The sequence below is a fragment of the Harmonia axyridis genome, chromosome 1 (genome assembly GCF_914767665.1).
Source record: "Harmonia axyridis chromosome 1, icHarAxyr1.1, whole genome shotgun sequence".
Taxonomy (NCBI): Eukaryota; Metazoa; Arthropoda; class Insecta; order Coleoptera; family Coccinellidae; genus Harmonia; species Harmonia axyridis.
Window position 1 is genome coordinate 86,095,458 of NC_059501.1, and position 72,089 is coordinate 86,167,546.

The 72,089-nt window shown below is 35.5% G+C and overlaps 5 protein-coding genes and 2 long non-coding RNA genes across 10 annotated transcripts; 5 read left to right on the top strand and 2 right to left on the bottom strand.

Annotated features, from left to right (window-relative positions):
* Window positions 1-234: 234 nt before the first annotated feature.
* On the top strand, window positions 235-9,871 carry LOC123674245 (zinc finger protein Pegasus-like). Its single transcript, XM_045609185.1, has 3 exons — window positions 235-529; window positions 3,012-3,348; window positions 9,785-9,871. Exons 1-3 carry the CDS (start codon window positions 264-266, stop codon window positions 9,869-9,871), a joined length of 690 nt encoding a protein of 229 aa, XP_045465141.1. The 5' UTR covers window positions 235-263.
* Window positions 9,872-18,074: 8,203 nt separating this feature from the next.
* Window positions 18,075-21,593, top strand: LOC123683047. Of its 3 annotated transcripts, none has more exons than XR_006747936.1 (3): window positions 18,075-18,332; window positions 20,277-21,027; window positions 21,472-21,593. It is a non-coding gene; the product is annotated as an uncharacterized LOC123683047 (long non-coding RNA). The 3 variants fall into 3 exon arrangements; XR_006747934.1 differs by having other exon boundaries at window positions 18,100-18,332; window positions 20,773-21,027; XR_006747935.1 differs by having other exon boundaries at window positions 18,100-18,332; window positions 20,781-21,027.
* Window positions 21,594-25,576: 3,983 nt separating this feature from the next.
* On the top strand, window positions 25,577-30,031 carry LOC123683042. 2 transcript variants are annotated; one of them, XR_006747932.1, is made up of 3 exons: window positions 25,577-25,746; window positions 29,211-29,465; window positions 29,910-30,031. It is a non-coding gene; the product is annotated as an uncharacterized LOC123683042 (long non-coding RNA). The 2 variants fall into 2 exon arrangements; XR_006747933.1 differs by having other exon boundaries at window positions 29,219-29,465.
* Window positions 30,032-34,518: 4,487 nt separating this feature from the next.
* LOC123671105 (ras-related protein Rab-2) lies at window positions 34,519-37,442 on the bottom strand. The gene is made up of 4 exons (XM_045604788.1): window positions 37,281-37,442; window positions 36,603-36,918; window positions 36,368-36,548; window positions 34,519-35,066 (listed from the first exon to the last, which is right to left on the bottom strand). The coding sequence occupies exons 1-4, from the start codon at window positions 37,324-37,326 to the stop codon at window positions 34,968-34,970; spliced, it is 642 nt and encodes a 213-aa protein (XP_045460744.1). The 5' UTR covers window positions 37,327-37,442; the 3' UTR covers window positions 34,519-34,967.
* A 297-nt stretch (window positions 37,443-37,739) lies between these two features.
* On the top strand, window positions 37,740-54,927 carry LOC123674254 (bromodomain-containing protein 8-like). Its single transcript, XM_045609213.1, has 9 exons — window positions 37,740-37,998; window positions 38,065-38,234; window positions 40,542-40,691; window positions 41,035-41,308; window positions 44,048-44,221; window positions 44,293-44,419; window positions 46,420-46,450; window positions 51,795-52,204; window positions 52,388-54,927. Exons 1-9 carry the CDS (start codon window positions 37,837-37,839, stop codon window positions 54,730-54,732), a joined length of 3,843 nt encoding a protein of 1,280 aa, XP_045465169.1. The 5' UTR covers window positions 37,740-37,836; the 3' UTR covers window positions 54,733-54,927.
* LOC123671104 lies at window positions 47,677-51,169 on the bottom strand. The gene is made up of 3 exons (XM_045604787.1): window positions 50,536-51,169; window positions 49,446-50,480; window positions 47,677-48,156 (listed from the first exon to the last, which is right to left on the bottom strand). Exons 1-3 carry the CDS (start codon window positions 51,029-51,031, stop codon window positions 47,963-47,965), a joined length of 1,725 nt encoding a protein of 574 aa, XP_045460743.1. The 5' UTR covers window positions 51,032-51,169; the 3' UTR covers window positions 47,677-47,962.
* A 3,506-nt stretch (window positions 54,928-58,433) lies between the features above and the next one.
* On the top strand, window positions 58,434-61,048 carry LOC123671106 (ejaculatory bulb-specific protein 3-like). The gene is made up of 2 exons (XM_045604789.1): window positions 58,434-58,665; window positions 60,738-61,048. The coding sequence occupies exons 1-2, from the start codon at window positions 58,476-58,478 to the stop codon at window positions 60,935-60,937; spliced, it is 390 nt and encodes a 129-aa protein (XP_045460745.1). The 5' UTR covers window positions 58,434-58,475; the 3' UTR covers window positions 60,938-61,048.
* Window positions 61,049-72,089: the final 11,041 nt, after the last annotated feature.

Below are 72,089 nucleotides of genomic sequence, written 5' to 3' on the forward strand. Positions count from 1 at the left end.
TGAAGATTTCATATGGCTCGACCTAGACCTAGACGCCAATAAATTTAGCTTGTAGTACTACGACAAAATATAACTATTATACATTCTATGGTTGAGATCACAAAATATTAGTAAAAGTGCTAACCACAGAACACTAACATTCATGAGCTCTACTTATCTATGGTGCTAACCAAAGAGTATTCACCACTGTCATAGACCTTATATCATTATATTAGGTCTATGACCACAGTAAAGACCTAGTATGATGTTACATAATATGCGGCATGCGAGAATTTCTCTCTAAGGGTCTGTCCATTAGATATAAGGTTTATGATACTCACACAGTGCACAGTAGAGATAATACAAAACAAACATTTCCTGATTTGTACTTGTACATATTTATTTTCACAATTAAAATTTACGAAGTGTTGAAGTCAGAAATGGAAACATACTCAAAAATGTTCCTAGATGAAAGTAATCATCACAGAGTAAAGATGGAAATGGGAGAAGATGATGAAAGCTATGAAAAAGGAAATTCATTTGACTTGGGGTAAGCATTCATTATTTTTCTTGATACTCTAGGCCAAATTTTAACTTTTTTCACTTACACATTTTTCATTATGAAAAAAATAATTCTAGAAAGGACATGGCTTATTGCCTCTTCAGTTGAGCAGATGTGTTTTTGCGATTTTGAAAGTTCTAATTATTTCTACACTAAACTGTTTTGGTATTTGTTCTGTTTGTAGTTTTCATTCTGTAATTTTCTCTTGTAACTTTTTTAGCCTGAGGAGGAGTACATAGTAAGCTCGAAACTGTAGCAATATAGATCTTCAAAAAAGAGTCTTGTTTACCTTTAATTCGATTATTTCACATATCATGTTTACAAGGCAACTCCCTATTAGTCTTAATCTCTTGATTTTAATGAAAAAAGTCAGTATATGTTGACTATCTCTGTTGTGTTGAATCTTCTTCTTCTTTTGGTGCCTATCCATTCCGGATGTTGGCTAACATGATGACGACACGGACCTTATCAATTGCTGCCCGAAATAGCCCTGTGGTTGTTGAGTTGAACCAAACTCTCAAATTCTTCAACCACGATATTCTTCGTCTTCCAATGCTTCTTTTTCTCTGAATTTTTCCTTGTAGTATCAGTTGTAGAAGTCGATACCTCTCCGGATTTCTCATAACGTGACCCACAAGATCTCCTTCTCCTTGTTTAATCTGCGGAGAACTTCTGTATTCGTGATGTGGTCAACCCATGAGATCTTCAGAATACGACAGTACAACCACATCTCAAACACCTCTAATTTCTTGCAGTACTTCTGTTAATGTCCATGCTTCGACACCATACAAAAGCACCGGAAGGCATAGCACCTCAGTAGTCTTATTTTGGTCTTCATAGCTAAAGTACTCGTAAAAAGCTTTTTCATTTTGAGGAAGGCACTTCGGGCTTTCTCGATTCTACATTTCACCTCAATGGAGTGATCCCAATCTTCATTAACGTTCGTTCCTAAGTAAGTAAAGCTGGTGACTCTTTGTACAAACATGTTGTGGATCTTCAATTGAGCGGTTAGTTCTTTATTTTCTGAAATGATCATGAATTCGTCTTTTTCATGTTTAGATGTAGTCCATATTTTTCACTCACATTTACTATCCTATCCATCAACCTCTGCAATCCATGTATATCATTCGCCATAATAACGGTGTCGTCTGCATATCTACTGTTGTTAATAATTTCTCCATTCAGAACAATGCCATCTCCACTCTCCTCAAGGGCTTCCTTAAATATGTATTCCGAATAAATATTGAATAACAGTGGGGATAACACGCATCCCTGTCGAACTCCTCTCCTTATCGAAACTTCATCAGACTCCTCATTTTCCACTCTAACAGATGAAGTTTGCCTCCAGTAGAGATTGGCAATGATTCTCAAATCCTGTCCTTCCAACCCGGCCGATTCCAGAACTTTCATCATTTCATTGTGCTGCACTTGATCGAACGCCTTCAGATAATCAACGAAGCAGGCATAAACATCGTGGTTAACGTCTCTGGCACGTTGAATTAAAACCTGTATACTGAACAGTGCCTCTCGAGTGCCCAAGGCATTTCGAAAGCCGAACTGAGTTTGTCCTATTTGATCTTCACAAGTTTTATATATTCTTCTGTGGATGATTTTCAGGAAGAGTTTGAGAGCATGACTAACAAGACTGATGGTGCGGAATTCTTCACAACTTTTGGCGTTTGACTTCTTTGGAATGGTCACGAAAGTGACTTTCAGCCATGCATCTGGTATTACTCCAGAGGAATAAATCTCATTCAAAACATCGGTGAGCCATTCCACATCCTCTTCTTCCTCAATAAGTTTTAAGAAGTCCCCTCTGATGTTTTTGGGACCTGGAGCTTTCCTATTTTTCAGGTTCTTTATGGTTCGTCTAACTTCATCCACTGTTATCGGAAGGAAATTCCCCATAGTTTAAGTGGGTGGGTTGATTGATCGACTTGGGTCACTGAAAGGTCCTGTTATGTATTCTTGCCAAACCTTTATTTTTCCTGAACGATCCAATATGATGTTACCATTTTTATCCTGTATTTTTCCGCTAGTATTCGCTGGTATCATTCCTGTCATATCTCTTATCCTTTTGTGCATATTGAAAGAGTCGTATTTTGTGTTGAATAATATAAAATATTCAGTTACAATTTAATGATAATTTTCTCTATTTTGAAATTGTGAAGATTTGATCCTTAAGATTTCAATAATTTCTATGAAATAAAATCTTATTGATTATTGTATTATGTGATATTGAAATTTCTCTTTCAAATTCTCTAATTAGGAAAATTAATGTAATCAAGCAACAATACTTTTTACAAAAATGTCACACTTTGTGAAATATTCCTTTGAAATATCTTTTTGAAAATTTTATTTTGTAGAAGAACACTTTTGAATGAACATTTTCAGTGTTTGTTGAAATTGTTTTCACTTCAAACCTCTTATAATTGAAAATCAAAATGTTACAATTATTTTTTGGTTCTAGATTTCAGTACACGACTGATGGGGGGCATATTGATGAAAAGACTGAAATCATGGATATTGCTCATCATTACACTGATGAGAATGGAATAAGATCGTCTATTAAATATGAAATAGGCGAGTTTGCTTTAAACCAGAAAAACAATCTCGAAGGGCATATAGATGCTGTCCATTTGAATGAAAGAGAACATAAATGTCACTTATGTGATTTTGCAGCCAACCATAAAGTTCAACTCAAAATTCATATTGATTCTATCCATTTGAATAAAAAAGAACATAAATGTCACTTATGTGATTATGCAGCCAACCTGAAAGCTACCCTCAAAGAGCATTTGGATTCTGTCCATTTGAATAAAAGAGAACATAAATGTCACTTATGTGATTATGCAGCCAACCTGAAAGTTCAACTCAAAAAGCATTTGGATTCTGTCCATTTGAATGAAAAAGAACATAAATGTCACTTATGTGATTATGCAGCCAACCAGAAAACTAACCTTAAAAAGCATTTGGATTCTGTCCATTTGAATAAAAAAGAACATAAATGTCACTTATGTGAGTTTGCAGCCAATCAGAAAGTTGACCTCAAAATTCATATGGATTCTGTCCATTTGAATAAAAGAGAACATAAATGTCACTTATGTGATTATGCAGCCAACAAGAAAACTAACCTCAAAAAGCATTTGGATTCTGTCCATTTGAATAAAAAAGAACATAAATGTCACTTATGTGAGTTTGCAGCCAATCGGAAAGTTGACCTTAAAATTCATATTGATTCTATCCATTTGAATAAAAGAGAACATAAATGTCACTTATGTGATTATGCAGCCAACCTGAAAGTTCAACTCAAAAAGCATTTGGATTCTGTCCATTTGAATAAAAAAGAACATAAATGTCACTTATGTGATTATGCAGCCAACCAGAAAACTAACCTCATAAAGCATTTGGATTCTGTCCATTTGAATAAAAAAGAACATAAATGTCACTTATGTGAGTTTGCAGCCAATCAGAAAGTTGACCTCAAAATTCATATTGATTCTATCCATTTGAATAAAAAAGAACATAAATGTCACTTATGTGATTATGCAGCCAACCAGAAAGTTCACCTTAAAATTCATATTGATTCTATCCATTTGAATAAAAGAGAACATAAATGTCACTTATGTGATTATGCAGCCAACCTGAAAGTTCAACTCAAAAAGCATTTGGATTCTGTCCATTTGAATAAAAAACAACATAAATGTCACTTATGTGATTATGCAGCCAACCAGAAAACTAACCTCAAAAAGCATTTGGAGTCTGTCCATTTGAATAAAAAAGAACATAAATGTCACTTATGTGAGTTTGCAGCCAATCAGAAAGTTGACCTCAAAATTCATATTGATTCTATCCATTTGAATAAAAAAGAACATAAATGTCACTTATGTGATTATGCAGCCAACCAGAAAACTAACCTCAAAAAGCATTTGGATTCTGTCCATTTGAATAAAAAAGAACATAAATGTCACTTATGTGAGTTTGCAGCCAATCAGAAAGTTGACCTCAAAATTCATATTGATTCTATCCATTTGAATAAAAAAGAACATAAATGTCACCTATGTGATTATGCAGCCAACCGGAAAGTTCACCTTAAAATTCATATTGATTCTATCCATTTGAATAAAAGAGAACATAAATGTCACTTATGTGAGTATGCTGCAAGCAAGAAACAAATCCTTCAAAATCATATAGATGCTGTCCATTTGAATAAAAGAGAACATAAATGTCACTTATGTGATTATGCAGCCAACCAGAAAGTTCACCTTAAAATTCATATGGATTCTGTTCATTTAAATAAAAAGAACATAAATGTCACTTATGTGATTATGCATCCAACTGGAAAGTTGACCTCAAAAAGCATATAGATTCTGTTCATTTGAACAAAAAAGAACATGAATGTCACTTATGAATGAAAAATCTCAGAGTAAAGAAAACATAGGGGTGGCCTCAAACATAAATAGCGTTATATTGTAATCAATTGTAACAGTATTATGATAAAGTGAGGTAGGAAAACAACAAACCTGCAAAATTGACAACTAGAGGTGCAGTTAACATTCCAGTGCCGTGGTTAATTGTTCCTTAGTAAGGATTAATATTAAAAAAATCGATATTTGACTTGAATACAGGATATAAGTGAATTATTATATTTCAAAATGAAAACTATCAACAGAGCGAAGACCAGAGCCGAAACGTCTATAACAAAGAGGATATTGTGAACCACTGAAATGAAGACCCTGGAAACAATAACAGGATACAAACTGGCAGACAGAATAGTAAAGGTCACCAGGGACTACAAACCCCTCAGAAGAAGATCCATCTGACGACCACCAAAGCAATGGTGAGATAGCTGGCAATCCACGTCACACAAAACATAGTCCAGAGAAAACAGGAGATACACCCTTCTCAAGGAGAAGATGAAATTGAAAACTTGCTAGTTTTATAATCTTTTTGAGAAATATTTTTCATTTTAAGAGTTATTTTAGTAGGTTTCTTATGAAAACAATATACAGAAAATGAACTCTCGTATAATACAATGTTTTGTTTTAATTAGTAATAAATAAATCTGGCATTGCATACCCTCACCTTATTTCATACGTAGTTCCAATTTAATGAAGAATTTTCCAAAATGAATATTAACCCACGTTAAGATTCTTTCTAACCCAACCCAAATTTGAGATATTTTGAATTTCCTGAAAATAAAGGGGCTTAAATGGTTTTAAAAATTTTTCTCAGTAAAATCGATGCCTAATTTGGAGTTCACGACCGCGAAACCCTTAAAAAAACATAAAAATATGTTCAAATTCTATCGGTCGATTTTTTCGGCTATTTTTTGCCTAAAACAGTTTTGGTTTCGGATGGGCTTGAGAATTTGATATTATGAAGAATTTTTTATGCTCAATCCCTAATTGCAATCAGTTCCTCACTAGATGACCCCAAAACTGAGATATTTCGAATTTTTTGAGACAAATTATGGTTCAAATCTTTTTCTTGTCGGATAAGCTTCATAATTTGATATCTTGAAGAATTTTCGATGCTGAATACTAATCTGCTATCAGTTTCTTCCTAACACACCCCAAAATTGAGATATTCCACTGTTGATTCACAAAATGAAAGCGGCTAGCGGAATGGCTTTAAGATGGAAATTATCGTTTTGTCTATTAATATCAAATAGCTTAGTGGTGTCGATTGAGTGATGCTACATGATGATCACGAGTTCACATCCTAGCGCGCTTTTTTCCTTTTACTGTCTTATTTTGCTATTATTAACAAAATATTGTCATTCGTATAAATACCAAAAATGGTTGTTTGGACAATCAAAAATAAATAAATTTTTTGTACTAGTGAAAGAAATAAATATTTCAAAATAAGTCGCTCATTTTCCACTTAAGGAATAAAGGTGATATGAGCCTTGTTGTTGAGAATGTTATTACGAATCGAAATACATGAAAAAATATAGGGTGTTCCATTAAAAAAAATATCATTTTATGAAATATTTTGACAACGCGACTGTCAATTTTTTTTTTGTTTTCGGCATCGAGAAGGCCACTAAAAATGCTACTAGTTTGCCCATTTAACCGACATCGTAGCATCAATAATAACGGAGTTAGCAATGGTGCCGACTTAATTTGAAACACCCTGTAATCGGTTGAATATTCATAGGTACTAAAGAACCTGCTTAGCTAAAATAATTAAGTGACTTCAGCAGTTTTAGGTCTGCACAGCAATGTTTTTCAGTAGATAATAATAATAATGACCTTTATTCATGGTAAAAAGAAAATATCATTACAGTTATAAAAACATATTGTTCACAAAGGCCTTTTTTATATTAGAATATTAATTGAATGCATTTCAGGAGTAAATCACATAATTTGTGGATTAAATAACAACAATAACTGCCTTCATTGAACTGGCAATTGGTCATAAGCTTGACTCTCTTCAGTCTATAGGTGAATTATTTACATAGATGACACTTATGGAAATCAATTTTTGGTAATATTATTATTATTTTTAGAATGCGGATGAATAGCTTAAAGCCAAATTATCTGCCGATTTTAATTTAAGTTTTTTCCCAAGAAATAGCATATTCCGAGTGTCGCCAGTTCTGTATTAGGCCTTGATTATATTTTATGAGTAATTCGAGGGATTTTTGGGTCGTAGATGCTGAATTAGACTTTGATTCTCAGCAGTAAGCGTTTCTAAATATTTAAAACACAATTTGTCTGCGAAATTGGAAATATCTCACTACTGTGTTAAAAAAAAGCTGATTACAAATTAGTATTCAGCATGGAAAATTCTTAAAGACATCAATTTTTGAAGACGATCGGTGTGTTGGAAGAATCTGATCGTAGGTTAATATTCATCTTCGAAAATTCTTAATGACATCAAAACTTGAAGATGATCTGAGGCAATTTTTTTTTTTGCAAAGCACAAGACATTCTTGTTTGAGTTCTCTCAGGAAAATACTGACCGCAGACTGGTATTTAGCATGGAGAATGCACTATGATGTAGCGCATCCACCAGAATTTATATATTGATTTCTATAGTGACTTGATAATAATAATAAGCCTTTATTTCCAACAGGTAATGGTTCCCAATAAAAGCAAATCAATAATAATATATCAAGAAAAAAAATAGAAGAAAAAATAGAGCTATGAACTTCAAAACAATTTCCAGAGTGTTTTCTTGTACACTTTATTGGTAAAAATTTTTACCGCAAGTCTCTACGATGAGTTGATCCTGAGATATAACCGCTTACCTCGCTTATTTGCCAACCCTGTACATGTGTATTTAATCTCATATTGCTTTCAGGGGCTTATGCATTCTATTGAGATTAAATATGTTGTGATGTTCATTCGTTATTACGTGCATTAACATTTCCATCTCAACTCTTCAAGAGTGCAATCCTAAAAATATTCGATTTTATTGCAATAAACTATTAGAATTATATGTCTTGTAATTTTTTTCCTGCACCAGAAAAAGTCTGTTCAGGACAAGAATTCCAATATTTAATTATATTTTCGAATATTGCGCCTTCGCATTTGATCTTCTAGATTCAAAATCCTGTAACTCACAATGTATTGCAGGAACCTATACGCAAATCATTTCGTTAAATAATATGCAAGATGGCAGCACTAGAAAAATCATATTGCAAATATTGTTAAATATAATATTGGGCTTATATATTCGTTGTAAATCAGAAAAAGCCAGTCGAATGTTTTCTTTAACATGAGCGTGTGAAAAATATCAATTTTTTTAGTTTTTTTTAATAATTTAAGGTTCTATGAACTAGCGAATTTTTTTCGGATTTTTTTTCAGATGTCGCGGATTTTTTGACATAGAATTTTTTTCAGTGGAGTCGCATTGGCAACACTGACTTTTAGTCTTCAATTTTATCTGCCTATATATTTCAAAAAGAGCGCTTTTTCAATGTCATCGAATTTGAAGATTTCATATGGCTCGACCTAGACCTAGACGCCAATAAATTTAGCTTGTAGTACTACGACAAAATATAACTATTATACATTCTATGGTTGAGATCACAAAATATTAGTAAAAGTGCTAACCACAGAACACTAACATTCATGAGCTCTACTTATCTATGGTGCTAACCAAAGAGTGTTCACCACTGTCATAGACCTTATATCATATCATTATATTAGGTCTATGACCACAGTAAAGACCTAGTATGATGTTATGTGTTTATGCGGCATGCGAGAATTTCTCTCTAAGGGTCTGTCCATTAGATATAAGGTTTATGATACTCACACAGTGCACAGTAGAGATAATACAAAACAAACATTTCCTGATTTGTACTTGTACATATTTATTTTCACAATTAAAATTTACGAAGTGTTGAAGTCAGAAATGGAAACATACTCAAAAATGTTCCTAGATGAAAGTAATCATCACAGAGTAAAGATGGAAATGGGAGAAGATGATGAAAGCTATGAAAAAGGAAATTCATTTGACTTGGGGTAAGCATTCATTATTTTTCTTGATACTCTAGGCCAAATTTTAACTTTTTTCACTTACACTTTTTTCATTATGAAAAAAATAATTCTAGAAAGGACATGGCTTATTGCCTCTTCAGTTGAGCAGATGTGTTTTTGCGATTTTGAAAGTTCTAATTATTTCTACACTAAACTGTTTTGGTATTTGTTCTGTTTGTAGTTTTCATTCTGTAATTTTCTCTTGTAACTTTTTTAGCCTGAGGAGGAGTACATAGTAAGCTCGAAACTGTAGCAATATAGATCTTCAAAAAAGAGTCTTGTTTACCTTTAATTCGATTATTTCACATATCATGTTTACAAGGCAACTCCCTATTAGTCTTAATCTCTTGATTTTAATGAAAAAGTCAGTATATGTTGACTATCTCTGTTGTGTTGAATCTTCTTCTTCTTTTGGTGCCTATCCATTCCGTATGTTGGCTAACATGATGACGACAGGGACCTTATCAATTGCTGCCCGAAATAGCCCTGTGGTTGTTGGGTTGAACCAAACTCTCAAATTCTTCAACCACGATATTCTTCGTCGTCCAATGCTTCTCTTTCCCTGAATTTTTCCTTGTAGTATCAGTTGTAGAAGTGGATACCTCTCCGGATTTCTCATAACGTGACCCACAAGATCTCCTTCTCCTTGTTTAATCTGCGGAGAACTTCTGTATTCGTGATGTGGTCAACCCATGAGATCTTCAGAATACGACAGTACAACCACATCTCAAACACCTCTAATTTCTTGCAGGACGTTCTGTTAATGTCCGTGCTTCGACACCATATAAAAGCACCGGAAGGATATAGCACCTCAGTAGTCTTATTTTGGTCTTCATAGCTAAGGTACTCGTAAAAAGCTTTTTCATTTTGAGGAAGGCACTTCGGGCTTTCTCGATTTACATTTCACCTCAATGGAGTGATCCCAATCTTCATTAACGTTCGTTCCTAAGTAAGTAAAGCTGGTGACTCTTTGTACAAACATGTTGTGGATCTTCAATTGAGCGGTTAGTTCTTTATTCTTTGAAATGATCATGAATTCGTCTTTTTCACGTTTAGATGTAGTCCATATTTTTCACTCACATTTACTATCCTATCCATCAACCTCTGCAATCCATGTATATCATTCGCCATAATAACGTTGTCGTCTGCATATCTAATGTTGTTAATAATTTCTCCATTCACAACAATGCCATCTCCACTCTCCTCAAGGGCTTCCTTAAATATGTATTCCGAATAAATATTGAATAGCAGTGGGGATAACACGCATCCCTGTCGAACTCCTCTCCTTATCGAAACTTCATCAGACTCCTCATTTTCCACTCTAACAGATGAAGTTTGCCTCCAGTAGAGATTGGCAATGATTCTCAAATCCTGTCCTTCCAACCCGGCCGATTCCAGAACTTTCATCATTTTATTGTGCTGCACTTGATCGAACGCCTTCAGATAATCAACGAAGCAGGCATAAACATCGTGGTTAACGTCTCTGGCACGTTGAATTAAAACCTGTATACTGAACAGTGCCTCTCGAGTGCCCAAGGCATTTCGAAAGCCGAACTGAGTTTGTCCTATTTGATCTTCACAAGTTTTATATATTCTTCTGTGGATGATTTTCAGGAAGAGTTTGAGAGCATGACTAACAAGACTGATGGTGCGGAATTCTTCACAACTTTTGGCGTTTGACTTCTTTGGAATAGTCACGAAAGTGGCTTTCAGCCATGCATCTGGTATTACTCCAGAGGAATAAATCTCATTCAAAACATCGGTGAGCCATTTCACATCCTCTTCTTCCTCAATAAGTTTTAAGAAGTCCCCTCTGATGTTTTTGGGACCTGGAGCTTTCCTATTTTTCAGGTTCTTTATGGTTCGTCTAACTTCATCCACTGTTATCGGAAGGAAATTCCCCATAGTGTAAGTGGGTGGGTTGATTGATCGACTTGGGTCACTGAAAGGTCCTGTTATGTATTCTTGCCAAACCTTTATTTTTCCTGAACGATCCAGTATGATGTTACCATTTTTATCCTGTATTTTTCCGCTAGTATTCGCTGTCATCATTCCTGTCATATCTCTTATCCTTTTGTGCATATTGAAAGAGTCGTATTTTGTGTTGAATAATATGAAATATTCAGTTACAATTTAATGATAATTTTCTCTATTTTGAAATTGTGAAGATTTGATCCTTAAGATTTCAATAATTTCTATGAAATAAAATCTTATTGATGATTGTATTATGTGATATTGAAATTTCTCTTTCAAATTCTCTAACTAGGAAAATTAATGCGAGCCATTTCACAATACTTTTCACAAAAATGTCACACTTTGTGAAATGAACATTATCAGTGTTTGTTGAAATTGTTTTCACTTCAAACCTCTTATAATTGAAAATCAAAATATTACAATTATTTTTTGGTTCTAGATTTCAGTACACAACTGATGGGGGGCATATTGATGAAAAGACTGAAATCATGGATATTGTTCAGCATTACACTGATGAGAATGGAATAAGATCGTCTATTAAATATGAAATAGGCGAGTTTGCTTTAAACCAGAAAAACAATCTCGAAGGGCATATAGATGCTGTCCATTTGAATGAAAGAGAACATAAATGTCACTTATGTGATTTTGCAGCCAACCATAAAGTTCAACTCAAAATTCATATCGATTCTGTCCATTTGAATGAAAAAGAACATAAATGTCACTTATGTGATTATGCATCCAACCGGAAAGTTGACCTCAAACTTCATATTGATTCTGTCCATTTGAATAAAAGAGAACATAAATGTCACTTATGTGATTATGCAGCCAACCTGAAAGTTCATCTCAAAAAGCATTTGGATTCTGTCCATTTGAATAAAAAAGAACATAAATGTCACTTATGTGATTATGCAGCCAACCAGAAAACTAACCTTAAAAAGCATTTGGATTCTGTCCATCTGAATAAAAAAGAACATAAATGTCACTTATGTGAGTTTGCAGCCAATCAGAAAGTTGACCTCAAAATTCATATGGATTCTGTCCATTTGAATAAAAGAGAACATAAATGTCACTTATGTGATTATGCAGCCAACCAGAAAACTAACCTCAAAAAGCATTTGGATTCTGTCCATTTGAATAAAAAAGAACATAAATGTCACTTATGTGAGTTTGCAGCCAATCAGAAAGTTGACCTCAAAATTCATATTGATTCTGTCCATTTGAATAAAAAAGAACATAAATGTCACTTATGTGAGTATGCAACCACTCAGAAAATAAAACTCAAGAGGCATATAGATTCTATCCATTTGAATAAAAAAGAACATAAATGTCACTTATGTGATTATGCAGCCAACCAGAAAGTTCACATCAAAATTCATATTGATTCTATCCATTTGAATAAAAGAGAACATAAATGTCACTTATGTGATTATGCAGCCAACCTGAAAGTTCAACTCAAAAAGCATTTGGATTCTGTCCATTTGAATAAAAAACAACATAAATGTCACTTATGTGATTATGCAGCCAATCAGAAAGTTGACCTCAAAATTCATTTGGATTCTGTCCATTTGAATAAAAAAGAACATAAATGTCACTTATGTGAGTATGCAACCACTCAGAAAATAAAACTCAAGAGGCATATAGATTCTATCCATTTGAATAAAAAAGAACATAAATGTCACTTATGTGATTATGCAGCCAACCAGAAAGTTCACCTTAAAATTCATATTGATTCTATCCATTTGAATAAAAGAGAACATAAATGTCACTTATGTGATTATGCAGCCAACCTGAAAGTTGAACTCAAAAAGCATTTGGATTCTGTTCATTTGAATAAAAGAGAACATAAATGTCACTTATGTGATTATGCAGCCAATCAGAAAAGTAACCTCAGAAGGCATATAGATTCTGTCCATTTGAACATAAAATAATTACCTGTGTGATTATGTAGCCAACCGGAAAGTTTTCCTCAAAATTAATATGGATTTGTCCATTTGAATAGAAAAAAATATAAATGTTACTTATGTGATTATGCAGCCAACCAGAAAGTTCAACTCAAAAAGCATTTGGATTCTGTTCATTTGAATAAAAAAGAACATAAATGTCACTTATGTGATTATGCAGCCAATCAGAAAAATAACCTCAAAAAGCATATAGATTCTGTCTATTTGAACATAAAAAAATTACCTGTGTGATTATGCAATCATCCGGAAAGTTATCCTCAAAATTAATATGGATTCTGTCCATTTGAATAAAAGAGAACATAAATGTCACTTATGTGATTATGCAGCCAACCAGAAAACTAACCTCAAAAAGCATTTGGATTCTGTCCATTTGAATAAAAAAGAACATAAATGTCACTTATGTGAGTTTGCAGCCAATCAGAAAGTTGACCTCAAAATTCATATTGATTCTGTCCATTTGAATAAAAGAGAACATAAATGTCACTTATGTGATTATGCAGCCAACCAGAAAACTAACCTCAAAAAGCATTTGGATTCTGTCCATTTGAATAAAAAAGAACATAAATGTCACTTATGTGAGTTTGCAGCCAATCAGAAAGTTGACCTCAAAATTCATATTGATTCTGTCCATTTGAATAAAAAAGAACATAAATGTCACTTATGTGAGTATGCAACCACTCAGAAAATAAAACTCAAGAGGCATATAGATTCTATCCATTTGAATAAAAAAGAACATAAATGTCACTTATGTGATTATGCAGCCAACCAGAAAGTTCACCTTAAAATTCATATTGATTCTATCCATTTGAATAAAAGAGAACATAAATGTCACTTATGTGATTATGCAGCCAACCTGAAAGTTGAACTCAAAAAGCATTTGGATTCTGTCCATTTGAATAAAAAAGAACATAAATGTCACTTATGTGAGTTTGCAACCACTCGGAAAATAAAACTCAGGGGGCATATAGATTCTGTTCATTTGAATACAAGAGAACATAAATGTCACTTATGTGATTATGCAGCCAACCTGAAAGTTCAACTCAAAAAGCATTTGGATTCTGTCCATTTGAATAAAAAAGAACATAAATGTCACTTATGTGATTATGCAGCCAACCAGAAAACTAACCTTAAAAAGCATTTGGATTCTGTCCATTTGAATAAAAAAGAACATAAATGTCACTTATGTGAGTTTGCAGCCAATCAGAAGATTGACCTCAATATTCATATTGATTCTATACATTTGAATAAAAAAGAACATAAATGTCACTTATGTGATTATGCAGCCAACCAGAAAGTTCACCTTAAAATTCATATTGATTCTATCCATTTGAATAAAAGAGAACATAAATGTCACTTATGTGATTATGCAGCCAACCTGAAAGTTCAACTCAAAAAGCATTTGGATTCTGTCCATTTGAATAAAAAACAACATAAATGTCACTTATGTGATTATGCAGCCAACCGCAAAGATTGCCTCAAAAAGCATTTGGATTCTATCCATTTGAATGAAAAAGAACATAAATGTCACTTATGTGATTATGCAGCCAACCGGAAAGATTGCCTCAAAGAGCATTTGGATTCTGTCCATTTCAATAAAAAAGAACATAAATGTCACTTATGTGAGTTTGCAGCCAATCAGAAAGTTGACCTCAAAATTCATATGGATTCTGTTCATTTGAATAAAAGAGAACATAAATGTCACTTATGTGATTATGCAGCCAACCAGAAAGTTCACCTTAAAATTCATATTGATTCTATCCATTTGAATAAAAGAGAACATAAATGTCACTTATGTGATTATGCAGCCAACCTGAAAGTTCAACTCAAAAAGCATTTGGATTCTGTCCATTTGAATAAAAAACAACATAAATGTCACTTATGTGATTATGCAGCCAACCGCAAAGATTGCCTCAAAAAGCATTTGGATTCTATCCATTTGAATGAAAAAGAACATAAATGTCACTTATGTGATTATGCAGCCAACCGGAAAGATTGCCTCAAAGAGCATTTGGATTCTGTCCATTTCAATAAAAAAGAACATAAATGTCACTTATGTGAGTTTGCAGCCAATCAGAAAGTTGACCTCAAAATTCATATGGATTCTGTTCATTTGAATAAAAGAGAACATAAATGTCACTTATGTGATTATGCAGCCAACCAGAAAGTTCACCTTAAAATTCATATTGATTCTTTCCATTTGAATAAAAGAGAACATAAATGTCACTTATGTGATTATGCAGCCAACCTGAAAGTTCAACTCCAAAAGCATTTGGATTCTGTCCATTTGAATAAAAAACAACATAAATGTCACTTATGTGATTATGCAGCCAACCGGAAAGATTGCCTCAAAAAGCATTTGGATTCTATCCATTTGAATGAAAAGGAACATAAATGTCACTTATGTGATTATGCAGCCAATCAGAAAAATAACCTCAAAAAGCATATAGATTCTGTCCATTTGAACATAAAATAATTAACTGTGTGATTATGCAGCCATCCGGAAAGTTATCCTCAAAATTAATATGGATTCTGTCCATTTGAATAAAAAAAAAAATATAAATGTTTTTTATGTGATGATGCAGCCAACCAGGAAGTTCACCTCAAAAAGCATTTGGATTCTGTCCATTTGAATAAAAAACTACATAAATGTCACTTATGTGATTATGCAGTCAACCTGGAAGCTAATTTCAAAAAGCATTTGGATTCTGTCCATTTGAATAAAAAACAACATAAAAGTCACTTATGTGATTATGCAGCCAATCAGAAAAATAACCTCAAAAAGCATATAGATTCTGTCCATTTGGACATAAAATAATTACCTGTGTGATTATGCAATCATCCGGAAAGTTATCCTCAAAATTAATATGGATTCTGTCCATTTGAATAAAAAAATATATAAATGTTATTTATGTGATTATGCAGCCAACCAGGAAGTTCACCTCAAAAAGCATTTGGATTCTGTTCATTTTATCAAAAAAGAACATAAATGTCACTTATGTGGGTATGTTTCAAGCATGAAAGAAACCCTTAAAAGATATATAAAACGTAACCATTTGAATGAAAAATATCAGAGTAAAGGAAACATAGGGGTGGCCTCAAACGTAAATAGCGTTATATTCTAATCAATTGTAACAGTATTATGATAAAGTGATGTAGGAAAACAACAAACCTGCAAAATTGACAACTAGAGGTGCAGTGAACATTCCAGTGGCGTGGTTAATTGTTCCTTAGTAAGGATTAATATTACAAATATCGATATTTGACATACAGGATATAAGTGAATTATTATATTTCAAAATGAAAACTATCAACAGAGCGAAGACCAGAGCCGAAACGTCTATAACAAAAAGGATATTGCGAACCACTGAAATGAAGACCCTAGAAACAATAACAGGATACAAACTGGCAGACAGAATGGTAAAGGTCACCAGGGACTACAAACCCCTCAGAAGAAGATCCATCTGACGACCACCAAAGCAATGGTGAGATAGCTGGCAATCCACGTCACACAAAACATAGTCCAGAGAAAACATGCGATACACCCTTCTCAAGGAGAAGATGAAATTGAAAACTTGCTAGTTTTATGATCTTTTTGAGAAATATTTTTCATTTTAAGAGTTATTTTAGTAGGTTTCTTATGAAAACAATATACAGAAAATGAAATCTCGTATAATTCAATGTTTTGTTTTAATTAGTAATAAATAAATATGGCATTGCATACCCTTACTTTATTTCATACGTAGTTCCAATTTAATGAAGAATTTCCCAAAATGAATATTAACCCATGTTAAGATTCTTTCTAACACAACCCAAATTTGAGATATTTCGAATTTCGTGAAAATAAAGTGCTTTAAATGGTTTTAAAAATTTTTCTCAGAGAAATCGATGCCTAATTACGACCGCGAAACCCCCAAGAAACATAAGAATATGTTCGAATTCTATCAGTTCATTTTTCGGCCCAAGGCTATAACCTTGGACCTAACCTAACCATGGTTTGAGCCATAGACCTATAATAACATGTTATTATAGGTCTATGGGTTTGAGCTACTGTTCTTAGATAAAAATTCAGGTGGATGCGCTACATCAAAACGCATCCACCCAGTAAGTACATGGATGATTAGATAAAGTCTATGACATAACATCGAGATAGAATTGGATACGCTATGAGCTCTTATCGTGCCAGAAAAAATGTGACAGGAAGGCGGGGCTATTTCTATTACTAAAATTGGAGAAATATCGGGTCGGATTAAGTAAACTTTCACGAAGGAATAGGAAGAGAAATGCTTACCATACCACAGAAAAAAACAAGCACAAAAGGCCACAAACTATTTGGCGATCAAATTGTACAACCATCACCCAGACCAGATCAAATTCTGCAGATGCTATGGAAAACGCGTGAAGTACTTTCTGATCTCCAAGTGTTATTATTCGGTTGATGAATATCTGTCAAACGAATTCAAGTAAAATAATTATTACATTTTTTTTATACTATTCTGTTAGTTTCACTATTTTTGCTTTTCATTGACTATTAATTGTTACCTATTGTTTTGTAATGATTTGTTTCGAATAATGTACAATATCGCGGTACAACACATTAATGTTAATATTAACATATCCTGCTATATAAATTTTAATATATTTAGAGTATGGTGAAGATATGCAAAAATTGTGAATACGGATCTGTTCACTTCTGTGAAATGTTATTGGTTGATAGTTGACTGAGATCTATATCCGAAGTGGAACCGCTCTAATGGTGGGTCACAGATAACATTGTAGTGTGTAGTGGTGGGCTTTTATGCACCAGTCCTAAGAACTAAGAATTGAACGCTAACAAATCAATGCGGGCGTTTATGCACGTTTCCTAAGAATTAACACTAGCAGGCCAACTTTTATATATTTAGTATTCTGTGCTTTTAACTAAGTTAAAATATAGAAGTGTGGGTGCGCCGCATAGAATTTCAACGAGTACCAGTTTCTATCATTTAATGTTCCGTTATTCGTGTTTATCGATGAAAATTATTAGGTGTATCTGAAAGAATTAAATTAAATTTTTTCACAATCAATATCAATGTCAAACATCAAAGTATAGAACGAATAGAAAGTAGTTCGAGCACGTGCGCATGCCTTAACTAAAAACCATAGATAAACTAGTTTGTCTATGACTCTATGCTAAGAACTAATAAGAGAGTGCACAAACGTCACTAAATAATTCCTTAATGGACTATAGGTGTATTTGAAAAAATTAAATTTAATTTTATCAATGTCAAACATCAAAGTATAGAACAAATAGAAACTTACTGACTATTTTTTTTCTTGTTTTCTTATTAGTTTCTAACCTCAAAATGGTGTTTCGTGTTTAATCTGGTAAGTGTTACTGCTAAATCTAGGTAGACTAGAATATTTTTTCATATAATTTGAGTAAGACAACTTGATCTAGCACAACTAGTAGCAGAATGTCATTTGAAAGCCCCGGGGATCACCCCCGTGTCTCACCACTTCTTTCCCCTAGAGCAGCCAGTGCTTTAGATAATTTAGAATCTCCGAATAAAATAGATTTAAACTTTCTAAATGAGGAGATCACGATCTTGAGAAAAACAGTCCTTGAGTCTCAGGATAGTGAATTACTTCATCAAATTAATCATCTATCTCAAATTATTGACAAACAAAAATTCAGCGAACTCTAGAAAATCTTTCAAATATAATAAATCCGACAAAGGTCCATTTTGTGTAATAATTGAGTCAATTTCTCATAATATCGGTAATCTCAATGCAATGAACGTTGGTAAATGCCTACATACATCTCATAAAAATAATTTAGATATTAAAGATATATGTAGAAAAGAACTCAAACGAGCTGGAGTGTATTATGTTTATATCCCAGCTCGTATGGTCACTTCGATGGGAATTGTAAGGGATATTGGATCAGATATTACAGAGGAAGATATAATCCAATATGGTGTAGCTATGTTCCCCAATACGCCAATCCCCAGAGTTCCTAGATTCAAACGTAACATCATAGTTAATGATACAACAACCAGAGTTCCTTCTGGAACATGCTTGATTATCTTCCAAGGTACCTCTCTTCCAAAATATTTTGAAATTTTCAATATTCGCACTAAAGTTGCCCTGTATATACCCCCGTCATTCAATGTCGTAAATGCCTTCGTTTTGGTCACACTGAGATGCAATGTAGAGGTAACTACAGGTGTTTAACATGTGGTGAATCTCATGATGCTAATTTAAAATGTAAAGAAACACCAAAATGCGTTTTTTGTAGGGGAAATCACCCTTCCAATGACAGATCATGTGTTGAGTATCTTAGGCAAGTTAAGATTAGAGAGTTGATGGCAACACATAATATCTCCTTATTTGAAGCTAATAGAGCCAATAGACCCCAATCAGCTCCTTTACCCTCTGAGCTTCCTTGTAACCTAAATAATTACAACAATATAATTAAAGCCCTTGGAAAGACGAAATGGGGCTGTCATCCGGCAATTCTCATTAGAGAATAAAGTGTTGGCACTTACGCATCTGGATTACTCTAGTATTTTGTATGGCAGATGCTCGAAGGCAAACTTAAATCGACTGGACAGAGCTCAATATGCTCTACTTCGATCAGCATTATCTCTCTTGAAATCAACCCCTACTAATGCTATACTTTATGAGGCAGCCCAGACCCCACTATCGTATGGACGAAAATGGTTAGCCTTCTAGTCCGTCTCAAAACTTTACAGAATTGAAAACCATCCAGTCCTCAAAGCAATCATTGAACAAAATCTTGACTGCTTGTGGATGAGAACTACCATCCCTCCTCTTTTTCGGGCAGTGCAGATCTCTCACCACGGAAACATCTCATTAAAACTGCACCAAATATCCCTTTCTTTGACATCCCGGTTCAAGTCAGGCTAAATAGAATAGTTGTTTTCAGCTCAGGTCTTCCAAAATACGCAATTTCAAACCCCCAGGAATTTAATGCTTTACTTTCTGATAAGTTTCCTCAGCACCATCTTGTTTTCACAGATGCATCTTTGTCCAGAGATCTCGATTCCGTTGGATATGGTATTTTCTGTCCTTCTCCATGTATTCAAATCTCAGCACGTCTTCTGGATCATTGGTCTATATACACTGCAGAAATGTATGCTCTTGGCAGTGCTGTTGAAATTGCCCTCCAACAAAAGTTCAAGAGAGTAATCATAATTTCTGATTCTCTTAGTCTTTTACAATCGCTTAAGGCCAAAAAATTTGATGCTAAAATTGATTGTATTTCAGTACGCACCCACCAACTGTTTAATGATACCTACATTGCAGGTATCAAGATGGTATGTCTATAGATTCCCAGTCATTCATATATTCACGGAAATGACACTGCTGATTTGTTAGCTAATGAAGATACATATGAAGTTGATCCCCCAAATATTCCTGGTGGACCCCAAGAACTTTGGCCCAGGTTTCGATCTGATCAAGCACAAAGTTGGAGAGATGAATTTTTGGATATATGTACCCATAAGGGTCGAATATATGCTTCATTCCTTAATATCAATTCAGTTTATAGTACACTCTGGTTTGCAAAAAATGATCGTCCGCGCCGTTTTTTCACGACCATTCTCCGACTCAGGTCTGGCCACTGCCTCACCCCTTATCACTTAACAGGATAGGTCTCAGAGAATCCGCTTTTTGTGAGTATGGCGTATTTGGGGATATAACACACATGTTTTTTTGTTGCGAAAACAACTTTTTTAATTGTAACGCTCTATACTCCACACTCTCCTCATTTGATTTTCCTTTACCATTAAATTTATTTGAGGTCTTTAGATAATCAGTCCTGGGATTGGACTTCCAAGACTCCTGTTGCCCCAGGACCCAGGATCAAGACTGACATTCACACTACCGAGATTGGGTACATGGTTTTTCAGGCTGAGCCCATATTCAGACTCTCTCAATCAGATTGATCTGTTTGAGAAAAAGAAGAAAACTAACCAAAGAGTACTCATCACAGAGTGAAGATGGAAATGGGAGAAAATGAGGAAAGCTATGAAAAAGGAAATTCATTCGACTTAGCGTAAGCATTCATTATTTTTTCTTGATACTGTAGGCCAAATTTTAACTTTTTTCACTTTCAATCCCTACAAATCAAATACCCAATACATCAGATTATATAAATTAATGGGATAAATAAGTTTCAACAAATGATACATATCAAAATATATTTATTTTGAAATTGTGTAGATTAGGTCCTTAAGATTTCAATATTTTCTATGAAATAAAGTCTTATTGATTATTGTATTATGTGATATTGAAATTTCTCTTTCAAATTCTCTAACTAGAAAAATTAATGTAATCAAGCAACATTACTTTTTACAAAGATGTCACACTTTGTGAAATATTCCTTTGAAATATCTTTTTGAAAATTCGATTTTGTGAAAGAACACTTTTGAATGAAAATTTTCTCTTCAAACCTCTTATAATTGAAAATCAAAATGTTACAATTATTTTTTGGTTCTAGTTTTCAGTACACAACTGATGGGGGGCATATTGATGAAAAGACTGAAATCATGGATATTTCTCATCAATACACTGATGAGAATGGAATAAGATTGTCTATTAAATATGAAATAGACGAGTTTGCTTTAAACCAGAAAAACAATCTCGAAGGGTATATAGAGGCTGTCCATTTGAATAAACAAGAACATAAATGTCACTTATGTGAGTTTGCAGCCAATCAAAAATTTCAACTCAAACATCATTTGGATTCTGTCCATTTGAATACAAAAGAATTTCAATGTCCATTATGTGAGTATGCTGCAAGCATGAAAGAAACCCTCCAAAATCATATAGATGCTGTCCATTTGAATAAAAAAGGACATAAATGTCACTTATGTGAGTATGCAGCCAACCAGAAAGTTCAACTCAAAAAGCATTTGGATTCTGTCCATTTGAATAAAAGAGAACATAAATGTCACTTATGTGAGTTTGCAACCACTCATAAAATAAAACTTAAGAGGCATATAGATTCTGTTCATTTGAATAAAAGAGAACATAAATGTCACTTATGTGATTATGCAGCCAACCAGAAAGATAACCTCAAAATTCATATAGATTCTGTTCATTTGAAAAAAAAAGAACATAAATGTCACTTATGTGATTATGCATCCAACTGGAAAGTTGACCTCAAAAATCATATGGATTCTGTTCATTTGAATAAAAGAAAACATAAATGTCAATTATGTGAGTTTGCAACCACTCAGAAAATAAAACTCAAGAGGCATATAGATTCTGTTCATTTAAATAAAAAAGAACATAAATGTCACTTATGTGATTATGCAGCCAACCAGAAAGATAACCTCAAAATTCATATAGATTCTGTTCATTTGAATAAAAGAGAACATAAATGTCACTTATGTGAGTTTGCAACCATTCAGAAAATAAAACTCAAGAGGCATATAGATTCTGTTCATTTAAATAAAAAAGAACATAAATGTCACTTATGTGATTATGCAGCCAACCGGAAAGATAACCTCAAAATTCATATAGATTCTGTTCATTTGAATAAAAGAGATCATAAATGTCACTTATGTGATTATGCATCCAACTGGAAAGTTGACCTCAAGATTCATATGGATTCTGTTCATTTGAATAAAAAAGAACATAAATGTCACTTATGTGATTATGCAGCCAACCTGAAAGTTGCCCTCAAAAAGCATATAGATTCTGTCCATTTGAATAAAAAAGAACATAAATGTCACTTCTGTGATTATGCAGCCAGCCTGAAAATTACCCTCAAAAGGCATATAGATTCTGTTCATTTAAATAAAAAAGAACATAAATGTCACTTATGTGATTATGCAGCCAACCAGAAAGATAACCTCAAAATTCATATAGATTCTGTTCATTTGAATAAAAGAGAACATAAATGTCACTTATGTGATTATGCATCCAACTGGAAAGTTGACCTCATAAATCATATGGATTCTGTTCATTTGAATAAAAGAAAACATAAATGTCACTTATGTGAGTTTGCAACCAATCTGAAAAATAACCTCAAAAAGCATATAGATTCTGTCCATTTGAATAAAAGAGAACATAAATGTCACTCATGTGATTATGCAGCCAACCTGAAAGTTACCCTCAAAAAGCATATAGATTCTGTCCATTTGAATAAAAAAGAACATAAATGTCACTCATGTGATTATGCAGCCAATCAGAAAAATAACCTCAGAAGGCATATAGATTCTGTCCATTTGAACTTAAAATAATTACCTGTGTGATTATGTAGCCAACCGGAAAGTTTACCTCAAAATTAATATGGATTTGTCCAATTGAATAGAAAAAGATATACTTAAATGTTACTTATGTGATTATGCAGCCAACCAGAAAGTTCAACTCAAAAAGCATTTGGATTCTGTTCATTTGAACAAAAAAGAACATAAATGTCACTTATGAATGAAAAATCTCAGAGTAAAGAAAACATAGGGGTGGTCTCAAACTTAAATAGCGTTATATTGTAATCAATTGTAACAGTATTATGATAAAGTGAGGTAGGAAAACAACAAACCTGCAAAATTGACAACTAGAGGTGCAGTGAACATTCCAGTGGCGTGGTTAATTGTTCCTTAGTAAGGATTAATATTACAAATATCGATATTTGACATACAGGATATAAGTGAATTATTATATTTCAAAATGAAAACTATCAACAGAGCGAAGACCACAGCCGAAACGTCTACAACAAAAAGGATATTGCGAACCACTGAAATGAAGACCCTAGAAACAATAACAGGATACAAACTGGCAGACAGAATGGTAAAGGTCACCAGGGACTACAAACCCCTCAGAAGAAGATCCATCTGACGACCACCAAAGCAATGGTGAGATAGCTGGCAATCCACGTCACACAAAACATAGTCCAGAGAAAACATGCGATACACCCTTCTCAAGGAGAAGATGAAATTGAAAACTTGCTAGTTTTATGATCTTTTTGAGAAATATTTTTCATTTTAAGAGTTATTTTAGTAGGTTTCTTATGAAAACAATATACAGAAAATGAAATCTCGTATAATTCAATGTTTTGTTTTAATTAGTAATAAATAAATATGGCATTGCATACCCTCACCTTATTTCATACGTAGTTTCAATTCGACCCAAATCTAAGATATTTCGAATTTCGTGAAAATAAAGTGCTTTAAATGGTTTTAAAAATTTTTCTCAGAGAAATCGATGCCTAATTACGACCGCGAAACCCCCAAGAAACATAAGAATATGTTCAAATTCTATCAGTTCATTTTTCGGCCCAAGGCTATAACCTTGGACCTAACCTAACCTAACCATGGTTTGAGCCATAGACCTATAATAACATGTTATTATAGGTCTATGGGTTTGAGCTACTGTTCTTAGATAAAAATTCAGGTGGATGCGCTACATCAAAACGCATCCACCCAGTAAGTACATGGATGATTAGATAAAGTCTATGACATAACATCGAGATAGAATTGGATACGCTATGAGCTCTTATCGTGCCAGAAAAAATGTGACAGGAAGGCGGGGCTATTTCTATTACTAAAATTGGAAAAATATCGGGTCGGATTAAGTAAACTTTCACGAAGGAATAGGAAGAGAAATGCTTACCATACCACAGAAAAAAACAAGCACAAAAGGCCACAAACTATTTGGCGATCAAATTGTACAACCATCACCCAGACGAGATCAAATTCTGCAGATGCTATGGAAAACGCCTGAAGTACTTTCTGATCTCCAAGTGTTATTATTCGGTTGATGAATATCTGTCAGACGAATTCAAGTAAAATAATTATTACTTTTTTTTTATACTATTCTGTTAGTTTCATTATTTTTGCTTTTCATTGACTATTAATTGTTACCTATTGTTTTGTAATGATTTGTTAAATAAATTTGATTTGATTTGAAAAATAAACCGTATTCATCACTTTTTAAACAGTCTAAGCATTGTTCACAAACAATTTTTTGTTTCAAATAACCAAATTAAATTCACGGCGATCAGATAATTTTTCAATTCTGGGGAAAAAGTACCTCCCCGAGCGGGGCTCGAACCCGCAACCTCCGATTGTTATTGGTTGATAGTTGACTGAGATCTATATCCGAAGTGGTACCGCTCTAATGGTGGGTCACAGATAACATTTTAGCACAGATTACTAGATTAGTCTGTGATTGTAGTGTGTAGATGTGGGCTTATGCACCAGTCCTAAGAACTAAGAATTGAACGCTAACAAATCAATGCGGGCGTTTATGCACGTTTCCTAAGAATTAACACTAGCAGGCCAACTTTTATATATGTAGTATTCTGTGCTTTTAACTAAGGGCTCAGTTAAAATATAGAAGTGTGGGTGCGCCGCATAGAATTTCAACGAGTACCAGTTTCTATCATTTAATGTTCCGTTATTCGTGTTTATCGATGAAAATTATTAGGTGTATCTGAAAGAATTAAATTAAATTTTTTCACAATCAATATCAATGTCAAACATCAAAGTATAGAACGAATAGAAAGTAGTTCGAGCACGTGCGCATGCCTTAACTAAGAACCATAGATAAACTAGTTTGTCTATGACTATGCTAAAAACTAACAAGAGAGTGCACAAACGTCACTAAATAATTCCTGAATGGACTATAGGTGTATTTGAAAAAATTAAATTTAATTTTATCAATGTCAAACATCAAAGTATAGAACAAATAGAAACTTACTGACTATTTTTTTTTCTTGTTTTCTTATTAGTTTCTAACCTCAAAATTGTGTTTCGTGTTTAATCTGGTAAGTGTTACTGCTAAATCTAGGTAGACTAGAATATTTTTTCATATAATTTGAGTAAGACAACTTGATCTAGCACAACTAGTAGCAGAATGTCATTTGAAAGCCCCGGGGATCACCCCCGTGTCTCACCACTTCTTTCCCCTAGAGCAGCCAGTGCTTTAGATAATTTAGAATCTCCGAATAAAATAGATTTAAACTTACTAAATGAGGAGATCACGATCTTAAGAAAAACAGTCCTTGAATCTCAGGATAGTGAATTACTTCATCAAATTAATAATCTATCTCAAATTATTGACAAACAAAAATTCAGCGAACTCTAGAAAATCTTTCAAATATAATAAATCCGACAAAGGTCCATTTTGTGTAATAATTGAGTCAATTTCTCATAATATCGGTAATCTCAATGCAATGAACGTTGGTAAATGCCTACATACATCTCATAAAAATAATTTAGATATTAAAGATATATGTAGAAAAGAACTCAAACGAGCTGGAGTGTATTATGTTTATATCCCAGCTCGTATGGTCACTTCGATGGGAATTGTAAGGGATATTGGATCAGATATTACAGAGGAAGATATAATCCAATATGGTGTAGCTATGTTCCCCAATACGCCAATCCCCAGAGTTCCTAGATTCAAACGTAATATCATAGTTAATGATACAACAACCAGAGTTCCTTCTGGAACATGCTTGATTATCTTCCAAGGTACCTCTCTTCCAAAATATTTTGAAATTTTCAATATTCGCACTGAAGTTGCCCTGTATATACCCCCTGTCATTCAATGTCGTAAATGCCTTCGTTATGGTCACACTGAGATGCAATGTAGAGGTAACTACAGGTGTTTAACAAGTGGTGAATCTCATGATGCTAATTTAAAATGTAAAGAAACACCAAAATGCGTTTTTTGTAGGGGAAATCACCCTTCCAATGACAGATCATGTGTTGAGTATCTTAGGCAAGTTAAGATTAGAGAGTTGATGGCAACACATAATATCTCCTTTTTTTAAGCTAATATAGCCAATAGACCCCAATCAGCTCCTTTACCCTCTGAAATTCCTTCTAACCTATTTGTCTCAACGTTCCATCTTCCCCCCATATCATCCTCAATACGCAAATCGTCATTTGTCTCAAGAGTAAATAGCAAATCCATTTCCTAAAAAAGTAAAGAAAGAACATTTGGTTATGATAAACAGACACATGCTCAGGCACTCTACACATATACTCCCACTAATACAAATTCTATAGGGTCAGACACCCCGTCATCTATCCCTCCCCAAAAAATAATAATTATCGAAGAAATCTTGCATACACCCCTTCCCATTTCTCCTAACCACAAAGATAAACCTAATTTAACTAGTTCAAATCCTATTGATGATAATTTACAATCTTTCAGAATATTTGACTGAAGCATGGAAGTATCCCCTCCGAGTCCAATTTAAATTTTTAATCACCTTTCTTATATTTTTATTAAATCAATCATGTTGCATACTCCGATTTGTCATTTTCAAAAAAAATTTTTTTTTTTTTCATTTTTTATTCACATTCTCTTTTCATGTACCTTAAAATTCTTTATTGGAATATTCATTCCATGATGCGCAACTTGGTTGATTTGAAAATATTAGTTGATAACTAAATCCAGTTATTTTACTTCTCAATGAAACTTTTCTTAATCCCACCCTCAAGGTTCAACTTCAGGGATATTTTCTAATAAGACAGGATAGGAACGATGGTTACGGTGGTATAGCGGTTGCTATCAGACGTAATATACCCTATTGTGAAATTCCATTAGACACTTTGATTTTTCCATCAATGGTTCAGTTATTAGCCTTTGACATAGAATCCCTCAAAATTTTTTGCATGTATTCTCCCCCAGATATTAAACTTTCCTTGAGTCTTTTTGATGCTTTGTCACAACACTTTTCTTCCTCTTTCTTATATAAGAGAGAGACTGGTGGGATAACGATTATGACTATTGGGTTAAGAATAACACAGTGAAACTGTTTAACTATGTAATATAATCAATGGAAATGTTTCATAAATTTATATTGAACACGAGTATTATCAAACAAATATGTACTTACATCTAGACTTAGGATATGGATAATGGCGCTCTACACTGAGCACGCTACAAAGAGAAATTTAGACCTAAGAATCATTACAATATTGCCAACTGTAGAATTGTAGAAGTAAAAAGATGCTTTTAAAAGATATCGGTTGGATTCTACTTTGGAAAATTTTATATCCGTCAAAAAGGAAGAGCACATTGTAGGAGGCTGATTAGGAATAAGAAAAAAAGCATCATTTCAATTTTTTGGCGAAAATATTGACTTTGTACCAATCAGTAAAATGTGGAAGGTAATTACAAAATTTTCAGGCACCACTATACCACCTCATACATCTCCGCCTTCAAGAGAATGTCTTCTTTCCATTCTCCGTAACTTAACAAAAACAGGCAATAGTATTTCCTCTAGCACTTCGAATTCAAACGCAAATCGTTGTGATTCTTTCTCCCTTGAGGAACTCCTTTTGGCTTTATCAATCAAAAAAGATTTTGCTGAGGATTAGATGGTCTGTCATATAAAATGTATACACATGCCCCATTATCTGCAAAGCTTCTTTTGTTAATAATAGTAATAATAAAATTTATTTAACACCCGGATGTTATAGTATAAAGTATTAGTATAAAGAGACCCTTATATACTTCCTTTTTTAAAGAAAGGCAAGACACCAAACCTCCCATCTAGTTATAAACCTATTTCTCTGTCACCATGTATCACCAAAATTTTTGAGACACTATTGAAGCATCGAATTGAAAAATTAATTGAAGACCAAGTTGGTCTAAACCGTCCACTCTTCGGCTTTCGAAGGGGTCGTTCTATAAATGACTGCCTAGCATTTCTGACCACATTTGTTTATGGAGCTTTTTCCCGCGGAGAAAAAGTAATGGCAATTTTCCTAGACATATACGGGGAGCCTACGATCATGTCTCTTCATCTGTTCTTTTAACTGATCTTGAAGCTGTTCCAACTCCTATTTCCAACCTCATCATAGACCTTTTGATAAATCGATCCCTTTATATTACCCGTCTAGCACTTGGAACTATCTTGGGACCAGTAAATACCTCCTGTGGCCTTTCACAGGGAGGTGTTCTTCCTCCTCTTTTATATAACTTATATTCTCTTCTTCCTCCTAATCTGCTTGCATCTAACATACAAACTGTACAATATGCGGACGACTTATGTTTATTGATGAGTGGCAGTGATATGTCAGAGAACAAATTACAGCAAACCTAGAGAAAGATCATAACTGGTTGTCTCAGGAATCCGCTTTTTGTGAGTGTGGCGTATTTGGGGATATTACACACATGTTTTTTTGTTGCGAAAACAACTTTTTTAATTGTAACGCTCTATACTCTACACTCTCCTCATTTGATTTTCCTTTACCATTAAATTTATTTGAGGTCTTTAGATAATCAGTCCTGGGATTGGACTTCCAAGACTCCTGTTGCCCCAGGACCCAGGATCAAGACTGACATTCACACTACCGAGATTGGGTACATGGTTTTTCAGGCTGAGCCCATATTCAGACTCTCTCAATCAGATTGATCTGTTTGAGAAAAAGAAGAAAACTAACCAAAGAGTACTCATCACAGAGTGAAGATGGAAATGGGAGAAAATGATGAAAGCAATGAAAAAGGAAATTCATTCGACTTAGCGTAAGCATTCATTATTTTTTCTTGATACTGTAGGCCAAATTTTAACTTTTTTCACTTTCAATCCCTACAAATCAAATACCCAATACATCAGATTATATAAATTAATGGGATAAATAAGTTTCAACAAATGATACATATCAAAATATATTTATTTTGAAATTGTGTAGATTAGATCCTTAAGATTTCAATAATTTCTATGAAATAAAGTCTTATTGATTATTGTATTATGTGATATTGAAATTTCTCTTTCAAATTCTCTAACTAGAAAAATTAATGTAATCAAGCAACAATACTTTTTACAAAAAAGTCACACTTTGTGAAATATTCCTTTGAAATATCTTTTTGAAAATTCGATTTTGTGAAAGAACACTTTTGAATGAAAATTTTCTCTTCAAACCTCTTATAATTGAAAATCAAAATGTTACAATTATTTTTTGGTTCTAGTTCTCAGTACACGACTGATGGGGGGCATATTGATGAAAAGACTGAAATCATGGATATTGCTCATCATTGCACTGATGAGAATGGAATAAGACCGTCTATTAAATATGAAATAGGCGAGTTTGCTTTGAACCAGAAAAACAATCTGGAAGAGTATATAGATGCTGTTCATTTAAATAAAAAAGAACATAAATGTCACTTATGCGATTATGCATCCAACCAGAAAGTTCACCTCAAAATTCATATTGATTCTATCCATTTGAATAAAAAAGAACATAAATGTCACTTTTGTGATTATGCAGCCAAGCAGAAAGTTCAACTCAAAATTCATATGGATTCTGTTCATTTAAATAAAAAAGAACATAAATGTCACTTATGTGATTATGCAGCCAACCATAAATTTTACCTCAAAATTCATATGGATTCTGTCCATTTGAATAAAAGAGAACACAAATGTCACTTCTGTGATTATGCAGCCAACCGGAAAGATAGCCTCAAAATTCATATAGATTCTGTTCATTTAAATAAAAAAGAACATAAATGTCACTTATGTGATTATGCAGCCAACCAGAAAGATAACCTCAAAATTCATATAGATTCTGTTCATTTGAATAAAAGAGAACATAAATGTCACTTATGTGATTATGCATCCAACTGGAAAGTTGACCTCAAAAATCATATGGATTCTGTTCATTTGAATAAAAGAAAACATAAATGTCACCTATGTGAGTTTGCAACCAATCTGAAAAATAACCTCAAAAAGCATATAGATTCTGTCCATTTGAATAAAAGAGAACATAAATGTAACTTATGTGATTATGCAGCCAACCTGAAAGTTACCCTCAAAAAGCATATAGATTCTGTCCATTTGAATAAAAAAGAACATAAATGTCACTCATGTGATTATGCAGCCAATCAGAAAAATAACCTCAGAAGGCATATAGATTCTGTCCATTTGAACTTAAAATAATTACCTGTGTGATTATGTAGCCAACCGGAAAGTTTACCTCAAAATTAATATGGATTTGTCCAATTGAATAGAAAAAGATATACTTAAATGTTACTTATGTGATTATGCAGCCAACCAGAAAGTTCAACTCAAAAAGCATTTGGATTCTGTTCATTTGAACAAAAAATAACATAAATGTCACTTATGAATGAAAAATCTCAGAGTAAAGGAAACATAGGGGTGGCCTCAAACGTAAATAGCGTTATATTCTAATCAATTGTAACAGTATTATGATAAAGTGAGGTAGGAAAACAACAAACCTGCAAAATTGACAACTAGAGGTGCAGTGAACATTCCAGTGGCGTGGTTAATTGTTCCTTAGTAAGAATTAATATTACAAAAATCGATATTTAACTTGAATACAGGATATAAGTGAATTATTATATTTCAAAATGAAAACTATCAACAGAGCGGAGACCAAAGCCGAAAAGTCCACAACAAAGAGGATATTGCGAACAACTGAAATGAAGACCCTAGAAACAATAAAAGGATACAAACTGGCAGACAGAATGGCAAAGATCACCAGGAACAACAAACCCCTCAGAAGAAGATCCATCTGACGATAACCAAAGCAAAGGTGAGATAGCTGGCAATCCACGTCACACAAAACGTAGTCCAGAGAAAACAGGCGATACAACCATCCCTAGGAGAGGATAAAATTGAATTGAAATTCATATTTTTTTTGAGAAATAATATCCATTTTATTAGTCATTTTAGTAGGTTTCTTATGAAAACAATATACAGAAAATGAACTCTCGTATAATTCAATGTTTTGTTTTAATTAGTAATAAATAAATATGGCATTGCATACCCTTACCTTATTTCATACGTAGTTCCAATTTTCCAAGATGAATATTAACCTGCGATCAGTTTCTTCATAACACAACGCAAAATTGAGATATTTCGAATTTCGTGAAAATAGAGTGCTTTAAATGGTTTTAAAAATTTTTCTCAGCGAAATCGATGCCTAAATTGGAGTTCACGACCGCGGAACCCCTAAAAAAACATAAAAATATGTTCAAATTCCATATGTCCATTTTTTCGGCCCAAGGCTATAACCTTGGATATTTTTTTGCCAAAAACAGTTTTGGTTTCGGATGGGCTTCAGAATTTTTTATGCTCAATTCCTAATTGCAATCAGTTCCTCACTAGATTACCCCAAAACTGAGATATTTCGAATTTTTTGAGACAAATTATGGTTCAAATTTTTTTTCTTTCCGGATTAGCTTCATAATTTGATATCTTGAAGAATTTTCCATGCTGAATACTAGTCTGCTATCAGTTTCCTCCTAACACACCCCAAAATTGAGATATTCCAAATTTCGTAGAAAAATTGTCTGCCTGTAAGTTATCTATACGTACATTACCAAACTAATTATTTCCGCAGCAATCCACGCTATACGTGGATTGCTGCGGACTCTACAGGACTCTATAAGTCCTGTAAGGCATACCTCACTTCCAAACCCAAAGTCACAATAGGGAAAAAGATGGATTAGGGGAAGCGAAAAAGGAATATTATTGAAAAAAAAGGTAAATTAATTAAAAACAGACTTAACTTTCGATTATTTATTTAATTCTTAAATCTAACTTACAGTAAATGTTCAAACTGTTTCCCTCGGACTCTAATGCATAAATGTCACCGTTTTATAAAATTACGATTCAATTTTCTTAAACTAATTTCCGATATGGTCCGGGCTGCGTCGAATACGCGTTCACGCAATTCTTCCTCGCTTCTTATTGGTTTTGCATACACTTTGTCCTTTAAACATCCCCAATAAAAAAAATCCGGTGTCATTTATGCATTAGAGTCCGAGGGAAACAGTTTGAACATTTACTGTAAGTTAGATTTAAGAATTAAATAAATATTCGAAAGTTAAGTCTGTTTTTAATTAATTTACCTTTTTTTTTCAATAATATTCCTTTTTCGCTTCCCCTAATCCATCTTTTTCCCTATTGTGACTTTAACAAATAATAACAAAGCCCGGTATCAAATGTAATGTCATAGCAAGCGGCAAAATTACCTGATAGCGGGGTTCCTAGTTTCAACTTAGTTAAGTAGGGCATCGGTAAAATGATGAAAATACCTAGTTTTATGGGCATAAGATTCGTGTATTGTACCATTTCTAAATCTGTCTAAAATGCCCAATTTTTTGATGTTACTTGCTCGTTTTTTTTAAGGATTTTTTTTTCACAGCAGGTGTCCAAAGTCGAAGTTCTCGTTTTGCTAGCAATTTAAATCAAGATTTATCCATTAATTTACGGAAATCCACATAACTTTTTGACAGAATCATACTCATGCCATCTTAAATAACTATTTAAGATTCCATTACAACAAAAAAAATAAGCTTCGAGAGCTTTCCAGCAGAATTCTGACCCTGACGATGTCAAAAAAGGTGAAAATTCACTAAAAAACGTAATTTGGTAATAACTCGAAAACCATGCAACTTTTACTGGGGTCATGTTAGGCTGGTTAGGTCCCTCCTTAGCTGACCTACCTCCGGTGTCACTGTGACGTGCCACTTATGGGACACCCTGTATGTCTATGAGATAGATATACAAAATATTACAGTGACTCAATAATAATAATTAAGTCTTTATATTGGTTACATAGACCTATAATAACATGTATATGGTTGGTTACTACAGTGACGACACGGCTCGTCAGAGTTCTGATATGTTGGTGGAGCCCTGTCCGCCATTAAAGGTCGAACATTCACCGGAGATCTCTGATTTTCACTATTTACATTCGAGTGCCGAGCTATTTCACATGCTTTGAAGCATCCTTGTTTAACTTGTTAGTGATTGTGACTGGTTTAGGGGGTTCAAACCACCCCAAAATGTGAAGATGTTATCAAAAGAAACGAGCGGTCGATCTACCTTCGCGCAGGCGATAATCTGAAACTTCAAGCACCGAATCTATTGTTTCCTTCGACATTTAATGGCGGATGGCCGGATTTGTCGTCATTGTATTGGTTACATAGATCTATAATAACGTAATGTTATTATAGGTCATAGAATGTCATAGATCTATAATAACGTAATGTTATTATAGGTCATAGAATGTCATAGATCTATAATAACGTAATGTTATTATAGGTCATAGAATGTCATAGATCTATAATAACGTAATGTTATTATAGGTCATAGAATGTCATAGATCTATAATAACGTAATGTTATTATAGGTCATAGAATGTCATAGATCTATAATAACGTAATGTTATTATAGGTCTATGATTGGTTACGAATTTATGGCTACATCTAAGACGAGTAGCTTCAACTAAGTTTAATAATGCTTTACACTTTGCAGAATTCTATATGTGAATGCAGTGGGAAAAATTAGTTCAGTAGATCTTTTTTTTTTTTAATTTTTCATAAAAATTATAATTGGTTTGCCATTAGTTCGGTATTGGTCTGAGTGCATACACCTATTTAAATTAATAATTTATCTTCTAGACCTTGAAGATTGAGATACATTGGTACAAATAATTTCCTATCTATAATTCTCATCTGCATCCAAAATGCAGTCTTGAAATGAATAGGAAAACAAAAATTGTAGGACTTCGAATGTTTTACGGGTTGCTTGAAAAAACAAATAAAAAAGTGTACTTTACAATTTGTATTTGATTATACTGAAGCTTACATACAAAAATTACAATTCAGATTATTAATACCCTTTTCAATTAACAAAATAAGTCATTTCTGGGAAAGAAATGCAAATTATTTTTCCAACTAAAAGACAGAGAATACAAATAATCGCAGATAGGTATTAAAGGAGGCTCCGAAAACACCTTAAATTCCCTGTAAACACTAATCTCGTTAAAAGGTTCCAAAGTGAACAATCCACTTTGTCTTAAGAATGGTATAGGATTCTAATTGAAAAATTATCAACGCAATTGTCAATACGATAAAATGAAAACTCTCAGACCATTCGCTAGAATATTACCGCGCACAGTAACTTCAAAATAAATAGAACAAGGTACTTGTAATAAAATGACCATCTCGTAATTCTTGGACTTAAGAATGATAAAAATATGGTTAGGGGGATTTTTTTTAACAGCAACCTCCGCTCTGTGATCCACTGGCACCTGCAGCACCGGGAATGGAAGGGTTGGTTGGAGAATGCTGGGGACCAATCTTGATTCCATTTGCCTGAAAAAATATAACAATTATTCACAAAATATGAAATCATTTGAGGGCTCGGTATTATAACGGGTGTTTTTTTTCGAGGTATATAACTTTAAGTTGGCATTACTGTTCAAGATGGCGACCGATTTTACAGCTGTCAAGTGATTTATTCTCAGTTTGGTTTGGCAATTCATCATGAATAGACTCACGCCTGAACAACGCTTGCAAATAGTGCAATTTTATTTAGAAAATAATGGTTCTGTGCGGAATTCGTATCGCGCACTACGTCCATTTAATTTTGTTTAGCGATGAAGCGCACTTCTGGTTGAATGGCTACGTCAACAAACAAAACTGCCGCATTTGGAGTGAAGCTAATCCTCAAGTGTATGTCGAAACACCGTTACATCCAGAAAAACTGACTGTTTGTTGCGCTTTATGGGCTGGTGGAATCATTGGTCCATACTTCTTCAAAAACGATGATGGCCAGAACGTTACAGTCAATGGTGATCAGTATAGAGCCATGATTACTAACTTTTTCATTCCTGAATTGAACAACCATGATGTCCAGGAGCTGTGGTTCCAACAAGACGGCGCAACATGTCACACAGCTCGTGCCACAATCGATTTATTGAAAGACACGTTTGGTGACCGTCTAATTTCACGTTTCGGACCTGTGAATTGGCGTCCAAGATCTTGTGGTTTAACACCGCTAGACTTCTTTCTGTGGGGATATGTAAAGTCATTGGTCTATGCGGATAAGCCACAAACCCTTGACCATTTGGAAGACAACATTTGCCTTGTTATTGCCGATATACGGCCACTAATGTTGGAAAAAGTCATCGAAAATTGGACGTCCAGATTGGACTACATCCGAGCCAGCCGTAGCGGTCATATGCCAGAAATCATATTTAAAATGTAATGCCACAAGATTATCTTGCGGAAAAATAAAATTCATGTCAATCGAATAATCCATCGTTGTTTTATTGCAATTTAAAGTTCTATAGCTCAAAAAAAACACCCTTTACTTGAAAAGTTAAAGTAACCGCACTCTTTTCCACAGAATTTATTTGGTTAGCTTGTTTCAAATATTGATTTAACTGTTCCTAAATTGGAGATACAAAGGAAGGAGATTCCTTGGATAATTTTGAAAAAGATGATGGTGCCTTGTTTTCGAGATACAGGTAGAATTACTGGTGAAGGAAGCATTCTAACCTGATTGTGATCACTTCAGCTTTTAAACATCCTTGTTTTGGTAAAAAAATTGAATGTCTGCACATAGATTCAAAAAAAGATTGATAAGATCCAATAAGAAATGAAAAACTCACCTCATTGTTGATGTCGAACACACCTTCCTGAATCTTTTCATAAATTTCCTTAGCTGTATTTATGAAAGCTTCCTCAACATTAGCCGCAGTTTTAGCTGAAGTTTCCATAAAAACTAACCCATGTTCCCTAGCAAAAGCTTCACCTTCTTCCTTTTTGACTTCTCTTCTACTCTCCAAATCACTAAAAACCATCATCATAAAAAAAAAACAAACAAATTACTCTCGTAAAAACAACCTTTTATTTCCGATCAACATAATGACCATATTGGAATTAGAGTGTTGCCTTGCATCATCCAACCAGGTTGTGAGGTGGTTGAATGTTTCCCTTCTGGTTATGTCGTAGACAAGAAGAGCACCTGCAGCTCCTCTGTAATAAGATCTGGTGATGGACCTGAAAGCTTCTTGTCCTGCTGTATCCCAAATTTGTAACTTGATTTGCTTGCTATCAATTGTTATCATTCGAGCACCAAACTCGACACCTATTGTTAGGTCATGCACAGGCTGAAATCTTTTGTCTGTGAATTGGAGCAACAGACAGGACTTCCCAACTCCTGAAAAAACCAAGAAATCCTTCAATTCAAAAAGTTTTGAGCTACAGTCAATAACAATATTTATTCATTTCATTTTCCTCCATACGTGCGAACTAAAACTAAGATTACAAAAATATTATTTCTTTGTCTTTAAAATTCAAGATCGTGATTTTTTCTTAGTGGCACGAATTTATTAGATGATTCTTCATTATTTACCTCATTTACTATTCGAAATTCGTAATCGATAAACGTGACTTGTCCACATTTTTGAAAATATCGATTTTCGTACAGCTACGACTATTATCAAAAGGAAATATCTGTATCAAATTATCCTGTCGATAACAGCTACATTGTTCCAATAAGGTATACGTAAATTAACTTACCTGTGTCTCCTATAATAATGTATTTGAATAAATAAGCGTACGACATGTTTTATTTTGAATTGAGAAGCTAGAATATAATAAATCGCAGTAACTTAACAATAATAGAACTTTATTTGTGACAGTTGTCCGTTCAACAAACGTCACGGAATGATCGCGCAGAAGGGCTCCTACGCGAGGATGCGCATGTTTCGATGGAATTTCAATGAAATTGATTTTAATTGGTCGACGATTTGGCGGATGTTTCAAAAAAAGGAAAACCATGTTAATAAGTACTCCCATTATCGGCAATCTTATCATTTCCCGGTTCCCATTGAAATTGTTATTCAATATTTGTGACAATCGACAAAGTCAACAGAAGAATCTTAATTAATTTCAAATTATCTGTTGTCTATGGTCTGTTTGATCCTGGACAGTATGGAATTCTTTGAAATATTCACAATATATTTGATCTTAAATCATGGCAACAAAATTTAGATTAATTTTCATTTGTCAAAGATTGTCAAGAATAATGAACAACTCAAAATTCCTGTGAAAAAAATGCTGATCATCTTGAGATATGCCATCTTCCGTAACAAACTTACCTAAACAACCTCCAGTTCCTCCAACGCCAGTTAATGCATCAGCAGAGCCCATAAAAGATAAAAAACCGACAGTTCTTGAATGTCATGGATATTTTCTAGGAAAAACTATAGGAACAGGCTCTTATGCTACTGTTCGGGTAAAAAAAAATTAATGCAATTAGAGTAGCGAAGAATTTCACTCATCATATACCAATTGTTTCTAGGTAGCTCACAGCAGTAAGCACGAAGGTGATGTAGCGATCAAAATAGTGAGCAAATTCTCGGCACCAGCCGATTATTTGAAGAAATTTCTACCGAGAGAAATTGAAGTAGTGAAAGGTCTTCGTCATCCAAATTTGATAAGATTTTTGCAAGCCATTGAAACAACACATAGGTATGTACTTTTCAATTGTGTTAAATAAATTTGAACTACACTGCGCAAAAAAATTAACGCACATTATGGAAATCTCAAATTTATTCTACAACTGAAGGTGTTCTCAATGATAATTATTTTTATCAGAATTAAGCATGCATATGTTATCCACTTTCAACGTTTTTCTTCAATACAGATGTTTTTTCCCAGCAGGAATAAAAAAAGATGAGATTATCAGATTTTGAATGTATTATTGGCTCCATTCTGAAATCAGTTGTTCTCGATCAATTCTAGTGATCAATAGTTTTTCTTTCGTTTGATTTTCTACACTTGATCGCTATGCAACGCGAAACACGCAATTTGACCCAAGAGGAATGTGCCCAAGCGGTAGTTTTGCGAGAAGAAGGGTGAACATACACAAGAATCGCAGAAAGGTTTGGAGTTTCCCATACAAGAGTGTCCAGAATGTTGCAGCGTTTCAGAGAGACAGGTATGAATGTCCGAAGATCAGGACAAGGTAGACCACGGGTAACAACTGCCATTCAAGAACGTTACTTGAGAGTTTCTTCGTTGAGACAACGGTTTGCAACCGCTCGCCTCCTTCAAAATCAGCTTGAGCAAACTCATGGGGTGCAAATTAGCACTCAGACAATAAGAAATCGCCTCAGAGAATATGATTTAAGGCCTCGTGTCGCGGCAAGAGGCCCAGCTCTCACCCCAGCCCATCGAAGGGCGCGTTTGGATTTTGCGAGAGAGCATATCCATTGGGAAGAGGCTGATTGGGAAAGAGTTCTCTTCACAGATGAGTCTAGATTCTGCCTCAACCATTGTGATCGACGTTCCCTTGTATACAGACGTCCACATAAAAGATATGCTCAGTGCAATTTCCTGAATACTACTGGTTTCGGGGGAGGATCGATTATGGTATGGGGTGGAATATCTTTGACTGCTCGCACAGACCTAGTGGTCGTTGATAATGGAGCTATGAATGCTGATAGGTATATAAGGAACATTCTTGAAGAGCATGTAGTGCCATTTGCCCCAATCATTGGTGAAAGTTTCATTTTTATGGACGATAATGCCAGACCCCATCGTGCGCGCATCGTTCAGGAGGTTTGGGACAACCTCAATAGAAGGCTGAGAAGTTCAGAAAATCATCCAGCTACTCTTAATGACTTAGGAATCCAACTCAGAGAAATCTAGGAAGGATTAGATCAGAACATTTTAAGATCACTCATTTTGAGTATGAACCGTCGTTGTCGAGCTGTAATTAACGCAAGGGGTGGAAATACCCAAGTATTGAATCACTTAGCAGCATTCCAGTATTTTGAAAATTGTTTATTTCTCTTCTTACACATAAGATTCGGTGAAATCCTGAATTTTTCTTCCATTTAATGTGTCTTGTTTCGTTCAAAACCTTCCCGAGAGAACATAAAAAATAAGTTATAAAGTCAATGTAGAGTTAACTTTCATTAAAATTGAGATTTTCAGAATGTGCGTTAATTTTTTTGCGCAGTGTATTTTCATCTTTCAATTCTTATTGATAATGGATAATGTAATCACCGTATTACTACCCTTTAATTCACAAAATAGAGATTCCCATATTTTGATTTGTTAAGTTGGTATGATTGTTTTCGTTAATGGCCGACAGTGCTTTCGCTCAATAAGTTCCGGGCCCAGCCAGTAAAAACACATATTTTCTTGAAATTTGCAAATTTCGGAATAGGACAATATTTTTTTTTCGGCAGTCTCGAAAGCGATACATGACAGGACTACCATATTAAAAAAAAATTCATAATTATTAATTACCATAGACATGCATTTCTAGCTGCTGTAGCTGATAAGTTTATTAGGTATCAAGGTCTGTAGACTACACAGGTTGCCTCGTAACTTAAGTTGAAGAGTGGGGTAACGCGTCATCCGGTGTCTGTCAAGGTCTATAGAGTGTCTGTATCGCCATTGGCCATCATTGACAGACATTTTATCGTAGCTATTTTATGATTGAAGATCTTAAAGACCATTTAGGATAGACTACGAACGATATACGCGATCAAACTAATAAGAAAATCCGTGAAAACCCACGTTTTCATTAATATCAAATATTATTTATTTGAATGTGTAAACCGAGTGACGTCAAGAATGGTTGACGCTGATTGGTTGAAAGTTACGAGACAACCTGTCTAAATCTATAAACCTTGATTAGGCATAAAATAACCTTTTTCTTCTTCTTCTTCTAGCGGTCATAATGACATTCAAAATAGCGCCAAATTCTTACGCTCTCGTTGTAGATCTTTTTATTGTTGAATCACTCAATGTTCTATTATTTAGAGTCTACATAATAATGGAGTATGCGGAGAATGGTAGCCTGCTGGACGTGATCAGAAGGGACAGCTCTATAGATGAACATCGGGCCAGGAAGTGGTTCCGCCAGCTGGTGGAAGCTGTGGATTATTGTCATGAAAGAGGTGTGGTCCACAGGTAGGTTATGGAAAACTAATCATAATTTTGATCTGAAAATTTGCATATTGACGTTTGAGACAATGATCTTTCTCCCTCAAATATTTTCAGATCTCTACAACTTCCGGTTATACCGTACACAGACTAATACTTCCTTGTTTCAAATGGCACATCCTGTATATTATTGCATCATTAGATAGCTGATATGTTTTCATTTCCGCGCGCTTCATGTCAAATTTGATAGTTCATGTTGGGGACAAAATTTGCTTACTGAAAATGACATATGCTCCTTCTATCTATCTGATATATAGACAGAGCTCCGCCCAGTTGAAACCCAAGACCCTACATCGGTAACGTTTTTCAGGGACATCAAGTGCGAGAACATGCTGATGGACGCCGAATACAACATAAAACTGTCGGACTTTGGCTTCGCCCGTGGTCATCTGAAACCCAGAAACGGACAGATGCCTTTAAGCGACACCTTCTGCGGCAGCTACGCCTACGCCTCGCCTGAGATACTGAGGGGCATACCCTACCAGCCACAGCAGGCTGACATCTGGTCGATGGGCGTGGTCCTCTTCGCCATGGTCTTCGGTAGGCTACCGTTCGACGATTCCAATTACAGGGAGCTGATCAAGGTGAGGTTAGGTTAGGTTAGGTGTTGGTCGACGGAAAAAACGTGTAAAATGAGATATCTCTACCAAAAACGTTTAATATGCCTTAATTGCGATTGTCGAGGCTTTCGAACTCATCTCCATAGAGGCCTGATTGGTAAATTGGTTAGGTTTTTATCGTCAACGATTCAAAACTCGTCTCTTTTCCAATTTAACGGGTGTTTTTTTTCGAAGTATATAACTTTAAGTTGGCATTACTGTTCAAGATGGCGACCGATTTAATAGCTGTAAAGTGATTTATTCTCAGTTTGGTTTGGCAATTAATCATGAATAGACTCACGCCTGAACAACGCTTGCAAATAGTGCAATTTTATTTCGAAAATAATGGTTCTGTGCGGAATACGTATCGCGCACTACGTCCATTTTATTTTGTTTAGCGATGAAGCGCACTTCTGGTTGAATGGCTACGTCAACAAACAAAACTGCCGCATTTGGAGTGAAGCTAATCCTCGAGTGTATGTCGAAACACCGTTACATCCAGAAAAACTGACTGTTTGGTGCGCTTTATGGGCTGGTGGAATCATTGGTCCGTACTTCTTCAAAAACGATGATGGCCAGAACGTTACAGTAAATGGTGATCGGTATAGAGCCATGATTACTAACTTTTTCATTCCTGAATTGAACAACCATGATGTCCAGGAGCTGTGGTTCCAACAAGACGGCGCAACATCTCACACAGCTCGTGCCACAATCGATTTATTGAAAGACACGTTTGGTGACCGCCTAATTCCACGTTTTGGACCTGTGAATTGGCCTCCAAGATCTTGTGATTTAACACCGTTAGACTACTTTCTGTGGGGCTATGTAAAGTCATTGGTCTATGCGGATAAGCCACAAACCCTTGACCATTCGGAAGACAACATTCCCCGTGTTATTGCCGATATACGGCCACAAATGTTGGAAAAAGTCATCGAAAATTGGACGTCCAGATTGGACTACATCCGAGCCAGCCGTGGCGGTCATATGCCAGAAATCATATTTAAAATGTAATGCCACAAGATTATCTTGCGGATAAATAAAATTAATGTCAATAGAATAATCCATCGTTGTTTTATTGCAATTTAAAGTTCTATAGCTCTAAAAAAACACCCTTTACTACAGTTAGAACTGGCTACTCGGTCCGATAAGCTATCTTCCTCAGTACGACAAGTATTGAGAGATGCCTGATTTGCAAATTAATTGATCAAGGTGAGGTTATGTTAGGTAGGGTTGATTGATAGGTTTCCATACGAAGAAATGTGCAAAAGGAGATATATGAAGGTACTGAAAACGCTTGGGACTCCTAATTTACAAATTAGTACATACATAAAGGACTACTTTCAAAAGCAATATCTTATTAAGTGTACAACTGTGCTTCCACCTACTGCTACCTGTAGCAGTAAGTGATAGTGGAAATAAATAGATCGTAGATGTTATACAATAAGCTTAGGTATTTGTAAACATAACGCCATCGAAATATTAGTCAATTTGTGTCTGCATCATAAAGTTATTCCCGATTGAACATGTCAGCTTACGACCCAAATTCTCGTCATTTGCGGGAGAATTCAATTTTCTGCTGGAGTAGCTGGATGATTTTCTGAACTTCTCAGCCTTCTATTTCCCAAACCTGCTTAATCGGATTGAGATCTGGACTACTTTCTGGCCATTCCATTCGAGAGACTTTAACCTCTTCAAGGTACTCCTGAACGATGCATTATCGTCCATAAAAATGAAATTTTCACCAAAGTATGAGGCAAATGGCTCTACATGCTCTTCAAGAATGTTCCTTATATACCTATCAGCATTCATAGCTCCATTATCAACGACCACTAGGTCTGTGCGAGCAGTCAAAGATATTCCACCCCATACCATAATCGATCCTCCCCCGAAACCAGTAGTATTCGGGAAATTGCACTGAGCATATCTTTCATGTGGACGTCTGTATACAAGGGTAGAGGCAGAATCTAGACTCATCTGTGAAGAGAACTCTTTCCCAATCAGCCTCTTCCCAATGGATATGCTCCCTCGCAAAATCCAAACGCGCCCTTCGATGGGCTGGGGTTAGAGCTGGGCCTCTTACCGCGACAGGAGGCCTTAAATCATATTCTCTGAGGCGATTTCTTATTGTCTGAGTGCTAATTTGCACCCCATGAGTTTGCTCAAGCTGATTTTGAAGGAGGCGAGCCATTGCAAACCGTTGTCTCAACGAAGAAACTCTCAAGTACCGTTCTTGAATGGCAGTTGTTACCCGTGGTCTACCCTGTCCTGGTCTTCGGACATTTATACCTGTCTCCCTGAATTTTGGGCACATTCCTCTTGGGTCAAATTGCGTGTTTCGCGTTGCATAGCGATCGAGTGTAGAAAATCAAACGAAAGAAAAACTATTGATCACTAGAATTGATCGAGAACAACTGATTTCACAATGGAGCCAATACATTCAAAATCTGATAATCTCATCTTTTTTTATTCCTGCTGGGAAAAAACATCTGTATTGAAGAAAAACGTTGAAAGTGGATAACATATGCATGCATAATTCTGATAAAAATAATTATCATTGAGAACACCTTCAGTTGTAGAATAAATTTGAGATTTCCATAAGGTGCGTTAATTTTTTTGCGCAGTGTATATTTCTACAATAAAGCCTCGAATTTCGGAAAAAAAACGGCGGAAGCAAAGTTGTACGGCTATGTAGCATGTGAAAAATCGTTGTTTTGAACTCCGCAGCAAGTCAGCAACAAGGTGGTCTTCCCCAAGGAGCCCAGGGTGTCCCCCATATGTAAGACGCTGATAAACAAGATACTGTCGCCGGCCAAGTCTAGGGTTAGAATATCAGGCATAAGGAACGACCAGTGGTTCAGTCATGTGCAAGCTGGGACGACGACTCAGAACGACACCTTGGTATGAAATTGATCGTAATCTCGTTATTTTTCTCCGTTTCTACTTTGTTGTTGGGTTTGTTTTTTCAACAGACGGAAGACGATTCGGCCAATCAGAACGCAGATCACAATAACGCCTCCTTGGTGACCAAAGATCAAATCGTGAGGATAGCGAACGCTAGGAACAGAAGTGAAGACGATTCAGATACTGTGCTCAAGAGTGAGTATTTGTTGATAACACCAGTCTTTGAAGTTTCACATATTCAGGGTGTTTCCAAATAAGACGTGAACCTCGAAGGAGGTGTTAGTATCACTCATTTGTAGAAATGAGCGATATTTCACGAACTGTGATTTAATCACTGATATCAGAATGTCACAGGTAGTCACGGTTCCGAAAAACGAATACAGAGCGTGACGGGATCGCAGTTTGAACATTTCACAGATCTTTTCAGGGCATATCATCGTCCGTTGCAATCGTAAATTATGAAGGCAGCCTGATGTTTTTATTGCTTCGGAACCTTTTTCGATTAACATAATTGCATATTTTTATGACAATCCCAGCATCGTAGGCAACTTCGCCTGCTTTAGGAAGTATTTTTGTAGGACTAGTTAAACAATAAATACTTGCTACAAACAAATAATAATTACTGAATTACTGCATAATTGGTGGTGGCAATAAAATTCTAATTTTATGCTTATGTTTGATAAACAACCCCAAAGAAATTCTTTCTATATTGAAGTTGCCGACCGAAGCAATAAATGGTACTGTATTATAAAAAATTAACGAAAACACGTCAGAGACATAATAATAGGTAATAGGCGAAAGAATAATAACAGGCGAAAGACTAGCAATCTTTGGGCTTTCTTCACAGAAGTTGATGTAAATTATGCTACTTGTAATTTATGCAAGTTGAAATTATCTTTCAAAACCACCTCTTCAAATTTGAGGAAACATTTGAAAAATCGATATCCTTCTGTTACGTTCCTAACTAAAGCTGTAACAAGGAAAAGAGTTGAAAATGTAAGAAAACTGGATGTTTTCATAATAATTTTTCATTAATTTTGTTTTGCTTTGAATGATAAGAGTGACCAATTCGAGATGCAAAGATAAACGAACTAAGGTTTGGGTCATTCATACGAATATAAATAACAAGCAACCTAAACAGTGATCACGTCACGCTTTAATTTCACTGATATCATAAAGTAACGTTCACGTTTCACAACGTGATCTGGAAATCACGGTATCGCTCATTTCTACTCATTTGCTGTCGATTGAGCCATATTTATTGATAACCGAAAATCAACAGTTTACGAAATATTTCTCACCTTATTTCATTTTTCGTCAATTTTTTCTACGTTGATCAAGTATAACTTAAATTTTGGATTATTTTCATTAGAAAAAGATATGCTTATATGTATGAAAAAAACAAAACTATGCTGTATTAGATATTGAATAAGAATAAGTATTATTTGAAAAGAGGTATATAAAGATGAGAGTAGTAAATTTTTAATATAAATGTGCCAGCAACTTTCAAATGCCACAATTTATGTATGACAAAATTATTTTGAAAACTTGCGAAATTCCTTCTGAAAAATTTAGAATGCAGGCACTAGTTTTGTTTCATTTGAAAAGGGAAAAAATCGAAGAAAGGAAAGTAATTAATTAAATATTTTTTTATTGAAATTTAACTCATATTTTCAGTAAAAAATGTATTCATAATTTATGTTTGAAATGATCTCCACCATTCTTCATACAAGCAAGTGCCCTCTTTCTTATTTTTTCAGTTGTTACTTTCCGCTTGAAATTTAGTCTAAATCTTCTCGCTGCTTCGTCTATTCTAACGGTGTTAGATCCGGACTTCCCGCTGGCCACGAAAATAATCCAAAATTATAATCAAATTTGGCGAACGTAGAAAAAATTGACGAAAAACGAAGTAAGGTGAGGATTTTTTAAAAAACACAAGAACTCAAATATCTAATAAACTGTATATTTTTGGTCATCACTAAATATGGCTCATAAAAGACAGCAAATGAGTGATATACGGACCATACCAAATATAAATTATATTCATCTTATTTCAAGAATAATTTCAGATTCTGACTGTTCAATTTTCGATTCTTTGATTGTTCTCCTTTGAGATGACATCACTATACTTTCTAGATCTAGAAGGACTAAATATTTTTTTGTATAAATGTCCCATTAAACGTATTGATTTTCAGATGCTGCTAAGAAAAATGAACAACACGAACAGCATGAAAAATAATTTCTTTTCAATAAAACAGGAATTTTCATATAATATTGATAGTCATATTTGATTATATTTCATTGAATTTTAATATCTTCAAGTGTTTTTTCATTACGAGGAATCTTTCCAAATGATTGAAACTTTCTATAATACTGAAAATAGATTTGACAAAAAAATTGAGATGTTGATAATTTTTATTATTATCAATAATAAATTGATTTATCCTTTGTTATTTTTTTTTTGATCTTTAGGATATTCTTGAATAGCTGTTATCATTTTATTTTATGTCTCTTCCAACTAATAAATAAAAAATATTTAAAATTTTTACACTAAACATTCAATCCGAAAAAAGACAACAAAACGAATGAAAAATTCTCTATAAGTCTCACGAAAATATATATATACTTTCGTGAGACTTATAGAGAATTCTTCAGCTGTTTGGTTGTTTGTTTTCCGATTGAATGTTTAGTGTGAATACTTTTTTGATTGACAAAGGAATCCGTTATATCCACAAGAAAACACACAACCAATTCACAAAACCAATGTTTTGCCATTAAGATTTCTATTCTTCACAATACACCAATATCAATGGTCTCTTTCTAACGCCCAGGGACACTTGTCGAGAATAAGGTCCCTGTCCATGTTATTATAGGTCTTTGATTTTGATTAATAAACTCTAAATAAAGTTTTTTTCTTTTTTAATTATATAATTATTGAGACTGTTTCGAGAAAAATTTACGTTTCCTTCTCTGCTTCTTCAGCCAAAACTCACAGAACTAGCACTTCTTCCATTTTCAGTAGTCACTTAGGTATGGTCGGTAAGTAACCGTCTTAAACTGGAATTCAAAACTTCTCCGCATCACTTTAACTTGGTGTGAAAACATCAAAATCCGAAATTCTCCGACCGTCCTCGTGTGAATGCACTTAATGTAACAATCAACCTATTTCAAATGAGGTAAATTCTACTAAATGTTGATTGTCATTTGGTGGATGAGCTTTAGTGCCATTGCATCCACCATGATTTATTAAATCACGTGTTTTTGGAAATACTATTTGGAATAAATAATTATTGTATTTCGCGAATCAAGAATCATTAATTTCTAGTTCACTTCTGTGAAAATTTCACACAAATCTTGAAATATCTCAAGTGTGGAATTCTTTAGAAATGAATTTCAAAATAACTCTTTTAAATATTACGCCGACAAAATTATCCAAAAATAAACAAGAGAAATTCTTTCAGAAATACTTTATTAGCTTTTTCGCATCAGTCAATATCACCTTCGAATTGAATTAATGCTGATTTTAATAGGCATATTTCTATAAATGCTCACTTTTTAATATGATTACAAATAATTCGAATGATTCGAACGGTACTTTCGTTCATAAGGCTAATATTTTTTGAAAATAAAAAATAGGTAAACACATTATAAAAATTTTACATTATGTACACAGAATGCGGTATAGATAATATAAATTGATATGATATAAATGTTTGTGTGGGAATTAACGTAACGACACTACTGCTTACAATTGTTGAGATTCAGTAAAGGCAATTCAGGGCATTCTAATAAAAGGGGATATGCTCTTGAATTTCTATCGATAGCCAAAGTAATACCTGACCTTAAAACGGTGGGGATTTTTATGTGCGATGTGATGTGTGAATTCTCCCTCTTTGCTCTAGAATCTTCTCTGATCACTTTTGCTACTTGCCCTGAAAAGAATACAGTGAATTTGATAAAATTAAAATACAGTCTATTCATCCCTCAATATTCATTTAATACGAATTTCCCTTAAAAATAAATATTACCTATTTGATTTCATTTCAATTTTCTTGTTTGTAACACTGCTCATATAACATCAAAAATAAATTAATCTTACTGCTGAATTTTTCCCATGAACAAATAGTTATTTATAATACAAGTACAGAAGGCATTGATTTTCAGCCACGTGATTCAAATTCAAAAACGAAGTGGCGAGTTTTTGAATGAACAAGTGTTAAAATGAACATTCTGTTGAGTATTATACATAATTTTTTCTAATTCACTGAATTAGTATTGAAATTGTTTTCTTTATCACAAATTCCACAGATAATAGATAAATCCATGGTAGGAGAGTCCCGAGTACGAACATTTAATAATGAAATATAACCATGAAATACGTGCGAAACTGAGATATTCCCGCACGATTTTGTTCTACAAGTTATGGCAGAATGAATGGATTTGCCAAAGAATTGAAGAAATAACTATTAAACCTTGATATTAAATACCAATTTCAAGCTGATCAATGATCTAATAATATACAGATAGCTCATAGAGAGAGAGAGAGAGGAATTGTTTTTATCAGCTGACCAGAGGCACAACATGGTTTTGATTGGTTCTACAAATTGAACTAATCAACACCATTATTTCATTGGTTGAAATTCAAACTTCTGTGTTCTCTTCTTCATGATCATGTGACCAGAGTCCTAACCTTTCTCTCTTTAATGTTGGAGGCAATGCCCTCTTGATCATTTACATGATCTCCTAAGGGCGCATCCATGTATTATTAGATCATTGAAGATTATCATCAGATCCATAGAAAATTCAAGAAGAAAATGCAAAAAAAAATATCCATGATTTTCATCATTACAAATCTGATTAGGTGGAGATTTTGCCTGTATACAAGGAATAACCATTTCAAGCATTTGTTTCATCAAAATCTCAAAAAAACCGAAGAAGAATATCGAAAAAAAATGAAGAAAGCTCCTGACTTTAACTCAGTGCTTTCCTCATTTTTGTGAAAGTTAACTTCCACTGCTGCTACTGTTATTGTATACGCCCATTAAGGACCTTTGATCTATTTGGGTATTTGAAATAAATAATAAAAAAAATATATCAAAATCACTGACAATTGAGCAAAATGATGGGCTCTGGAACAAGCACTCAAAATAGGATTTTAAAACCAAATGAACACCCACAAAGCGGCAACGAGCAGAAAATATCAGATTCGATGTCAACTTACCTAATACATTCAACTCGTCATAACTTGGATCTCCGAATTCTTGCAGACTCCTCAAATCGTTACCGGCCACAAACTTATCTATAATCTTCTCTCTCCTTATGAGTAACACCGACTCGGACACAAGCTGATGCCACAAAACACTAGAATTCACACTCTCCAATGGATTTGTCAGGTACGTATTATGCGGATCCACTGCGTAAATCATCTGATGATACCAACTGTTCGGAATGGGCGGTTGGCTCTTCTGTATGTTCAGAGTGGCTATTGGAATGGCGCCTTGCTTGATCCAGAAGCCCAACCATTCGTAAAGATTGACAAAACGTTCCGGATACATCGAGAAGAATCTGGCGTAGATTCTACCGTTCGACGCTTTGTTTAGGCCGGTGATTATCTCCCGATGACCAGACCCTTCCCTGCTTCTGGAACTTAAATATTTTACAAGTTCCGAGGTGCTGTCCGGTTTTTCACAGTTGCAAATGACCTCTAATGAAGGAACCGGCAGACGCAGAGCGATCAGTACGTTCAATATGGCAGTTGCGCTGCACGATAAGGGCCCTATTTGTGTTATTTGTTTGACATAAGCTTCATCGTCATTCCAAACCATTATTTTTTCACCTTCAACAACTACTATTTTTGAAACTGGAGCGTTTATGTTAGCTGACCATTCCTCAGCAGAGGTTGTGTCTGTCTTGATAATCCTCAGTTGCTTAGAGGCACTAGTTCTCTGTTCAGGTGTACATGACCATGGCATTTTAATGTCTTTCCTTATTTTTTTTAAATGAGGCTTCTTTTTTTTATCTGCATTAGGCGTAACTTCGTCACTTGTTTCAATAGATTCTTGATTTTTAGATGAGAATGAATTTTCTAAATCGTTTGAACTACATGCTTCTTGATTATCAATTATGAAGTTTTGATTTGTGTGAATTTCGTTTGATTGCTCAGCCTGGGCAGAAAATGGCGGCTCAGTGTCAGCATCAACAGATGGTTCTGGTTCAAAATCCATTTCAAGAAAATCCATTTCTGGACTAGATGTATCTAAAATAAGTCATTATCCTCAATATGTTTTTTTTCGTTGATTATGAATACTTACTTTCCCTTTGATCATTTGGTTCATTACTAATAACTGGCATTTCTAGGTTATTGAATAAATCAGGCAAATCGGGGACACTGTCAGCCTTATATGTGTATATACATCCATCATCTGATACTGATAAGTCATTGTCTTCACTAGAACTGGAATCTGATTCGTTGTTAAGGTTTTCTTGGTTTAGTAAATTAACTCTGGGTTCAGTGTTTTCGAAATCCTTCAACCTTCTTTCCATATCAACACTATTATTGACTAAAGTATTTTCCATAGTCTTTGAAAACCGATTTTTACATAAGTTACTACATGAAGGATCATTAATAGGAGAGGTTATATTCTCAATATTGTTGTTTAATTTAACGTTTTTCTTTCCATTTTGGGAATTCTTCAAAAAATTTTTTGTTTTGGGAATTGCTCCTTTGCTCATGTTTATATCGTTATTTAAATTTGCATTGCTATCTTGACTACTAGAAGAAGCCTCATCAGACAGTTTCCGATTCATGTTGCTATTCCTAAATTTGGTTAATGGGGACTATTCTACAACTTCACATATTCTTTCCAGGTTTTTAATTATTTTATAAGATCCTACAAAAAATTAGACAATTTACTTCAAACAATAATAACATTTTTTATGGTTTTAGTATTCTGTAGTTCAGATTTCTATGAATCTGTCATTTTTGTTTTGATAATGCGATGTTATTTATGTTATTTTTCGAATAATCCCTTAAATATTTGAATTTTATCATTCAGAAAATAGCTGAATTATACAAAAATCCCAAGAAAAGTGAATAAAATAATCTAACTGTGCTTAGTAGTTCTGATAATTGTTGTTGCGATTAGGTAAGTATAGTAGGTGAAATAATATAGGTTATAAAAAATATTTCTATGGACCCTAAATTTTTATAGATCAATAACAAAGTATTATTCTCAATTGAATATTTATCAGTATGAGATATTCACAATGTTTGAAATGAGTAAAAATGAATTAGTTGTCCAAATACAATTTCCTCTATTTTAAATTTGACGTTAATTCTACTTAAGTAACCTATTCTTGATTCTATGATTTGTCATTGTCAACGAGGCTTGTCGGCGTTGGCAATTGTTTGTTTTTATTTAAAAGCATGCATTTATTGAACGAATGAATCATTTAATGAAATAAAGCTATATCAAAAATATTGAATTTACTTTATTGTTCATTCTGTTGCATACATTTTAGGTAAATATCGATTCCCTGGAGGTCTTTCAAAAAACTCTCTGTTGTGAAATATAAACATTGAAATGGCTTCAGTTGAACAACGTTTGCAACTGAAACGTGAACCATTAGATAAATGGTCCGTCAGGGAACAATTATGCTTAGCCTCTGCCGTAGCAAGGAGTGGAGATCAGAATTGGATGTCTGTTAGCCGATCGTTGAAACCTTTCGGAGACCCAAACCGGCCATCTGACTGGTTCCACCAGAAAAACTGTGCTGCTCAGTATGGAGCCTTGTTGGCGAATGTCGAAACACCTAAAAGAAAGAAAAGAACTTCAGGGGGCGATTTTGGTATTGAAACTCCCGCGGAAAGCATTTTCAGGCAATTGAAAAATGAGAGAATAGCGGAATTAAGAAAGCTACTTGCAGAAGAGAGAGCCGAGTACTTGAAATTGCAAGAAAACATGGCAGTATTATCATCAGGTAATGATTCCTATGTACATTAATAAACTGGGTATATCCTATGATATTTATATTTTCTGGAACTCTTCACCAATATTTGAAATCGATAATACTTGCCAGAAAATACAGTTTGTTGTTTGAAAAATTAATAGAGAGAGAGAGAAACTAAATTCATTAATAACTAATATATAACTGTTATTTTAGGCAAATTTACTGAAGACCAATTGGACCGTTGGTGCAAAGAAATAGACGACGAAGAAAACAGAAAAGAACTGGAAACAATGCGTCATTCCCAGTGGTTGAAAGAACGGGAAACCAGAAAACTAGAGATAGAAAGGGCGTGGAGACCTGCAAAACCAAGCACACCACAGATGCCCAACCAACTGAAACGTAAAAATTCAGAATCCTTCGACGTCTTAATGGAAACCGATCAGCAACACCTAGAAGACAACAGTTCCAACTCCAATCCTCCCATTCAAGAATCCCCGAAACCCCAACTATCACTCTCACCCCTTCTCACCAGTCTGTTGAAATCCCCGTCACAAGTTCAAAACATCAACCAAGCATCGATACTTCACTCGGCTATCACGAATCAGAGGCCTGCCCCATCGAACGCTCAGAATATGAGCCCAAGCATAAGTTCCAACACTTCTACCAACCCGATGATAGCGAGCCTGTTGAATTCTACGACGAACGTGGCCGTTTCACCGGGATTGCAACACTTGGTGAGCACTGCCATCGGGCAAGAGACTGAGAACGTTACCTTAGACCTGCAAAATGCTGATTTGGCAACGCCGGATATACTAGACGATGAAACCTTGAGAAACTTGAAAATCGAGGATATCACCAACAGTATCATAGTGCCGGATGGCCCCTTGCCAGAAATGAAAAACGACGTTGACGTGATCATCTCTGACCTGATAGCGGATCCCGAACAACACCTACAGCTGGACAACAATGGCGACATAAATATAAACCTGGAACTCGACGATTTGGATGAGGCAGATCTAGATCCTGAACCAGAGGAAAAACTGGAAGAACAGGTTGTGGAAGAAGCTCCGATAATTATTCAGGCCCCCATTGTGACCGAACCAGAAAAACCGGTGGTGGAGAAAATAGTCCCCGTTATAGATCCCTTCGAGTTTCAGGAGGACCCCGAGTATGAACCCAAGATTCCAATGAAACAGCCGGATCAGAGCAAGATTCAATTGGCCCCAGTTCCACCTCCTCAAGCGGAGCCCCCTGAGCAGCCTGAAGTGGTGGTCGAGGAGACAGTAAACGACCAGGTCGATGTCTTGGAGGCCAGTTTGGGGTTGGAAGATGAAGTTTCAGTTAAGGAAAAAGAAGACGAAGCTGCAATTGGTTCCGGTTCTGTCGAAATCGTGGAAGTTGCTGTGGAGGAAGAGGAAATAGGAAAGGTGTTGGATAAAACGCAGATCCAAGATATAGTACACACCAGCAGGTTAGAAACAGAGTTGGAGGTCAGTAGGAAAGAAGTAGAAGATAGTACGGAGGTCGAGGAGAATGTAACCACTGTGAAAGTGGAGGAACTGGAAGAAACAGAGAAGAACGAAGAGACAGAGGAGGCTTTGACAGAACAAGATCAAGTCAAGGTCGAAGTTAAGGAAGAAGAAGAAGAAAGGCAGGTATCACCGGTGGACTCTCAAACCGAGAACCAGTTGAACATCTCCCTTGAGATCGATAAGACCTCGGACAGTATAACTATAGAACAGCACAACTTCTCCGATGAGCTCTACGACGACGTCCAGATGGAGGTGAAGATCGACAAAACCGGTAAGGCGAAAAGGGATTACTCTCGTACTAAAAAGAAAGAGGAAAAAGAATTCGATATACTTTTAGCGATCGAGAAGGCCCACATGGAAGAGAACGAGCTGTTGGACGACTTGTCGGACCGTGAATTTTCAGAAAGAAGCAAGGAAGAAACGAAAAAAGACGAACCCAAGAGCGAAAACGAAAGGTCCAACAGTCCTTGGACGGAAGAAGAGGACGTTTCTAGCGTGCAGTCGAAAAGGAGGATCTCCACACCGGCTACACCCTCCGATTCTGTTCCGAACTCACCTGCTTCCAGCTCGGCCTACTACGATGACGATAAAGAGTACAGGAACTGGAAAAAGTCGATAATGCTCGTTTACAGTTGGCTTGCGGCCCACAAATACTCCTCGTTGTTCTTGAAACCGATAACGGATGAGCAGGCACCGGGTTACCACAACATGATTTACAGACCCATGGATTTCCACACGTTACGGAAGAATATAGAGAACGGGGTGATCAGGACAACCCAGGAGTTCAAAAGAGACGTTATGTTGATGTTGAACAACGCCATTATGTACAACAAGACCAACGGGACTGTTTATAACATGACTAGAGAGTTGCAGCAGGAGGCTGTGGAGTCCATACAGTTGCTGTTACAAGCGCAGTCGAGCGAAGATGCGCCACCTAGACGTGAAACGAGATTGAGCGAGCCTGGTTTGAAGAGGAAGAGAGTGTCTGATGAAAACGTGAGAAGTAAGAAACGAAAGGAAGAGTAACAGTGTTTGTTTGAGGAGTGAATGTTGCGTGAGATAATTTTCATGAGAAATCCTACTTAATTTGTATATATTCCAAGTGTTTTTCATGAAAAATATTGTTTTTTTATAGAGAAAATTACATATATGTAAGTTGATGTGAAAATTTCAAATTGAGATTGTTTTATTTATTTCGTTGCCCACTTCGATTCAGGGATTTCTCTGGAAAAATATTGGACGAATACAAATCTGCAGGTTTTACACTTGACATCCTGCAGAGTTGTAATTTCATTTCAAATTTGGTTCTTGCAGTACGAAGAAATTTTGTTATCTGTTTTTTTGTAATGAGAAAGAAAAAATATAATTGAAGAAATTGAAAGAAATTATTATTGATGATATCCATCCTATATTAGCCTATACCGAGTGTAACAAAATTTGATCTAGGAAATAGTAATTTATCAAATTTTATTTATTTATTTACTTATTTATTCTTGACCTCTAATACAGTACAAGTACTGGTGACAAGGCCTATTGACCAATATACAAAAAAAGCATAAAATACTATCAAATATTCAAAACAACAACAACGTTAAACTAAACAAAATCAACCTTTAAGGAACAATTAAAATTTAGTGTAACATTCAAAAAGTCTATGCACAACTAATTAGTTTTGAAAAACAAGACCTAGCTATGTAATCGAGTTTGTGAATATTTAAACCATGCAGAATGAAAATTGAGTGTTTTATCATATGCCTAATACTAATACATATCCTAAAAGGGAATACTCTAGTTTTTACTGATTGATTTAAAATAAGAATTCAAAGAAAAATGGATTTACCTCTGGGTGTGTTTCGACTTCTCGCAGAATTTTCTTAGCGTCAAATCATCATCACATCGTTGATTTTAATAATTCATCTTGTAATCAATGACTATATTCTTTATCGAATGAAGTACTGAATATTTCCATATTTTATAGTAATTTTTGAAAACTGTATTAGTGCCATATCTTCTCGATGGAAATTAACTTCCATAATGTGATAAATTGTTTCAATTTGTTCTAGATAACGAGAATGTCGAAATGAAATGTTGACTTTTTAACCCACTTTCAAATGAAAATATAACCTAGAAAAAAATAACCTAAATAATGTTATAGACTATTCCATAGAACATAATATCATGCAACCTTGAAACAAAGAAAACTTTTCATTTTTTATACATAGTTTACTTCCTCAACTATTCATTTTTAAAACGAAATAATCTAATCAGGAAAAATACTTTTCAAACTTCTAAATATATGATGAAAATAAGAGCTGGAAGAACAATTCGAATCTTAACTCATTATTCCATAGGATGGTTGGTAGTTTAGCCTTAAGGGGGCGTTAATGTTCCTTGGTGTTAGGTTCTCATAATATAGAGTTATTCACAAAACTTTTTATTTCAATTTTAAAAAACAGAAAGCGGTTTGCCTCTGCATATTTACAACTAGATGCAAAACATCATTTGAAACTTGTTCAAAATCTTAGGGTACAAATAAAGTGGAGCACCTATCTTTAGAGAGGAAAATCATACCTATATCTGCTGCAAATCAAAATTGTCAGAAAATAAAACAGGATGATATCTTTCATCAGATCAGATTTGATCTGCTGCAATCGATAGGAATAATCTCAAAATAATTAATTACAACAATTGTAATTTCAATTTGAAAATAAAAAAATCAACATGTTTCAACTTAATACTTGAAAACTTGGTTTTTCTCCAGAATTGATGTTGATGTTCTTGGATTGCTCAATATTTATGTCATGCAAAGTACTACTCGAGAAATATTACTTCAGGTAAAATTGCAACTTGAGTGAAAACTTTTTGAATGTAACGGGTGTTTTTTTCGAGGTATATAACTTTAAGTTGGCATTACTGTTCAAGATGGCGACCGATTTAACAGCTGTCAAGTGATTTATTCTCAGTTTGGTTTGGCAATTCATTATGAATAGACTCACGCCTGAACAACGCTTGCAAATAGTGCAATTTCATTTCTAAAATAATGGTTTTGTGCGGAATAAGTATCGCGCACTACGTCCATTTTATTTTGTTTAGCGATGAAGCGCACTTCTGGTTGAATGACTACGTCAACAAACAAAACTGCCGCATTTGGAGAGAAGCTAATCCTCAAGTGTATGTCGAAACACCGTTACATCCAGAAAAACTGACTGTTTGGTGCGCTTTATGGGCTGGTGGAATCATTGGTCCGTACTTCTTCGAAAACGATGATGGCCAGAACGTTACAGTCAATGGTGATCGGTATAGAGACATGATTACTATTCATTCCTGAATTGAACAACCATGATGTCCAGGAGCTGTGGTTCCAAAAAGACGGCGCAACATATCACACAGCTCGTGCCACAATCGATTTATTGAAACACACGTTTGGTAACCGCCTAATTTCATGTTTTGGACCTGTGAATTGGCCTCCAAGATCTTGTGATTAATAAAATTCATGTCAATCGAATAATCCATCGTTGTTTTATTGCAATTTAAAGTTCTATAGCTCTAAAAAACACCCTTTATAATTATTGTTTCGTCACTTCACTAGAAAGCGTACTTTTCAAAAGCTATCACCGAAGTTGAGTAGATAAGCAAACTCAGGCTTGAAGAACGAAAACTAATTTTCCAACAATGAAACAACGTGAGTGATGCATAACAAACAATAGTTATTTATTATACAAGGGAAAAAAGTATTAGATTTTAGCTCGAGGTTATGTTGTCTCCCGACGCGAAGCGGAGGGAGACAAAAAACCGAGAGCTAAAATCTAATATTTTTCCCGTGTATAATACACTATTTTTTTCTGTGACAGGAAAAACGACAATTTAATAGTGAAAGAACATATTATTACAATATATTAAAGTCAGAATATTATCGATATGAATTTTGAATTTTTAAACTAGTAAGCTGCAATTAGACCTGCGTTGCTAAGGGAAACTTCAAAGTAATCAAATATCTGTCAATTTAATTTTGTGATTTGTCTCAAAAATTGCGAACTCAGTAATAATTATTTAGTAGTTATTTTGTTGAATAATATAAAGTTAAAAAATGTCTGATTCCGAGTTTTCTCTGACTCCACTGGAGTTGATAGAAGCAGCGCAAGTAGCGTCACGAAAATTATTGCCGGCTAAATCGCGAAAAATTTACGAAACCGCGTATTCAAAATTTATGGAATGGAAAATGAAAAAGACATGCAGTTCTTTCTCGGAGACAGTGTTATTGGCTTATTTTTCGGAACTGGCACAACAACAAAAGCCATCAATAGTGTGGTCGAATTATTATTATTCCTTTATCTATATGTAGATAAATATATATCCGGGAAAAAAGTACTCACTTTTTTCCCGGGGAAAAAAGTAATTTCGTGAAAAGTCATATTTTGTTACCTGTCAACAGAGATAAAATGTCAAATTTTTTTCCCGTCACAGAAAAAACAAACTTTTTTTTATTGTTAGGTATAATTCCCTTTCGTCTATCTATGCAATTGCGATCCTAAAAACGGAATCAAAGATAGCCGATAATAATATTTTTAATAAGTGTTTTTAAACAAACACGACAAGGAGCTCGATCAACATAATAAATCTCTTGTCATCGCCATACGAACAAGACTGTCCACTTAATTTAATTGATAGAAAAATTATGACATAACGCGTAAGTGTTTTTCAAATGACTCGACCATTAAAAATCAAATTCAAACTAATGCGATGCACAAAACGTTAGAAGTGACAGCAGAATGAAGTTCGTCATTCTTTTGGGTTTATTGGTGGTGTATTTTTGGGCCTTCACAGAAGCAGAAGAGTACAAGTCTCAGTATGACGACTTGGATGTGGATGAAATTTTGAGGAGTAAGAGGCTGTTGAAGAACTATGTCGATTGTTTGTTGGATAAAGGAAGATGCCCTCCACCTGCTCAGGAACTGAAAGGTTTGGCCTAATTAATTTGTGACTTAAAATATACGGGCTGTTTAAATATTGGACAGTTTCAGCGGCTACTAACTGGTGTTGATCAAGATTAAATTCACGATATTATACTTCCTTGCTTAGATCATAAAGTAATAAACATAGATAGAGGGAGTATACGTAATTTTTCAATTTCCCTAACATGGTTAGATTTCGTTGTCGGATTGTGATATACACTGCGCAAAAAAATTAACGCACATTCTGAAAATCGCAATTTTAATGAAAGTTAACTCTACATTGACTTTATAACTTATTTTTTATGTTCTCTCGGGAAGGTTTTGAACGAAACGAGACACATTAAATGGAAGAAAAATTCAGGATTTCACTTGATATTTCCACCCCTTGCGTTAATTACAGCTCGGCAACGACGGTTCAAACTCAAAATGAGTGATCTTAAAATGTTCTGATCTAATCCTTCCCAGATTTCTCTGAGTTGGATTCCTAAGTCATTAAGAGTAGCTGGATGATTTTCTGAACTTCTATTGAGGTTGTCCCAAACCTGCTCAATCGGGTTGAGATCTGGACTTCTTGCTGGCCATTCCATTCGAGAGACTTCAACCTCTTCAAGGTACTCCTGAACAATGCGCGCACGATGGGGTCTGGCATTATCATCCATAAAAATGAAATTTCCACCAATGTATGGGGCAAATGGCACTACATGCTCTTCAAGAATGTTCCTTATATACCTATCAGTATTCATAGCTCCATTATCAACGACCACTAGTTCTGTGCGAGCAGTCAAATATATTCCACCCCATACCATAATCGATCCTCTCCCGAAACCAGTAGTATTCAGGAAATTGCACTGAGCATATCTTTCATGTGGACGTCTGTATACAAGGGAACGTCGATCAAAATGGTAGAGGCAGAATCTAGACTCATCTGTGAAGAGAACTCTTTTCCAATCAGCCTCTTCCCAATGGATATGCTCTCTCGCAAAATCCAAACGCGCCCTTCGATGGGCTGGGGTAAGAGCTGGGCCTCTTGCCGCGACACGAGGCCGTAAATCATATTCTCTGAGGCGATTTTTTATTGTCTGAGTGCTAATTTGCACCCCATGAGTTTGTTTAAGCTGATTTTGAAGGAGGCGAGCGGTTGCAAACCGTTGTCTCAACGAAGAATCTCTCAAGTAACGTTCTTGAATGGCAGTTGTTACCCGTGGTCTACCCTGTCCTGGTCTGCGAACATTCATACCTGTCTCCCTGAATCGCTGCAACATTCTGGACACACTTGTATAGAAAACTCCAAACCTTTCTGCAATTCTTGAGTATGTCCACCCTTCTTCTCGCAAAACTACCGCTTGGGCACATTCCTCTTGGGTCAAATTGGGTGTTTCGCGTTGCATAGCGATCGAGTGTAGAAAATCACTAGAATTGATCGAGAACAACTGATTTCAGAATGGAGCCAATACATTCAAAATCTGATAATCTCATCTTTTTTTATTCCTGCTGGAAAAAAAAACATCTGTATTGAAGAAAAACGTTGAAAGTGGATAACATATGCATGCATAATTCTGATAAAAATAATTATCATTGAGAACACCTTCAGTTGTAGAATAAATTTGAGATTTCCATAATGTGCGTTAATTTTTTTGCGCAGTGTATTTTGAGTTAATATGAAACGTTGATTCACTATGTTACATAAGAAGTGCGTTCTTTGCGGAGAAACTCGCGAATTGAGTATCACTGATATGTTTTCATGCCTGCGCGCTTCATGTAAAATTTAATAGTTCATGCTGGGGACAAAATTTGCTTACTGAAAATGACATATGCTCCCTCTATTAATGTTTATTACCCTGAGGATATCCCCCAAAAGATGGTACTAAGGTCTAAGCATTTCCAATTATCCAAATTTATTACTGAGTTCATACCCATGTTTATGGTAGTGACTTCTGGCGATGGTTTATCGATGAGTTCTAATTTTAGTTAATCCCTAACTATTCTACTATGATAATTTTTGAAGGGAAAGCGTTACGTCAATTTTTCTTTTTGAATCTATTTCTATAGTTCGTGAACTTGAGTGACGAATAATTTCAGAACACCTGGATGATGCCCTGAAAACCGAATGCAAGAAATGCTCAGAAAAACAGAAGAAAGTCGGCACCAAGGTGATAAACTTCATGATAGAGAACCACCCTGATATGTTTCACCTTCTTGAGGCTAGATACGACCCGGAAGGAGTCTACATGGCCAAATGGAAGGAAATGAAGAAAAACACAGATGAAACAAAGGCTTGACGCAAATTTTAGTTTGTAAGAAAGAGAAATATAACGTTGTTCGAAAACATTTTTTGTATGGAAAATGTCTTAGGTAATTGTTATGCAATAAAAAAGAATTATTTGATGATATATTACGTTCCCACATTTCCTGCTGAGTGAGTAAAAGCTTAAATTGTTTGTAGATTAAAAAGAAAAATGAATCTGGAATCTGACTCGATGTCAGGCGTTTTTGGTCGTTTATTCAAATTTGTTTTTATGTATTTTTTTACAACATTTCGTATGAATGTTTGAACAGTGATAATAAATTACAACCACATAAATAAACCTCCAAATTGAAATTTTAAGACAAAGAATTAAGTGATATTTTTAACGCTGATGATATTTCTCATGTAGTGACTCTGTCAGCCCGAGAGGTGGCGTTATGAGCTTCGCGCCATACTCTACTACAACCTTGGCGGGTTCATGAGGGTCGCTGTGTTGCAGCAGAGTCACCTCTCCTCGATGGTGTTAGAGGGTGTCTTAGGTAGAGATCTCTGGCCTCACTGAAGAGTTCATGCAAAATCCTTAGGGAAAGAACGCATATACGTGAATTTGGCTCGAGAACGTCTGGTCAAACTCACTTTTCACACAATATTCTTGGGGAAAAAATAATTGATTATTAGAAGTGTATTCAAACGAAAAAAAAACTTGCTTCATCAATTTTCCTTCTGTTGAAGAAGTTTTCCAAAGAAGTTTGCTTACTCATAATAAAATTGTGATATACTCATAAGGTTGACTCATAATGGATATTTTTTCTATCCCCCCCCCTTAAGTGCGCAAAAAATTGCCCGAAAGATGGGAGAAAGTAATTGCCAGCGTTGGAAAATACTTTGAATCATAAATGTACGAATACAACCAGTTTTTCACAATAAAGCCTCGAATTACGGAGAAAACGGCGGAAGCAAAGTTGTACACCTATGTAAAAGGTCTTTTTTTAGAGCTATAAAACTTTAAATTGCAATAAAACAACGATGTATTATTCGATTGACATGAATTTTATTAATCCGCAAGATGATCTTGTGGCATTACATTTTAAATATGATTTCTGGCATATGACCGCTACGGTTGGCTCGGATGTAGTCCAATCTGGACGTCCAATTTTCGATGACTTTTTCCAACATTTGTGGCCGTATATCGGCAATAACACGGCGAATGTTGTCTTCCAAATGGTCAAGGGTTTGTGGATTATCCGCATAGACCAATCACTTTACATAGCTCCACAGAAAGTAGTCTATCGGTGTTAAATCACAAGATCTTGGAAGCCAATTCACAGGTCCAAAACGTGAAATCAGGAGGTCTCCAAACGTGTCTTTCAATGAATCGATTGTGGCACGAGCTGTGTGACAAGTTGCGCCGTCTTGTTGGAACCACAGCTCTTGGACATCATGGTTGTTCAATTCAGGAATGAAAAAGTTAGTAATCATGGCTCTATACCGATCACTATTGACTTTAACGTTCTGGTCATCATCGTTTTTGAAGAAGTACGGACCAATGATTCCACCAGCCCATAAAGCGCACCAAACAGTCAGCTTTTCTGGATGTTACGGTGTTTCGACATACACTTGAGGATTAGCTTCACTCAAAATGCGGCAGTTTTGTTTGTTGACGTAGCAATTCAACCAGAAGTGCGCTTCATCGCTAAACAAAATAAAATGAACGTAGTGTGCGAAACGTATTCCGCACAGAACCATTATTTTCGAAATAAAATTTCACTATTTGCAAACGCTGTTCAGGCGTGAGTCTCTTCATGATGAATTGCCAAACCAAACTGAAAATAAATCACTTGACAGCTGTTAAATCGGTCGCCATCTCGAACAGTAAAGCCATTTTAAAGTTATATACCTCGGAAAAAAACACCCGTTACAAGTCTTTATTTGCCTGGAAACGGTGTAATCAAAATGACGCACAATTCAAACTACCCACCGAAATCACCCAACCCTTTATAACCGTTTTTAATAATCTGTCAAAGTGTTCAATGTCACCAATTAAACAGCATCTAAACGACGAGGTTATGTGTTGATAAATTCATAGAACGGCCGCGTCCACAGAACGTCGGTCCGAATCGATCAACTTGCCCGTTCCTCATCCGGTCAGCGCCATCTAGCGTCAAATAAATCCGCGGTATCAGGCTTCAACGACCCGTTAAAGTGAAACTCAATTTGCAAATTAATTGTTGAATTTTAACGCCTGCCGCGCTCAATAGAGCGAAAAATATTGCTTAGGACGGCGCTAGAGCGAGCGCAAGGACGGCGCCCGTTCACGGTATATCGGCCATGAAGCTGACAGAGTCATTAGGAACATTTTAATTGGAATATGGCAAATTGCTCAATGGGATGGAACTTGTAGCCGCGCTTTGGAAGGTTTGCGGCGGATTTCCCGCTCCTTTCGCGTGAAACAACGCCTACTATGGGGCTTTGTGCTTTTTTTGGGCGCCCGTTTCTAGAGCAGATTGCTTTGTCATTTCGTTATGATGTGATTTTCAGATTTTGAGGCTTGGATGATCATAAACGATAAGGTTCGACTCTTAGTGTAATAAAAATAAATAGAGGGAGCAGATGTCATTTTTAGTAAGCAAATTTTGTCCCCAACATGAACTATCAAATTTGACATGAGGCGCGCGGAAATGAAAACATATCGGTCGCGAGTTTCTCCACAAAGAACGCACTTCTTATGTCACATAGTGAATCGACGTTTCATATCGACTCGAAATATATTGAAATAAATATCTAAATACACTGCGCAAAAAAATTAGCGCACATTCTGAAAATCTCAATTTTAATGAAAGTTAACTCTACATTGATTTTATAACTTATTTTTTATGTTCTCTCGGGAAGGTTTTGAATGAAACAAGACACATTAAATGGAAGAAAAATTCAGGATTTCACCTAATCTTATGTGTAAGAAGAGAAATAAACAATTTTCAAAATACTGGAATGCTGATAAGTGATTTAATACTTGGGTATTTCCACCCCTTGCGTTAATTACAGCTCGACAACGACGGTTCATACTCAAAATGAGTGATCTTAAAATGTTCTGATCTAATCCTTCCCAGATTTCTCTGAGTTGGATTCCTGAGTCATTAAGAGTAGCTGGATGATTTTCTGAACTTCTCAGCCTTCTATTGAGGTTGTCCCAAACCTGCTCAATCGGATTGAGATCTGGACTTCTTGCTGGCCATTCCATTCGAGAGACTTCAACCTCTTCAAGGTACTACTGAACGATGCGCGCACGATGGGGTCTGGCATTATCGTCCATAAAAATGAAATTTTCACCAATGTATGGGGCAAATGGCACTACATGCTCTTCAATAATGTTCCTTATATACCTATCAGCATTCATAGCTCCATTATCAACGACCACTAGATCTGTGCGAGCAGTCAAAGATATTCCACCCCATCAATAATCGATCCTCCCCTAAACCAGTAGTATTCAGGAAATTGCACTGAGCATATCTTTCATGTGGACGTCTGTATACAAGGGAACGTTGATCACAATGGTAGAGGCAGAATCTAGACTCATCTGTGAAGAGAACTCTTTCCCAATCAGCCTCTTCCCAATGAATATGCTCTCTCGCAAAATCCAAACGCGCCCTTCGATGGGCTGGGGTAAGAGCTGGGCCTCTTGCCGCGACACGAGGCCTTAAATCATATTCTCTGAGGCGATTTCTTATTGTCTGAGTGCTAATTTGCACCCCATGAGTTTGCTCAAGCTGATTTTGAAGGAGGCGAGCGGTTGCAAACCGTTGTCTCAACGAAGAAACTCTCAAGTAACGTTCTTGAATGGCAGCACTTGTCGGCAGATTTTTCGAGTTTACCTGCGGCTAAACTTGACAGCTTATGCTATGAAAAAAACACTTCTATACTATATTATGTTTTTATTAGCATAAGACAGGCTGTTACATTCAAACCAATTACCGCTAGACAATAAGTATTTTTGATAATATTGTTAATTTAACTGATAAAGAATATTACGCGTTACTTTATGAGCACACACAAAACTATTGTATTTTTGTTCACCCTGTACCAATTGGAATCAACATGTGATACATTTTTGGAATCAGCTCAGCTAGAGTAATCGGAAAATTGAGACAAAATGCGGGTGATCCATTAAAAAAATGACGGTGACGTCATTACTCGAAAGTAATTCACCCTGTATAATACATTATTATTTAAAAATACGGTAAATTAAAATAAAAAATCGAGGTGTTTCAGGATTATTTCTTAAAATGGTCTGTTTTGCTAAAAATGAATTTGTTCTACTGTTCTACTGTTTATATTTCTTTCAAGCGGACAAAATTTAATTATAAATATTTTTCAATATGCGTTGAAAAAAATGATTGAAATTTCGCATGTTTTTCCACTTAACGAATTCACAAAATACATCGAATGCAACCGATGCACATCAATTCAACCGTTCATCCGGAAAGTTTCGAAAAAAAATGTTCAGTCCATTACCGGAAATTGCCTTTCAAAGAACGGGATCAAGGCGGGAATTTCAAAAAATTTTCCGGAATTTTCCGCCGCATGTTTTCCAAACAAAACAAGGTCGAATCATTATCCACGGTCCGTTGCCCCGTTGAAATAACTGTCAGATTTATCTATGGAAAATAAAACGTGCATCAGAGAGGGCCTGGTATCATCGTTGTGTAAACACGTAGAGCGACAAGTGGAACGCACCTGGCGTTTCCCAGCGCCCCAGGATCGGACCTTCCTAAAGTTTTCCCCGAATAAATTATCACTCTGTGGTTTGGCAAAGTTCGCCTGTCAAACTTGTTTGATGAACAACTTGGGGGCACTTTGTATCGGAGTTGATAATTTCAGTGTAAGTTATTGTTGCTTTCTGTGGAGAGGGATGAACAAAACAAGGACGATGTGTACACACTAATAAATCCAAAATAAAAATGAAAAACAATTTCCCTGGTTGTTTTTTTGACGAAAATTGGCTTGTAAAGGGTGTTTTTTGTAGAGCTATAGAACTTTAAATTGCAATAAAACAACGATGGATTATTCGATTGACATGATTTTTATTTATCCGCATTATAATCTTGTGGCATTACATTTTAAATATGATTTCTGGCATATGACCGCCACGGCTGGCTCGGATGTAGTCCAATCTGGACGTCCAATTTTCGATGACTTTTTCCAACATTTGTGGCCGTATATCGGCAATAACACGGCGAATGTTGTCTTTCAAATGGTCAAGGGTTTGTGACTTATCCGCATAGACCAATGACTTTACATAGCCCCACAGAAAGTAGTCTAGCGGTGTTAAATCACAAGATCTTGGAGGCCAAATCACAGGTCCAAAACGTGGAATAAGACGGTCACCGAACGTGTCTTTCAATAAATCGATTGTGGCACTAGCTGTGTGACATGTTGCGCCGTCTTGTTGGAACCACAGCTCCTGGACATCATGGTTGTTCAATTCAGGAATGAAAAAGTTAGTAATCATGGCTCTATACCGATCACCATTGACTGTAACGTTCTGGCCATAATCGTTTTTGAAGAAGTACGGACCAATAATTCCACCAGCCCATAAAGCGCACCAAACAGTCAGTTTTTCTGGATGTAACGGTGTTTCGACATACACTTGAGGATAAGCTTCACTCCAAATGCGGCAGTTTTGTTTGTTGACGTAGCCATTCAACCAGAAGTGCGCTTCATCGCTAAACAAAATTCGCTTATGAAAATCGGGAACAAAGGCAATCTCATTTTGTGCCCATTCGACGAATCTACGCCTTACTTGATGATCGTTTGGCTTCTATTCTTGATTTTGTAAGCACGCAAACCAAGATCCTTCCGCAAAGTCTTCAATAAAGTGGATGGACACAGATCCAATTCCTGTGCTCGATGGCGGATAGACTCATTCGGGTCTTCCTCAATGCTACACTCTACAGCAGCAATAGCTTCTTCTGTACGCACCGTACGGCGTCTCTGGGGATGCGAGTTATCAATAAGAGTAAACGTGGTGCGAAAACGTTCCATGGTTAATCGAATTAACTGCTCTGATGGACGATTTTGTCGACGATAAATGGACGTAGTGCGCGATACGTATTCCGCACAGAACCATTACTTTTGAAATAAAAATTGCACTATTTGCAAGCGTTGTTCCGGCGTGAGTCTATTCATGATGAATTGCCAAACCAAACTGAGAATAAATCACTTAACAGCTATTAAATCGGTCGCCATCTTGAACAGTAATGCCAACTTAAAGTTATATACCTCGAAAAAAAACACCCGTTATAACTGTTCGAGACTATCTCAATTGCAGTTAGCGCTCAAAAAGAGCCTCAGAAACATAACTCAGCTACGTTAACACCTCTCATCCAGTCAGAAAAATACGAAACAAATATACCCGGCGTATATAATTTATGTACTTCCTTACGTTACGTCGACGTCCGTACGAGAGAGAGAGAGAGAGAGAGAGGCATAAGGAAGAATTTGTATTCAAAGAGCGATTTTCACAATTTCATCTCATCACTGCGATGTCTCGCTCATTTCAAAAATTAATTTACATTCATAAACCCCGGAAAAATCCATCTAGAAGCGAAACTTCATGGACCTGAATGGAACTGCGTATGCATAAATAGGTTGGGAGCGACGGGGAGTATGCAAATGGGACGACGCCGTCGACGTCGTCGGGGGGGACGTCGAAAAAATTGTGACGCTTCGTTGGATGGGGCACCGGTTCGATAGCGTGATTTTTTTGGGTCCATTGGGACGATTTGCTTCTTTGATCTTGTTAGAGGCATTGTGGGACCACCACTTGAACTTTGAAGTTTTTACTTTTTAGTTTTTTCAGCTGCATGAGAAGTTTCGATGGATGTTATATATCGTTTGACAGTTGAGAATGTCAAAGTGTGTTGACATTTCTGTTCAGTAAGGTTTGGCAATAGCTCATGAATCGTTCAACGCCAGAAGAACGCTTGCAAATTGTGAAAATTAACTTTGAACCAAATAAATCTGTGTGGTTTGTCTAAACATGTACACGACACATTACATGTAATGAATTTCGAAGAACCTATTATAGCCCAAAAAAAAAATAGGTATAAACGTTCCTTCCTTGAGACAGTTGAAATTCATTGCTGTTAGAACAACCTCAATATTATGACTGATTCATGTAGACTGAATCCAATTTACACTTATCTAGTTCATACCATAAAGAAGAAGAGTGAAATGTCATCTTTCGATGACGTTCCAACTCAAGGTTGAGGTAATTCCTTATTCTTGAACATTGTGTCAATCTGAAATGACAAGAGTTTTTGATAGATAATACTGAATGAAAAATCGTAGTTTCCAGATTAATAATGAGATCATTGAAGCATTTTTAACTATTAACTCCTCAACATCTCGAATTGATGTGAGTGTTTTAGGTCATGTTTGTTCTTATTTTTGTCTTACTGAATGTATATTTCAGCTCCCTGAAGATGGTCACAATGATGACAGAAAGCTAGGATGGTATAATAAATGAGATAGATCATATAGTTTGACTACCATACCCGATATCCTCAAATTAATAAGTTCAAATAAATCTATTCGCGGTAATTGGTAGTCGAATTAAATAGAATATAAATGTTAAACAATTAGCTTAGGTATTTGTAAACATAACGCCATCGACAAATTAGTCGATTTGTGTCTGCATCATAAAGTTATTCTCGATTAAACATCTCAGATTACGAGCCAAATTCTCGTCATTTGCGGGATGTTCTGATTTTTTGCTTTTCTATGAAGAAATCTGCTACTGAAGCTCATCGAATACTCTTAAATAACAATGGTGAGGCCGCTATTAGTGAAAGAACGTAACGAGAGTGGTTTTAAAGCGTCAAGAACGGTGATTTTGACGTCGAAGACCAGCATAGCGGGAGAAGAGTGAAGGTTTTCGAAGACGCAGAATTGGAAGCATTACTTGATCTAGACTAGTGTCAAACGCAACAAGAATTGGCAGGATCATTGGGAATGACGCAACAAGCCATTTCAAAACACCTGAAAGTCATGAGAATGATTCAGAAACAAGGAAATTGGGTGCCGTACGAGTTGAAACCGAGATATGTCGAACGGCGTTTGTTTCCTTGTGAACAGATGCTTGCAAGGCAAAGACGGAAGGGATTTCTGCATCGCATTGTGACTGGAGACAAAAAATGGGTTCATTGCTATAATCCCAAGCGCAGAAAATCATGGAAAAATCCCGGCCAAGCTTCCACGTCGACGGCCAAAACGAATATTCACGGTTCCAAGGTCATGCTCAGTATTTGGTGATACCAGCTAGGCGTAGTTGTATTATGTGTTATCAAAACCGACTGAAACAATCATAGGCAATCGTTATCGAATGCAATTAATGTGTTCGAGCTGAGCATTGCAAGACAAACGGCCGCAATAGAGAGAGAGAGAGAAATGATAAATGCTCGACCCCATATTGAGAAAGTGGTCAAGACTTACTTGGAAACGTTGAAATGGAAAGTCCTACTCCATAGCCGTATTCTCCAGACGTTGTTCCTCGGACTATCACTTGTGACGATCAATGACACATCACCTGGCTGACCAGCACTGGTATCATGAAGAAGTAAAAAATAGGATCGATTCGAGGATCGTTTCAAAAAATGACCAGTTTTTTCAACGCGGGATTCGTACGCTGCCAGAAAGAAGGGAGAAAGTAGTGGCCAGCGATGGACAATACTTTCAATCATGAATGTATAACCAGCTTTTTACTACAAAGTCTCGAATTTCGGAAGAAAAACAGTGGAAGTAAAGTTGTACGCCTATGTATTCTTCAAACTTCTCTAGCTCTTAAAAAACACTCATTATTAATATAGGGTTTTTCAATAGAAATCATATAATTTGAAATGTTTATATTGACAGCAGTGTGTATAATTTTTCGACATGTCTTATGTCATTTGTGTTCAGTAGGTTATGCCATTTAATCATGGAAAGATACACAACGTTTAGAAATTGTTGAATTGTTTTATCAAAATCAGTGCTCATTTGTGAGTACTGAGAGATATTCAAGATTATTTCAGGATCTTGAACATAATGGGGTACATCAAACCTGTCAAACGTAAAATCAAGGCAGCCAAACATGACAACTTTGACAATTCGACTGAAATGTCAAAACCGCCATCTTTTCGAGGCAGAAATCTTCTTCTTCATTCCTTTCTTCTTCTTACTGTAACAAAGCCCTGTTACAATCTTTACGGACCAACTCGGTTGTCCATTTAATATTTTGTATAGTCGACCATCTCTCGAGGACAAATCGAGTGGCTGAATTCGAAACAGGGTTGCCACCCTCCTCCAACCTCCCCCGCAATTCATTAAGTCCCGGTAATAATACTGGCGTAAGCCGCTTTAATTTCTTTTTAATAGGCGCCGTCAATCAAGACGCCCGGGCGTTCGATCTGGTGGCGCGAAATAATTAGACGTCAAATGAGCTCGACTCTCGGGGCCATCCCCAGATAATACTTCTGGAAGGAAACCGTGTCATAGACAGATTACAAATTTGCGGTAACTTTGACGAATACGTAATGATGTGACCTTCTTCTGTGGTTAAAGCGCGGCGGTGGCTCCGCTGCGGAGCTGCAACGAAGTAGGTATACTAGGTTTGTGGGACGTTCAATGTTTTGTGCTTTTTGCTATGTATATTCGCGTGGGTGATACATAATTGTTTCTGAGGGGGTGTTTGGTTTAATCTTAATTTTAGTTTATGCACAAGGTTTATCCACAACGTTCTTTAGAAATCAATAGGGGAGACTGGGGAGGATTGATACAAGGGGAGGTTTGATACAAGGTCAAATTTAGTGCCTCGGTTCTTCAAAGAAGAAGAGAGTGCAGTGCCTCTATGAGTGTGAAAATAGTATCAGTACGAATTTAGCAACGAGTTTTTAAGCATAAAGTGTGTTTTCTAACGGGTGTTTTTTTCGAGGTATATGACTTTAAGTTGGCATTCAAGATGGCGACCCATTTAACAGCTGTCAAGTGATTTATTCTCAGTTTGGTTTGGCAATTCATCATGAATAGACTCACGCCTAAACAACGCTTGCAAAAAGTGCAATTTTATTTCGAAAATAATTGTTCTGTGCGGAATACGTATCGCGCACTACGTCCATTTTATTTTGAAGCGATGAAGCGCACTTCTGGTTGAATAGCTATGTCAACAAACAAAACTGCCGTATTTGGAATGAAGCTAATCCTCAAGTGTATGTCGAAACACCGTTACATCCAGAAAAACTGATTGTTTGGTGCGCTTTATGGGCTGGTGGAATCATTGGTCCGTACTTCTTCAAAAACGATCAGAAGGTTACAGTATACAATGGTGATCGGTATAGAGCCACAGTTGGTGCCACAATCGATTTATTGAAAGACACGTTTGGTGACCGCCTGATTTCACGTTTTGGATCTGTGAATTGGCCTCCAAGATCTTGTGATTTAACACCGCTAGACTACTTTCTGTGGGGCTATGTGAAGTCATTGGTCTGAGCGGATAAGCCACAAACCCTTGACCATTCGGAAGACAACATTCGCCGTGTTATTGCCGATATACGGCCACAAATGTTGGAAAAAGTCATCGAAAATTGGACGTCCACATTGGACTACATCCGAGCCAGCCGTGGCGGTCATATGCCAGAAATCATATTTTAAATGTAATGCCACAAGATTATCTTGCGGATAAATAAAATTCATGTCAATCGAATAATCCTTCGTTGTTTTATTGCAATTTAAAGTTCTATAGCTCTAAAAAAACACCCTTTATAATGGCCATAAGTAGGTACTACGTTTTTGAACTGCATTTGTGCTCCTTCGACGTTCGAATTTGATTTCAACAGGAAAATCACAAAAAAAAATTCAAGCTATAAATGAAGATTGAAAAATTCGTAACTCACAAAAAAAATATGAGAAAATGAAATTTCAACAAATATTTTTGTTTTAGTGCAATCTCTCGTTCACGAAGTAACTACCAACAGTTCTAAACTAATAAAAATGATTCAAATATTGGCCCAATTGACGCGGAAGCGATAAACCTTTCTGCCAATTTTTTTTCCAACCATTCCAACGCCCACTTCTACGTGTTTACACCGCAAAACTTCGCAAGATTCTCACAGCCGAGAAAACACAAGACCAATCGGGGAAATTCGCGTTTTTTC

Excerpts from the sequence above, each read along its gene's own strand:
- LOC123671106 (XM_045604789.1), top strand. The coding sequence starts at position 58,476 with ATGAAGTTCGTCATTCTTTTGGGTTTATTGGTGGTGTATTTTTGGGCC. Across the intron at positions 58,666-60,737 it reads ACCTGCTCAGGAACTGAAAG|AACACCTGGATGATGCCCTG; the intron begins GTTTGGCCTAAT and ends GAATAATTTCAG.
- LOC123671104 (XM_045604787.1), bottom strand. The coding sequence starts at position 51,031 with ATGAATCGGAAACTGTCTGATGAGGCTTCTTCTAGTAGTCAAGATAGC. Across the intron at positions 50,481-50,535 it reads ACCAAATGATCAAAGGGAAA|ATACATCTAGTCCAGAAATG; the intron begins GTAAGTATTCAT and ends GACTTATTTTAG. Across the intron at positions 48,157-49,445 it reads TGACGAGTTGAATGTATTAG|GGCAAGTAGCAAAAGTGATC; the intron begins GTAAGTTGACAT and ends TATTCTTTTCAG.
- LOC123674254 (XM_045609213.1), top strand. The coding sequence starts at position 37,837 with ATGCCATCTTCCGTAACAAACTTACCTAAACAACCTCCAGTTCCTCCA. Across the intron at positions 44,222-44,292 it reads CGACTCAGAACGACACCTTG|ACGGAAGACGATTCGGCCAA; the intron begins GTATGAAATTGA and ends TTTTTTCAACAG. Across the intron at positions 46,451-51,794 it reads AAAAATGAACAACACGAACA|TATAAACATTGAAATGGCTT; the intron begins GCATGAAAAATA and ends TCTGTTGTGAAA.
- LOC123671105 (XM_045604788.1), bottom strand. The coding sequence starts at position 37,326 with ATGTCGTACGCTTATTTATTCAAATACATTATTATAGGAGACACAG. Across the intron at positions 36,919-37,280 it reads CATTATTATAGGAGACACAG|GAGTTGGGAAGTCCTGTCTG; the intron begins GTAAGTTAATTT and ends TGGTTTTTTCAG. Across the intron at positions 36,549-36,602 it reads ATGTTGATCGGAAATAAAAG|TGATTTGGAGAGTAGAAGAG; the intron begins GTTGTTTTTACG and ends GATGGTTTTTAG.
- LOC123674245 (XM_045609185.1), top strand. The coding sequence starts at position 264 with ATGCGAGAATTTCTCTCTAAGGGTCTGTCCATTAGATATAAGGTTTAT. Across the intron at positions 530-3,011 it reads GGAAATTCATTTGACTTGGG|ATTTCAGTACACGACTGATG; the intron begins GTAAGCATTCAT and ends TTTTGGTTCTAG. Across the intron at positions 3,349-9,784 it reads TCAAAGAGCATTTGGATTCT|GACGTTCTGTTAATGTCCGT; the intron begins GTCCATTTGAAT and ends AATTTCTTGCAG.